This window comes from Dromiciops gliroides, chromosome 1 (genome assembly GCF_019393635.1).
Source record: "Dromiciops gliroides isolate mDroGli1 chromosome 1, mDroGli1.pri, whole genome shotgun sequence".
NCBI classification, from domain to species: domain Eukaryota; kingdom Metazoa; phylum Chordata; class Mammalia; order Microbiotheria; family Microbiotheriidae; genus Dromiciops; species Dromiciops gliroides.
In genome coordinates this window covers 222,268,502-222,340,590 of record NC_057861.1, presented here as the reverse complement: position 1 = coordinate 222,340,590, position 72,089 = coordinate 222,268,502, and the positions used below count along the sequence as shown (strand labels likewise).

General features: G+C 37.0%; 1 protein-coding gene across 1 annotated transcript; it reads left to right on the top strand.

The window, feature by feature from the left end:
- Nucleotides 1-14,568: 14,568 nt before the first annotated feature.
- NAPG (NSF attachment protein gamma) lies at nucleotides 14,569-40,337 on the top strand. The gene is given in 13 exon segments (XM_043993491.1): nucleotides 14,569-14,585; nucleotides 16,035-16,102; nucleotides 17,042-17,126; nucleotides 18,215-18,232; nucleotides 18,806-18,836; nucleotides 24,905-25,014; nucleotides 25,148-25,214; nucleotides 26,088-26,111; nucleotides 26,113-26,159; nucleotides 33,187-33,265; nucleotides 34,730-34,809; nucleotides 35,525-35,654; nucleotides 37,466-40,337. Coding segments are annotated over 13 exon segments (903 nt in total). The 3' UTR covers nucleotides 37,613-40,337.
- The last annotated feature ends 31,752 nt before the right edge of the window (nucleotides 40,338-72,089 follow it).

Genomic DNA, 72,089 nt, shown 5'->3' with positions numbered 1-72,089 from the left:
ACTATCCACCTTCAAAGAAAGAACTGATATTGATGGAACAGACTGCTACTTTTCACTTTTTCATTTTTTTTTCTTTTATTCAAGTGTTCTTTTTTTTTTTTTAGTGAGGCAATTGGGGTTAAGTGACTTGCCCAGGGTCACACAGTTAAGTGTCTGAGGCTGGATTTGAACTCAGGTACTCCTGACTCCAGGGCCAGTGCTCTATCCACTGCGCCACCTAGCTGCCCCTCAAGTTTTCATGTACAATACGACTAATATGGTAATGTTTTACATAATTGTACATGTATATTCCTTATCAGATTGGTTGCTGCCTCAGGGAAGGGGGGGAGGGAGGGAAGAAAGGATAAAAATTGGAACTCAAAACTATAGATAAAAAGGTTTATTTCTTTAAAAAAGGTAAATTAAATAATAAAAAAGAAGTCTTTGACTTCTGTACAGTGTGTGTCTATTTAAGAGTTTCGAATTTGGAATTGGGATATAACTTTTTTGCTAGGCATTCATAGACTTAGATGAACATTGTAAAAGTTGGTTTGAAAATGCTGCTACTTTGACATCTTTTGTAGTGGAATGGTTAAAAATCAGGAACTATTTGTAATGTGTAAGAGTTTTTAAAAAATTAGTCAAGTGCAACTTGTGCTGCTGCTCTATTCCCCCCCCCCCTCCTTCTCAGGTGCTGGCTGGCTGGCTGAGTGGTGGGTGAGAGAGAGAATGTTTAGAAAATCTTAAGAAACTGTCCAGAGTATTTTAAATAATTGGTAAAAGCAAATAGAAAGAAAACTGTGCTGTTTTGTACTGACTGTTCAAAGAATTTGGAATTTGAGAAGAAAAAAAAAAGGGTGGGGTTGTATTTAAGGTGCACTGCCACTTTAAGTGTTCACCTGCCAGTTTCAAGGTTTGTGAATTCTGAAGAAACCAAAGAGTACTGTTAAAGTTTTAAAGTTATTTTTAAATGATGTATATGTGTTAAATTTGTAATTGTGTTAAAATTGGAAAAGCAATTGATGTTGTAACAAAAACAGGTACATTATTTGTTTCCCTCTAAGACACAGAGGAAAAGCAATGGAAGCTGGTAAATCATTAAACATAAAAAGGCCTTCTAGATTTTTTTAAAATTTGTAAACTTGCCAGAAAAGAGCTGTTACAAGGAATGTTTTGCTGAGGATTTATAAGGTTGCTAATTGTATAGAAGTAATTCTAATGATTGCTTTTTACACCAGGATAAAGTTTAAACCTGAGAGTTTAAGAAAAGAAAAGGAAAGAAAGGAAAGAAAAACCAAGCAACATATGTGTGTGTCCTGGTAAATCTTTTTTGCTCATTGCAATTTCACGAGAGTAGAGGTTTGCTATTTAAGATAAATATTTTTGGACTGTAGTTTATGTTGTTTTGAGTTTTGAATTCAGGTATAATTGTTTGGATGGTTAGCCAGTAATCCAAGTACTGGAGAGAAATTCCACAAATCAATGCCACAAAGGGGAATGTGTTGCTTACAGGTGGAAGTATCTGGGAAAAAGCCGAGAGTGCAATTTCAGACTCAATCTGAGGTAGGCTCCTTCCGGCTTATTGTGTTCCTAATGAATAGGAAATGGTTTCCTCACCTGCTATCCCTAAATTTGGCTAGTACTGTATGCCTGGTGGTCACTTGTAACTTTTGCCTGAAACAAACAGAGCTAAGGATGTTTATCTTGGCCTTATAATCATGTCACCTGCTTTTTCTTTTATAGCAGATTTCTATAATCAGAGCAGTAGTCAGTAGAAGAAATGAGCACAATGCAAGTATGTAAGATCTTACTGTTTTCAGTTTAATATGAGGTCATTTTTATGTCAAACAACAAGGTATATTAATATTCAGGTTTGTCATCTGCCTGCTAATGCTACATGGATATAATGATAAGATATAAATTTAACTGGGTATCTTTTTGGTTTAGAAAAAGTGAAATTACTCCCCATTGCAGAGAGGAAGGATGGTAACTAGGAAACATAGTTATGTATTTTAGGTTTTATCATAAATCTGCCCAGTCAGATCTCAGGTTATATACTGCCAAGGGCACCAAGCTACCAACTCCATAGTACAAAAGGAATCACAGGGCAGACCTTGCTGCTAGATTAATTGTGTGAGATTTAAAAATTGGATATAAATTCTCTTATATCCAATTTTAAACCTCACAGTTGCCAGGTCCATTCAACCTGTCCACCACCTAGCCCTGTCCCCTTGCACCCCATTATGCCCCAAAGGTATTTCCCCTTCCTAAACCAAGTGGAGATTATGTCTTTAGTGTTAACTACCAACAGTTTAAACCCTATGTTATCTTGGGCTATTTGGATTATAGAATAAAATGCTACTGCCTCTTTTTCATATTAGAGTTAGAAGAAGAACCTGGGATAATTTTCTTTGGTGGGTCTGGAAAAACTGCTATCCTCATTATTCCTTTTGTTGGGTAACTTGAACATGAAGCTATGCTTATAAATTTAACTTTGGTAATGGAATAAGTTTCTAATTTTACTGAATTAGGGTCACAAGAATTGAAGAGTGCTTTAACTCTCTGGCAAATGTGGTCCTGGACTGAGGTGAGTCTGTATGCTTCAGAACACTTCCTGAAGTTTGAGTTGCCTGCAGAGATTACCTGGATGGCTGAAACCTTCACAACTACTTGCTTCATCTAGTTTTTTCATATAACTCTTAGATTTATTCTGTATTAAGGTCCCTGTTGCCTCTTGGTGTGTTTGTAAATCATTTGTGTTTTTGTGTTGTGGTTCTTGCATTTGTAACACTAGTTCCTACATCTCCCTCAATTCATAAACCCCTGTGGGCCCCTACTTTGTCCCCACCTCAGCAGGAAGCAGGTAACAGAAGAGATGATCTTCGTCCTTTTTCCTGGGGTATATGAAAAGGGGGGGAATGATGTAGGAGGCAAAAAAAATAAAGGTTAATAGAAAAACTTAAGACCCAAGCTTTAATTCAGATATTAGCTCTAAAAGGGAGTTAGATCCCAGTTAATGGATAACTTATGTTAGGTTCTCGTACCCATAGTGATCAAGAACAGGTCAGATCAAAATAACAGTAAAGGAAAAAGACAACCTATAGAAAATTCTAATGAAAAATGATTATATTTTGAAACTAGCCATGGGAATCAGAAAGAGACACGTGCAGAAAAGCCAAATTTGTCCCAGATTCACCTTATGATGTGTAAACCTCCAAAACACACACGTCTACTGAGACAAAAGGTACCCACCTTGGGGGTTTGGCTTAGGACCCCAGGAACTCCAAATTAGGATAAGATCTCCCCTGTAACACCCCCTAGGTGGAGAATATTATAATGAGAAGGACAGGCCCTCCCTGTACCTCCCCAAGTAGAGATTATTATAATGAGACTGATAATCAAATTATCCATAACTATAAATATAACTGTCTTTCCTTTCCTTATTAGAGAGATACCTTTCCAATATTCTGGTTCTCTCCCTGTGTCACTCACAGTATTGCAATAAAACTTGGAAAACTGAGTCACTGAGTCTTGTAATTCTTTTGGGATAATCATGATCAATTTGACCCCAAATTCCAGCCCAACATCAGGGAGAAGGCATGGCACAGAGCGGTGGCTCTAAAATACCAATCTCCTCTAGCAGGAGACTGGCAGTACTTTTATAGAGGACTGATGGGGTGACCATCTGACTGTGGAAAGTTCCTTTAGTGAGGGAGGACCATCCCCCACTGGTGGTGGCTGGAGGAATTGGGTGAGGGGTGGCTGTGGATCTCCCACAAACCATCTCCTCAGGACACAAAGGAAGCAGCCACACCTAATCTTATCCCCCCAGGGATGAGGGAGACTAGAATGAAGGGTGGAGGTCCAGAAGCTAGCTCAGTCTGATCTGGTTCCACTTATCTCTTTAGGTGTGTCTGTCCTTTGTATAGTTTCTTAAGGAGAAGGTTCTTTGATGTGCCCCAGAGAACTTCTGAGGTATATATATATAGATATATCTATATCTATATCAATTGTTCTTAGAAGGTCAGGATTATACCAATTTAATTTTATATTAAATATATTTAAATATATTTGAGTATATCAAGCCCATATACAATTAAATATATATATATATATATATATATTTGGGTACTTAGTTTGTAGGGGGAGAAAGAGGGTTTTATATCCTCGTCTCAGTGTGATTTAAAGGTATAAAGCTTAAAACCATGTAAGATTTTTGGGAAATTTTGGTAATGAGAAGACACACCAACTGTCAGGGGGAAAATGGTTTATTTTACTTTGTTCACTAAAATGTTTTGTGTGATAGTCCGCTGGACACCACTCTGAACTCCTGCCCAAGTGGAAAAGCCCTAGCCATCTCACCCTCCCAGACTATAGGACAGCGCCACGATCTCAGCCTTCCCTTGAGCTAGACTCACTGCGCAGCTGCCAGCAATCCCAACGAGAATTTAGGGGAGTACTGCGCCTGCGCCCCTACCTCACAGAGCACCCTGACTAGACTCCAACTCGGGCCGCCATCATCACCGGTTTGAACCCTCCACCCCACCGTAGCTGGGTTGCTGGTTAGGCCACTTGCTCTTTTCTAATTTCTTTCTTTCGAATCTCCTCGTTCCCCGCAGCTTCAAAGCTGGAGTCGTTGGTAGCAGCAGGAAAGGGAGTCCCCTCCGCGGTATCCGAGCCGAGACTGCGGAGATGCAGCGCAGAAGATCAACGAGGGGATGGAGCTTATCGCCTAAAGCAAGAAATAGTGAGTGAACCAGACCCGGTGTGAGGGCATAGGTTGCCGTTTAGAACCAAGGACTAGCCCTAGAGTTGCCATTCCGCGGAATCCCGCGGGGAGCCCAGTCGAGATGCCGAGGCCCCTGACAGCCCCGGAGCCCCGGCTGAGGGGATCCCACTGGGCGTCGGGGGAGGGGGATTGCGGTGCACCCTGGAGTTGTAGTTTGTTCTGTCCATATCGGGTTTCCGGAAGTGGCTGAGGAAAGTTATTAGTAATACTGCAGTGTTTATTCTTTTCTGAGTAAATGGGAGTGGCTCTGTGCTTCAGTTCTTGTTTCTAAACAAATCCCAATTGGGTGCTAACATAGTAAATACACTAAGGGCCCGTGGTCTAGTCTCATTTCTTCCATCATGTAATAATAATAATAATAATAATAATAATAATAATATAATATTCAATGTAATTTACATATTCTTCTATTTAATGTTTTAATTTCAGATTTCGTTTAGAATTAGCTTCTGTAATTGTTAAGGGAAAATGAGACCTGACCTCTTCTTTAACACCCTCCTTCTCTTCTCTGTTCAAATTCCTGTAGATTATCTAATAGTCATCTGCCTCTCCTGTGTAGGGAAGTCTTACTTACCCTAGTAATAAATGACAACCACACACTGATAGAACCATAATACGGTATTTTGTGAAGAACCCCCAAAACTCCAGAAATCACATTCCTTCTAAAAAAAGTTTTTGTTTTTCCATCTAAAGTTTTGGGGGCCATTTTCTGACTCTTCAGTCCCTTCACCAGAGAAAAATAATCCTACAATTGCTTTAATATACGTAAATACTTGGTATGTTTGGAGTTTTGATGGTGTATATTTTATTGTCTCCGTGACTGTAAGTTCTTAGAAGGTCAGGATCATACCAATTTAATTTTATATGGGCTTGATATACTCAAAGTTATTAAGTGCCACTACCAGATGAGGAAGACAATAGAGAGCATGGTATACAGAAAACTCAAATTTTCTATTGGACTACCAGGTTATATATGCCATTTTATCAGTAAATATAGTATAACCTTCTAGTAGCAGTTAGGGATACATGTTTCCATTTCTAGTCATTTAAGAAATGTCTTATGTAGATCTAGAGGAGTAATAGCTTGTCAGGGAACGATCTTTTTATTTCATCAACTCAATAATAGGATTGACCATGACACCTTTCCCACTCCCACTCTGAACTTCCAGGGTGAGGTGGAATGTTTACCATAGCATATTCCTTATTTTTACTATTACTTTCAGATAATTTTTCTACCACCATCTCTCAAAAACCTCTTTTTTTTTAAGTCCACCTTATCCATTTATACTATACTTTCTCTTTCTTTGTCATTATATCCACTGACCCTTAGGATATTCTGTTTTTTTTTTAATTCCTTTAATTCCACCCCCTTCTATTGTCATCTTGACTTCAGTGTCTACTTTGATGACCTCATAATCCTTGAGAAGACCAGTGACATTCATCTTCACTTCAGAGACCCAGGAATGTATGGCCACATTTTGAATTTCAAAATTACATCTAACTATTCTGCTTCCAAGATTTTAAATTTTAAAATTCCCTTCAAGGACCTATTCAGTTTTTTCCCATATATGCCACTCTTTTATTTACAGTAAATATTGTCCTTGCCCTCATCAAGGCCTCAAGATCTTCAACCTTTTTTGTTCTCCAGTGCTTTCCTATTTGCTCAGTCTATCATGATTTGTCCTATATGAGTAAATCTACCATATGTTTTCTCACCGTGATCTTAAGTATGCTAAATATTGTTGAAGAAAGTCCTGAAACTATGCTTTCTGACTTTATTACCATTTCATTCTGTTTCTTTCATTTGGTGGGCCATACTGTTTGTCAGCAATTGATATCATCTTTTGTTTACTTATTAAGTCATTCCCCACTACTACTGTTTAGACTTTTTGTATTTTTTTTTCAAGTCATGTGGTCTTCTTTCTCACTATTTGCAGATGACCTTGACTCTATTAGAAGATCAAAGCCATCTAAAATGACTTCCCTCCCCTCTACTCTAAAAATTCTCTGTATCTTCACTCATAATCTCTCTCTCTCTCTCTTTTTTTTTTTTTTTTTGCAGAGCAGTGAGGGTTAAGTAACTTGCCAGGGTCACATAGCTAGTGTCAAGTGTTTGAGGCATGGATTTGAACTCAGGTCTCCTGAATCCAAGGCCATGCTTTATCCACTGTGCCACCTAGCTGCCCCCATAATCTCTTTGATCCTATATTAGAAGTTCCTTGTTCTTTCTGAGGCTACGGGAACTATTAATTGACTTTTTTTTTTGGGGGGGGTGAGGCAATTGGGGTTAAGTGATTTGCCCAGGGTCACACAGCTAGTAAGTGTTAAGTGTCTGAGGCTGGATTTGAACTCAGGTCCTCCTGAATCCAGGGCCAGTGCTCTATCTACTGTGCCACCTAGCTGCCCCTATTAATTGACTTTTAATCTACCATCTAGTCCAATTCCCTTGTTTCATAGATGAAGAGCTTAGAGACTCAGAGAAATAAGTAACTTGGCCAAACTTATGAAATTACTAAGTAGCATAATCAGGACTTTAGCCCATCTTCTGATACTAAATCAAATGACCTTTCCACTGTGACACACTCCTCTGTGTTGATCCCATCCTATTCTACCTTCATGTTATCTTCTCAATTATCTCTTCTCACTTTTTTTCCTCTGTCCCTCTTTCTTTCTCTCTAGGGGTCTTTCCTTCTTTCCTTTTTTTTTTTTTTTTTAAGAATAGAGGGGACTTGAGCAGGTTTGAACCAGAGGGACAATACCTTCACTGTCCTTAGTCCTGGCTTTGAGTCTGTATTGCCCAAATTCTTTACCCAAAGGTAAAGAAGGGGAACCTATGAACTTGATAGATGGCTTCCTATCCTCGTCCTTGATGAATTCTTCCTTTTATGTTCACTGGATCAAAAGTTTTGTCATTCTATTTCTTACCCAGAAATAGGCATCTAATTTTGGGCCCCAAGGATAAGCTTCAATCTCTGGTTCTATGTGAAAAGGAGCCATATCATTGCCCCAATCTAGACAAGAAAGGCCCTTTTTCTTAGTTCATTTGCCCACACTGTTCCCTTTATGTAGAATTAACTTTTTTTTTTTTTAGTGAGGCAATTGGGGTTAAGTGACTTGCCCAGGGTCACACAGCTAGTAAGTGTTAAGTGTCTGAGGCCGGATTTGAACTCGGGTACTCCTGACTCCAGGGCCTGTGCTCTATCCGGACTGTGCCACCTACCTGCTCTTTAGAATGAACTTTTTATTCATTTTCTTCTGTCTGATATCTTGTAGGTACCTAGTTATTTACAGATTGTCTTCATTAGAATGTGAGCTTCTTGAGGACAAGGACTATTTTTGCCTTATTTGTTTATCCAGCATTTAGCACAGTTATCTACATGTAGTAAATGCTTAATAAAATGATTTGTTGACCTGTTATTTCCCCTTCAATGATGCCTTCCCTAATCCCTTACAGTCCTCTGTGTTTCATTGATACTTTGTTCTTCTTATATTACACTTTTCCATTCTATCTAATATTGTGGAATGTGTATACATGCATGTATACAAACATTTTTCCAATAGATTTACAGTTCTTTAAGGTCAGAGCCTTTGTCTTTTTCATTCTTATATTGTCCAGCACCTAGGACAGCTCCTTGAACATAGTCATCCTCTATGGTCCCTCCCTCCCCCCAGTGTTTGTATAGAAAATAAATATTTTAGCATTGAGACTAACAGAATTAAGTTTTATGTGTGTTCGAGTAAATTGATCTTTTATGACCCTTCTACCTCTAAATTTATGATCATGGTTCTTGGTTTCCAGATATCTATAACCATGTTAAACAAATGTCTCTTATATTTTACAAGGCACAAGGAAAGTATACTTGATCCAAAGTCAGAATATGCAACTATATATTACTTTATACTAGTAAAATTTAGTGACTGCCTGCTTCCTGCTTAACCATACTAGTTGCCATTACTTTTTTTTTTTTAGTGAGGCAATTGGGGTTAAGTGACTTGCCCATGGTCACACAGCTAGTAAGTGTTAAGTGTCTGAGGCCAGATTTGAACCCAGGTACTCCTGACTCCAGGGCCGGTGCTCTATCCACTGTGCCACCTAGCTGCCCCGCCATTACTTTTAATAAGGATTTGTGAAAGAAATTTTCTTTGTTAGACCTGGTATCCCTATTTTTGGTTTGGAAAATTTGATCACTAAAATCAACAACCTAGAAGATTTAGTAGTTGTTTGTCCTTTATTCTCCAAGAGGACCATAACTGATGTCATGAGTTGCAATGACTTCGATTTAAGTGAGGAAGGACTTTGGGTCCAGTGGCAAGATATATTATCTGGACAAGTGGAGACAGCACCGGTTGTTTCAAGGCAATTGGAGTTAAGTAACTTGCCTATGGTTACACAGCTAGTAAGTGTCTGAGGTGAGATTTGAACTTAGGTCCTCCCAGGTTCCGGGCCAGTACTTTATCCATTGTGCTACCCAGCTGCCCCAGAAGATTTAGTAGTCTAATGTTCTGTTGGTTGCAGTGTTTTCTTTGAAGAGTTGGAAAGAATCTTAGAGATCATCCAGTCCAAATCCCACATTTTGCAGAGGCCCAGAAAAGTGAAGTGGTCTATTCCAAATTCTGTGGGCAGTAAATGGCAGATCTGGAATTCAAACCTAGGTCCTCTAATTATGAACCTAATGTTCCTTTAACTACATTCCTGGGACCATCAATAAAGAAGGACTGATTAGCTAAAGGCTTTTCTTCAGTCTTGTCTCTGGCTCCTTCTGCCTATGATTCTTCCTCAGCTTTTTTTTCTAAAGTTCTTGCTAATGAACTAGTAAGTTCATTTTAAAAAATCTATGTGTGTGAGTATGTGTACTCACATATAACTATGTAGTTATAGTTGTATTTCTTTCAGTGGTTATGTACTAAGGGATGCATTCTGGTCATATTGGGTTTCTTCCCCGGGAGGAAGGAGAGAGGAGAGGTAGACAGAAATAGCTCGAATCATTGTTGAAATAATGGGTGCAGCCCATGACACCAAAAAAATTATACCAACTCTTGTGTGCATTTTTGTAGCTTCCTCATGATTGGCATATTTAGAAGGTGCCTGAGATCTGCAGGCCCTAGATATGTTCATTTAAAAAAGGCTGCCAGCTCCCTTTGCCCCACCAAGTATAAACTTACCCCTAATCTGCTTGGACCTAACATGTATAGTACTGAGTTTCTTGAAATTACCATATGTAGAGAAGCTGATTGGCAGTATATTCTTGTACTATATATACCTCACTAGTTTGTGTGTCATGTGTTGTTGTTATTATTATCATTGTTGTTATTATTGTTATAGTTAGATTTAAGGTACCATATTTCTGGGAGATTGAGATCTAGACTAATTAACTGAGCTCCTACTATATGCCCAGCACTAAGCTAGGAACAGTGACAATATAAGACAATTATATTATAATAAATATATAATAATTAATATATTAATAATAATTAATATATAATATATAATAATTATGATAAATCATGATTCTGAACATTGGGAAATTTTCAGTTTGGTTAAAGGGATAAAGTAATATTTGTTTTGAAGAATCTTTCCAGTGAAAGATTATGGTGATAAGAAGTATTTCAAGTGGGCAGAATAATATTCAGAGAGGTAATTGACTGACCTAAGATCCTATATTTGGCAAAACATTTCCAAAGTTAAGAACATTATTAATTTCCTAGAGTAGTCAGCTGTTTAGGATGTGCACCAAGTGTTCACAAGAATAAAAATAAATAGCTCCTAGGAATTCTTGCTTGTGAATCTCTTAGATATTTCATAACTAGGCAATTGAATTTATAGTGTACACTTTGACTTAATAATGGCCTTGAGCTGACCATGGGTTCTTAAAAGTCATGCTGAATGTAAGCTCTGCCAAATTTTACTATGCTGAAAGGGGTTTTTGGAAAGTTCTGGCAACAAACTCTTTTCTTTCCTAGCAGGAAACTAGTTTCCCAAGTATCAAGAGGCTCATTACTAGTAAGTTGGTCACTAGATGATGAATTTTTTGGCCAGTTAAAGAAGTAAAGAAAAATACAAAATGGCTCCCAGTTCAGTGAGGGCCCCTATTGTTTCTGCAGTGACAGTGACACAGTAGCAGAGAAGGATGCAGATTGAAGGTCAAAAAAAGGATGATAATAATAAGTGACATTTATATAGCATTTTAAGGTTTGAAAAGCACTTTTATGTATTTTATCTAATTTTATCAATGCCAGGACTAGATGAGAAGATAAAGATGAGATGACAGGGAGGCATTAGGTTAGGTGTTAGTGTTCTTATCTTCCTCATATATCTTATTTTATCTGTGCATTGTGTCTGTGCCTTTAAGGACTGCTAAAAATGAATGTGACTATTCCTTTCCATTGCAGGATATGGGCAGGTGGCAGAGTGGAAAAAAACACCAGACTCAGATTTAAAGAGGTTGAATTCTATTCCCAGTCTCTTAGTAATTAGCCTAGTGACTATGGGCAAGTCATTTAAGCAAACTAAAGTCTAGAGAAGTATCTGTAAAATGAGGGCATTTGGACATGATGGTCTATTTCTAAAATTATATAATCCTATAGCTTTCCCTCTATTGATTTTAATTTTATAGTCAGCTATGCAATGTGTTCTACCAAGCTATTTTTATCACTTCGATTTAAAACAATCTTTGACTTTTCCATTTAATGTTTTCTATATGTACTCTTTCGTATATTCATTCTCCTTGGGAATGTTAAGTATTATAATAAGCCAAATCATAAGAAAAGTACTATACTTTATATTTATGATAGGATCTCACTCTGCATCATCTCTTATAAATATTCTACTGTTTCTTTGAATCCCTCATATTCGTTGATTTCTTAATAATTTCTTTCTTAATTCACAATAATAAGCAATCACCTGTATGGACTCCATTTGTTTAGCAGTTCCTCAGTCAGTGGGTGCCCAGTTTTTTCCCGTTCTCTTCATCCACAAGAAATTGCCTGGATCAGTGGTGTTAAACTCAAAGAGAAACAGGGGCTAGTAACTTCATCTAAGGATTAGAAAGCTACATCTTAACATTCTTTGTTCTGTTATATAACTATATATAAGGATCCTTGTGAGCCGCAGAATTAGAAAACTTCATGTTAACATTATCTATTATGTTTTAATCTGATTTGGGTGTCATTCCCGGAATTGCCTAGTAGGTGGTAGAAGACTATGTTGTCTAGGATAGTGGTGAGGCCCAAATCAGATTAAAATGTTACAGGGGCAGCTAGGTGGCACAGTGAATAGAGCACCAGCCCTGGATTCAGGAGTACCTGAGTTCAAATCCAGCCTCAGATAATTGACATTTACTAGCTGTGTGACCCTGGGCAAGTCACTTAACCCCAATTGCCTCACACACACACACACAAAGTTACAGATAATATTAATATGAGGTTTTCTAACTCTGTGGCTCATAAGGATCCTTATAAACAATTAGTGACCCCTATTTCTTGGGGGATATTTGACAAAATAAATAAAAATATAATAGAACATAGATAATGTTAATATGTGGCTTTTTAACTGCAGTTTGCAACAATACTTAAATGCAATTAATGGCCCCTATTTCTATGTGAATTTGATGCCATTGGTCTTAAGAATTTTAAGAAGTATAGATGAATTTGGTAGATGTCAAGCAGTTAACAAATTTAAGCATCTAGTTTGTTGAGAACATTATGCTAGGTGATGATGGAAATACAAAGTTGAGAGAGGCATACCTAAAAGAGAAATTGCTGGCCTTTAAGACAGGAAGACCTAGATTTGGATCTCATTTTCAACATTTATTGTGCTTCATCTTTTTTGTTTGTTTTGTTTTTGTTTTTTTGTTTATTTTTGTTTTTTGGGGGCAGTGGGGGTTAAATGACTTGCCCAGGGTCACACAGCTAGTAAGTGTCAAGTGTCTGAGGCCAGATTTGAACTCAGGTACTCCTGAATCCAGGGCTGATGCTTTATCCACTGCACCACCTAGCCGTCCCCTATTTATTGTGCTTTATGATCCTGGGTAAAATGCTTAACTTCTTTGAGGCTCAACTCCCTCATCTGTAAAATGGGGCTAATATTACCTATGATATTTACCTTACCGGCTTGTTATGAGACTTAAGTGAGATAATGTATATAAAGTACTTTGCAGACCTTAAAGTGTTATATCAGTTTCAGCTGTATTATTCATATTATTATAAGACATTATTCTGCTCTCCTGAAATTTGTGGTCAAGGAGAAGGATATTACATAAACAGATAGCATGTAACAAAATTATAAATGCCTAGCACAATGCTTCACCCATATCAGGCAGTTAATGTTTGTTTAATTGAGTTGAATAAGTACATTAAAGAGTTACAAAACAAAGTGCTAATAAGACTCAGAGGATCAAAGAAGAAGACTTCCAGTATGACATCCCCTTTTAAGTTGGGCTTTATAAAGGATGGACAGCTACGTAGGCTAACTGGTCAAAGCAGGGCATAAACAGCTACATGGAGATGTGACAATTCAGGACATGTTTTGTAGAAGCAGACAACTGTCCGAGTTGGTTTATGTGACTTCTGTTCTTTGTCTTCCTGTCTGCTATTCACATCCAAGGCTTTCTCTGCTGTTTCTTGTTCTCACATCTTTTCACTGAAGTGGTGCTGAATTTGGAATTAGCAAAGAGAAAGCTGGATTTGAATTCTGCCCTTGACTTTTATTAACCATATTACTTTGGCAAGTCACTCAATTTTTTTGAAACTCAGTTTTCTCATCTTTAAAATGGTAGTTATAATATTTAAAAAGATCTACCCTTACCTTCTTAGATTATTTGGAGGAAAGTGCTTTGCAAACCTTAAAGCAATGTATAAATTTGAGTTACCATATGGTTATATCTTGGGACTTTTATTGTAATCTTTTTTTTTTTAATTTTTAGTCAGGCAATTGGGGTTAAGTGACTTGCCCACAGTCACACAGGTAGTAAGTGTTAAGTGTCGAGGCCAGATTTGAACTCAGGTCCTCCTGAATCCAGGGCCGATGCTCTATCCACTGCACCACCTAGCTGCCCCCTTTTATTGTAATCTTAACTGACTTTCATGGTTATAATATGTATCTTGTTATTTTTGTAAATTAAGCTACATTATATAAGTGAAATATCTTTCATATGTCTTCCAAATCTATAGAGTGCTATTACAAACTTTTCTGGCTTCAGGCCACAATATCTTTTTTTTTTTTTTTGGTGAGGCAATTGGGGTTAAGTGACTTGCCCAGGGTCACACAGCTAGTAAGTATCAAGTGTCTGAGGCCGGATTTGAATTCAGGTCCTCCTGAATCCAAGGCCAGTGCTCTATCCACTGCGCCACCTAGCTGCCCACATAACATCATTTTTTAAAGACTTTTTTTTGCTTATTTGTATAAAACAAAAAAAGAGTGATCATACAGTTATTCTTTGTTTTACAAATTTGTACCAAACTATCCTCATTGTTACTAAAGAACAATCATATTTGGCATAGCTAAGAGAACACACACAAACATATTGGTGGTATTATGGCAATTATGACTGAATCAAGGCAATATAGATGTTATATCTTAGAACCAGGAATTTAAACATTTGAAGGAAATACTGCTTTGTCTATATCACGGAGTCATGGAATTTGAAAATAAGAAGCTCTCTCAGAAGTCATATAATCCAACTCATATATGAAAGGAATTACCACTATAATATAGTCAACAAGTGACATATAGAAGAGCAATATGGAATTTGAACCTATAATACTAATTATTATTTGAAAGGTTATATAATTTAAAATTCATCATGAGTGATCATTTTTGGTAGGTTATTAAATCATTTTAGTGAGTATTATTTTATGTTGTGTTAAAGCATATGGTTGATCACATGTCCTTAATAAATGCTTTTTGAACTGAATTTCATCTTTTAGCTTATAGATTCATGTTCTTCAAAAGGAAAGAAGAACTTTTCTTGCATCTTAATATTACCTAATGATCTTCAAGGGTGCTTGCTTTTGAAATTTTATACTTCTTTCTGAGACTGAGGAATAATTGATTGATTGTTTATACAGAAATGTTTTGAGAGCTCTGGAGTAAGGAGATAAGGTATTTTAGTATTTTGACACATTTCCTAATATTTGAGGTTTAGTATCTTTTCATTTGTTTAGTCATTTTTCAGTCATTTCCTACGATTCACGACTCCTTTTGGGGTTTTCTTGGTAAAGATACTAGAGTGGTTTGCCATTTCCTTCTCCAGTTCATTTTATAGATGAGTAAACTGAGGCAAAAAAGATTAAATGACTTGTCCAGGGTTACGCAGTTAGTAAGTATCTAAGGCCAGATTTGAGCTTAGGCCTTCATGACTCCAGGCCTGGCATACTATCTACTGTGTTACCCAGCTGGTTAGTTGTACCATCATTTATTTTTTACTGAACAATAGGCTCTGGGCCAAACTTTTATTCTTTTTTTTTTTCTTGAATCATTGTTGTGATCAGAGTAGCTAAGTTTTTCATGGTTGATCACTATATTTCTCTTACTATGTACATTGTTCTTCTGGTTCTGCTCACTTCAGTTTGTATTAATTCATATAAGTCTTCCCAGATTTTTCTGAAATCATCCCCCTCTTCATTTTTTATAGCACAGTAGTATTCTGTGTGAGATTTAAAATTGGATATTAGATCATAAATCTCCCCTACTTAACCCTTCCCTTAATTTATCTCCCAGACTAGTAAATGGAAGAAGCTTCTGGTTTTCTAGATAGAGCCTTTATTGTATATAAGGTGTTGTTGATTAGAAGGATAGGAAAATAGAAATACAGTACAAATCGTCTTAAATCTAGGCTTAGTCTATATTCCTTATAAAAACTCACCAAACCGAAAAAGGCCACCTTTGGAGTGACTCAGACCGTCTGTGCCGCGCCGCCAGGAGTCCCGCCAAGCCGGCAAAAAGGCTCCTCTCGTTCTCTCCACCCCGGAAGTCAAAAAACCCGGCAGGCAGTCTGACATGCGCAGCAGGCTGACTGTTCATCTCCTCCCCAAAAGGGTGGTCCTTGAAAAACTGGCGTCTTTCAGTTATCCTAACCGACTGTTAAAAACTTTCATATTTTACCACATCTGTCACAACCAAATGCCACAACTTGTTCAGCCATTCCCCAATTGATGGGTATCACCTCAACTTCCAATTCTTTGGGGGAAAAACTCAAAAAAAAGTTTATCCCATGGTTACAAATGTAGATGATCAGTTGTATTAAAGTTGTCTTCTTTCTCATTTTAGCCTGAAAACTGGTTTTTTAAAATGGAAGCCAGATTATGACAGTGCGGCAACCGAATATGGAAAAGCAGGTAGGAATGATTCTAGACTTTTAGATCCAGTGCTAAATCTTAAAATAATCATTTGCTTCCTTCTAGCATGACATTAATGCCAATAGATATCTTTCTAGTTTTAATACTTCCAAGTCTCCCCAAACCTCCCTCCCTCCAAATACCAAAACACTACCAGTCTTCTGTGATTGATCTCAGTAGAGTATTAGCATATTTAGAGCTTAAGTGTTTTTAACTGAAATGAATCTACATTTGGTGAAGTGGGTGGGAAATACTTGATCAGAGGTTGCTCTGGTGTACTATATCCACTCTTTCAGCTCTTGATACTCTCAACTAGTAAGACCAAGAGTAAAATGCATGGAAAATCAGCATTGCTTAATAGCACATATGCAGCTACAAAGAACTTGTTTATCCTGTTCATCTTGGTTAGAAGCTGGGGGAGATGGAAGTGGGGGTATGGAGGTTCAGTTAAAATAAAGTGAGGAGTAAGGAGGAGGGGGTAAAAATTTGGGTTGGCATAGCAAATACTTGAACCATAGTAATGGTGTAAGGGGAGATAGGGAGGAGAGGAGAGGAGGGGAGGACTTGGGTCTGCTGTGGCATTTTAAACTCTGTCTTTTAGTTGTTTTACAGCTTTATTTTCATGCCTCAATATTATATTTAAATGTGAGGCTGTCATTAAAGTTGTACAAATACTAATAATTTTTACCATCTAAAGGCTTAATTACGGAGGGAGGTGGACTAGATGATTTCTGAGGTCCCTTTCTGCTCTGAGTCTATTATCTTAGAAGATGAGAGATCCATTGAAATAGTGTTTTTATTTTATTTCCCTAAGCTCTGTATAAGGTTTTTGGAAATAAGCCATTTCAATGATGCTTTCCCTAATGTAATGATTCATTTTGTTTTTTCTCAAGTGATAGAAATAGAAACAAGATTTTTTTTCTTTTTGCTTTATTTCAGCTGTTGCTTTTAAAAATGCCAAACAATTTGATCAAGCCAAAGATGCCTGTCTGAGAGAAGCTGCTGCACACGAGAATAATAGGGCGTATCTTTTCAACATCACTAAAAATGCCTTTTTAAGGAAATGAATTAACCAGTAGTTGAAAATATACCTTGGTTGACATTAATTATTTTCCTTAGTTATGAATTTGTCACCTGTGAAGGAAAGCACAGTGTTAATTTATAATTAAATGAAAGCCTCAACATTTTTATGTTCTTTCAAATTGTTTATCGTTAATGATTTCTCATAAGTAAGGGTATGTTTTTATTCATGGAATTAATTTTGGAAAATAATGTTTTTCAAATATTTATTATTATGTTGCTGGGTTTGGTAGTAGTAGTTAAATTCTCATCTCCTACATGGTATAGGGTGGAGATATATATCAATTAACAATTTTTGTTGGTTGTTTTTTTTTTTTTTTTGGTGGGGCAATGAGGGTTAAGCGACCTGCCCACGGTCACACAGCTAGTAAGTGTCAAGTGTCTGAGGTCAGATTTGAACTCAGGTCCTCCTGAATCTAGGGTCAGTGCTTTATCCACTGAGCCACCTAGATGTCCCCTATATCAATTAATTATTAAGTATTTTTAAGCACCTATATTATGTATTAGGTGCTCATACTATGCCCTGGGAATACAGATAGAAAAGTAAGACAATCTCTGCCCTCAAGGAGTTTACATTCTACTAGAATGGTTCAGAGAAATAAAAAAAGAAGTAAATGGAGCCAATAAAACTGCTAAATAACTTTAAAAAACATATTTTGCTCTAGTTTGATTTTCCTTTTTTGGTATTGAGGCAGATAAACATGTCAAAGTGAAAACATTGTCCTGAAATATTACTGAATGAAAGTGATTTCTTATTCAATTTCCATTAAAAGATGGCTGTAATAATTTTTAATTTTGGTTGGGCTTATTAAATCAATACACATCATAAATTTAAAAAGAAATGTGTTTCTGTCGTACCTTTCTGAAATTTATAAGTTATAGGAAATATCTGTTACAGTCATATAACATGGATGTATTTTCATGTATGTACCACAATTTCAGTAAACTTTTTTCCTATTAACTATTAAATGTCTAGGCCCTTGTTTATTTCTTTTGTTTTTATCTTTAACTCTGACTCTTTCATATCCCCAGTCTTTTTCATGCCGCCAAGTAAGTTCTTTATTACCAGCTAAAATCTTTGAGCTTTTCCCTATTTACTGGGGCAAAATTGTTTTGGTTTAAAATGTTTGCTCTTGTTTCAACTTACAAGAACATTAATTTATAATTTGAATACATATTTAATTTTATATTTGTCACAAGACATTATCAGTATTGTCTTTTCTCGTCAACCATAGGAAAAAAATTCAGGCCATTTTATTCTGCAGATTTAAAAGGGGGAAAACTAAATATAATTTCTTTTTTTTTCTCCTCTTATGGTAATTTTGAAAGTTACTCATTTGTGGAAGAAGATTAGAAACTTTTATCTTATATTCAGGTCTTTAAAAAACCTCTTTTTGGCTCTATGAAGTATCTTTCATCTATCTATATTATAATAAAAATACAATATTTTTTAAATGGCAGCATAAGCATAATAAAACAAAGAAGTATGGTTGTACCCAGCTGTTTTACTATTATTAAATGATATAGTTACTTTTTACTAAGTAGTAAAACCCAGAACCTTTCCCCCTTTTTCTTATTCAATGAAGATCACTTATGAAGAAAATTTGTATCTTCTTTTTACAGGGCTTATGAGCAAGCTGGCATGATGTTGAAGGTCAGTATGGAACAACTGCAACATAGGTAGTTTGACTTGTCATAGTATTCCAAACTATTAAATGTCAAAGTTCTGTTTTGGTTGAAAAGTCATAAGTTGGAAAATGCTAAGCATTCTAGGAAAAAGATTTCTGAAATAGTGCTAATTAAATTGTGAAAATATTTTTATTTATTTTGTTAAATATTTCCCAATTACATATAAAAAGATTTTATACATTCATTCAAAAAAAATTTGAGTTCTAGATTCTCTCCCTCCATATTTGCCACCACCCCTTCCTTGAGAAGACAAGCAGTTTGGTACTGATTATACATGTGAAGTCATACAAAATATATTTCCACATCAGCCATGTTGTAAAAGAAAATGGACAAAAAATAAAACAAGAAAAATAAAGTAAACAAAGTATGCATCAGTCTGCACTCAAAGTTTATCAATTTTCTCTCTGGAGGTAAATAGCATTTTTCATAATGGAATCGTCTTGGATCATTGTCTTGATCAGAATAGCTTTCATAGTTAATCTTCCTTATAATATGGCTGTTACTGTGTACAATGTTCTCCTGGTTCTGCTCACTTCACTTTACATTAGTTCATGTAAGTCTTCCCAGGTTTTTCTGAAACCATCCTACTTGTCCTTTCTTATAATACAATAGTATTCCTTCACAATCACATGCCACAACTTGTTCATCCATTCCTCAGTGGATGAGTGTTCTCTTGATTTCCAATTCTTTGCTACTGCAAAAAAGAACTGCTACAAATATTTTTGTACCTTTTCTTTGATTTCTTTGGGACACCTGGTAGTGGACTTAGTGGTGGTATTGCTGGGTCAAAAGGTATGCCCAGTTTTATAGTTCTTTGTATATAGTTCCAAATTGCTTTCCAGAATGGTTCCACTAGTTCACCATTCCACCAATAGTTCATTAGTGTCCCTGCTTTTGTGCATCCCCTCAGGTATTTGTCTTTTTCTTTTCTGTCATGTTATCCAACTTGATAGGTATGAAATGGTATCTTGGAGCTGTTTTAATTTTCATTTCTCTAATCAGTAATGATTTAGAGCATTTTTTCATGTGACTACTTGTAGCTTTGATTTCTCCTTCTGAAAACTGCCTGGTTATAGCCTTTGTTCATTTATCAATTGGGGAATAGCCCTTATTTTTATAAATTTGTCTTAGTTCCCTAATATATTTGAGAAATGAGGCCTTTATCAGAGAAACTTATTATAAAAATTTCCCCCAGTTTTGTTTTCCTTTAAATTTTGGTTACATTAGTTTTGTTTGTGCAAAAGCTTTTTAGTTTCCTGTAATCAAATTTTCCATTTTATTTTAGGACATTAATAATGAAATCAAATTTTTCAGCATTTTATATTACTGATTTTATTAACTTTTAAAAACACAACTACAGGTGAATATTATAATAAAAACTGTAGCTAATAGTGAATGTGTTAAAATGATTGTAGTTCATTCATTCACTATTTTTTTTTTTTGGTGAGGCAATTGGGGTTAAGCTAGTAAGTATAAAATGTCTGAGGCCAGATTTGAACTTAGGTCCTCCTGAATCCAGGTCCAGTGCTCTATCCACTGCACCACGTAGCTGCCCCTAATTCATTCACTATTATGTAGAAAAGTCAGGATTACTATGAAGAACATTCACTGGCCCCCATTAAGAGATTTGACACTGAATCCCACCTTGGGGATAATGCTTATCAGCCTCATGAACTTCTCCATTATAATGACATCTTTCTTGGGATGGGTTAAAATCCACCAATTCTCTCTGATCCATTTCTTCAGTCTTCTCTATTTCCTTTCTTTTTAAAAAATTTTTTTCCATATAAATATTTTATTATTTTCTAGGTACATTTAGAAATAGTTTTCAACATTTGTTTTTATAAGATTTCTAGTTTCAAATTTTTCTCCCTCCCCCCTCCCCAAGACAGCAAGTCATCTGATATAGGTTATATATGTACAATCACATTAAACATATTTCTACATTAGTCATATTATGAGAGAAGAATCAGAGCAAAAAGGAAAAACCTCAAAAAAGAAAAACAACAACAAAAACTAGAAATAGTATGGCTCAATCTGCATCTAAATTCTGCAATTCTTTTTTTTTTTCTGGATTTGGAGAGCCTTTTCCATTGTGAGTCCTTTGGAATCATCTTGGACCATTGTATTGCTGAGAAGAATCAACTCTATCACAGTTGATCAACACATAATGTTGTTGATACTGTGTAGATGTTCTCCTGGTTCTGCTCATCTCATCATCAGTTCATGCAAGTCCTTCCAGGTTTCTCTGAAATCTGCCTGATCATCATTTCTTACAGCACAATAGTATTCCATTACATTCATATACCACAGCTTGTTCCCACTTTTCCTTGGATCCCTTTAGAACTAAATACAAGAGAACTTACAGATTTCTCTCTGCCCTGTTGCATACCTAGGGTCAAAATTGGACTATGACTCCTGACATTACAATACAAGGTCTTGATGCTGGGTCCTCCTTATCTCTGTAATTAGTTATCTTGTTTCCCTGGCCAAGTCTATATTGAAGCAGCTAATAGATTTGAGTCTTTACCAAAGCTTACCATTGAAACTTGTTTGCTAAACTGTTTAATTTGAATGTTTGAAGGCAGAGTTTAGAATGAATAAAAAAGGAAATTTGGGTCCATTGATAGATTTAGGTAAAAGCATTTTGGTTTGTATTTGAATTCAATAAACATGTTCAATTCCAGACAGCATTATGAGCCCTGAGCTTCATGGTCCTGAATAAAATCTGTTGGCTTGACTCCCCCCCCCCCCCCATTTATCATTCAAACCTTTATGGTAATGCATTGTGAGGCCTGTGGCTAACTTCTAGACAGAGGTATGCAATGGATCCCAGAGCTCTTGTATCCACTTCTGGTTTTACCATTTTCTAAACCGTAAGGACTATATCTTATTTGCCTCAAAGGGACCATGTGGTTTTAAAGGTGGCAAGATTGAAATATTAACATTTTTACTTTATACTTCATAACTGAAACCTTTAAAAATTTTTTTTAAAAAAGAAAGAAATCTTTCTGCCAGCTCATAGGAAAGTCATGAATGGCATAGCTATGAAATTGGCAGCACATATGTTTGAAAGGAAATACCAGATTATGGTAGGGCTTCTGATGCTCAGAAAGTGAAAGCAAAACTTTTATAAACCATGCTTATTCTTTATCTAATGCCAAGATATAAACTTGTGCTATATGGTGCCCATTATATACTGTCTTGTCTTCTAGGTAGTTATGTGTCTTATTTCTAGCATTAGATTTCTTACTACAGTCGAAATTCAATAACAACAGGGGATGTGTGTTATACTGTATAACCCACAAACACCCAGCATTGTGTCTTATAGGCTCAAGAAATACTTACTGAATGAAGAAGGTGCCAAGGAGCTTCTACCCTTCAGGCTAAAAGTGGCTAGAACAAGTTTTAAAACTATTTTTTTTAACATTGGTTTCTTAAGAGAACTTTGCCTTTTGGCTTCTAAGGAGAAATGACAAAGTGTGGTTGTACTGAGATTCTGGAAAGATATTTTGCTAACTAAAATTGAATATCAGAGAGGTAATCTTTTTTCTTCTTGCAGCCTTAAGACAGTAGTATCTATTTAATTTGTTGGTCTAATGAGTAATGAAAAATCATATTTTAAAGTCTAAATGGAAGCAGGTTTTATGAATGGGATCATGGTACTGTTTTCACAACCCATTTAGTGACTAAACAAATATGGCTCTTGGTTGAAGCTACAATTCCAGGATCATCATTCATGCCCTGCCCATGTGGTTGGGTACATTTCAGGATTTTGTCCTGAGGCCTGCTTCTTTTCTTTCTTTGCACTCTCTGGGTGACAACATTAGCTCCTATGGGTTCAGTTATTACCATCATAGAGATGACTTCTACTCTATATATTGTGTATATCCAGTCCTTGCATTTCTTCATCATTAGTTTCCTGCTGGACATCTCTTAATAGATTTCTCAGAGGCAACTCAAATTCTTAGAACTTTGTCAAGAGCACCACATTTTTTCACATCACCTGGGTTCTCTGTCTCAGTGTCATTTATGAGTTTTCACTGGCCTTTATTCTATATTTAATCAGTTGCCAAATCTTTTAATGTCTACCTCTACATCTCTCTTATTGTGATCCCTCAATGCAATAGCCTCTAATTATACATTCTGTTCTTGTTCTCTCTCCAATCCATTTCCCACACAGTGACCAAATTAACATTCCTAACAGGTCTCACCATGTCAGTCCTCTGCTCAGGAAACACCTGCTACCTCTAAGATAAAAAATAGATGCCAGTGTTTGGTACTTAAAGCCATTTATAACCTGACCCCAACCTTTCTTTAGTGATTGATTTCACATCCTTCTTCTTATACTCTTCTGTTTTAGGCATACCAGTATACATTACATTTCTCATGTATAACGTTTCATTTTTGCCTCTACTCTAGCAATACTGTCCCTCGTTCCTGAAATGTTTCCCCTTCTACATAAGGCCTTTTCTCATCCCCACCATTATTACACAATTGTGCTTCCTCCTTCTTGACAGAGGAAGCTTTGCGGTTTACTTTAATATGTAGGTTGTATTATTTATTTATATACTTGTTGATTTCCTCCAGTAGGACTGATGTGTTTTTGTCCTTGTCTCCTTAGCACCAAGCATAGTGCCTGGCCCATTAGGTACTTACTAAATGCACATTGAATTGAATGTGAGGTATTATTCCTCTAATTTTGATTTAAAATTTTAAATTCTAGAGACTTCAAGACCTTTAGATGTGAGAACTTTAATAATAATAAAGCACTTTTAATTATCACCATAACAAGGTTATTCTCTCAACTTGGGCATTCTTGTGAGCAAAATATTAAGAAAATAGTGACTTGATTTTTAAAAATTAATTTGGCTAATTGTATAATCCCAACAAAGCTTCAGTTTAGTACTCATTTATTAAGTATCTGCTATGTATAGATAATTGTATTGGAACATCATGCCTTATGGAACTTACAGTCAAATGATGGAATATTCTTTCTTTGTATCTTTCTACTTTTCTATATTTGTATCTGTGTATCTATACATGTACACACACACACTGCACAAGAGTACTGAGGACATAAGATAAGTACTAACAATGTGCTAGGACCTTGAAAGTTAAGACGATTTCATTAGGGAAGATTTCCTGGAGTAACATGTGAAACTACCATATCAGTAGATGATTTCTAACACATAAGAAAATGGGAAGCCATACCAATAAAGGCTCACAAACATAAGTAGACAGACATGTGGTTGGAAAAGTGTAGGATATGGTGGGAATGGCAAATAACTCTCTTTGCTAAAATATAGAATGTGTAGCAGGGGTGTGAGGTGGGTTAGAAAAAAGTAGAGTGGAACCCATATTGTGAAGAGCATGAATGCTAGGCTAAGGAGTTTAGACCTTAATCTGTAATAATAAAAGAGATTTGGAGTGTAGAATGCCAGAAATCATATCTGTGTATGAGGAATATGAATTGGGCAGCCATGTGTTTGAGAGAATGGACTTAGAGACACACAAGAGGTTGGAACTCTAGCAATAAAACGGCCCAGTACCGGGGTCTATGGGGGGATATACCTGAATTGATGGTGGTGGAAATAGAAAGGAAAGGATAAATATGAAGGTGTTACAAAATATACAAAATAGTGAATTATATGTGCATAGAAATTATTCTTATTTTTTCTTAATTACATGTGAAAACAATTTTTTAATATCATTTTAAAAAAATTCTCTCCCTCCGTTTCTCCACCCCCTCCTTGACCAATTTGATATAGACTATACATGTGAAATACTATAAAACATTTCCACATTAGCCATGTATGTGCATAGAAATTGGTACTCGAGGTCAGTGTATGTACACATGAGAATTAATCTAATCCTATATATTGTATGTATGTGTGCATACACAGAAACCTAGATACTATTGTGAAGATCACATGGAAGAAATTTGTTAAACTTGGCTTTCCTGTGTTTTAGGTGTTAGGTCAGTAAACTGTAAGTTCCTTCCCTGACCCATAGTGTATCTCTTGACTAAAGGAGATGCAGAGATTACCTGAAGCTGTTCATCTGATTGAGAAGGCCAGTATGATGTATCTAGAGAATGGGACGCCTGACACAGCAGCCATGGCCTTGGAACGAGCAGGAAAGTAAGTCCTTGAAGTCTCTTGCTGGAAATAAGTGAGGGGGAGGCATAATTTTTTCTTCATTTCAGTCAAATTCCTGGAAGAAGGTGCTTCCCATTCCTAACTTAAAGACTAATACTTCTCTTCTTCATTTTAGACTTATAGAAAATGTGAACCCTGAAAAGGCCGTACAGTTATATCAGCAGACAGCTAATGTGTTTGAAGTAAGTGTTTAATATTTTTGAATATTGGACATGGCTTTGAAATTTATTGAAGAAGGGATAGATGGGGCAAAACCCCCCAGTATAATGGGTATGTTTAGTGTGATGATTAAATGTTAAGAGACATTGTTCTGGTAACTTACTCTTTTATTGATAAGACCAGCAGGATCTTATAGGATGGTCATCTGGCCATCTCTCTTAGACCAAAGACAATAATACTGGTAGACTCACAGTTTATATACGCCTTCAAAACAGTAGGTGGTCCATCAAATAGAAATCAAATCTAGTTGGTTAATATGATGGGAGGTGGGCTATATTAAAATGAAGGGCTTGTATCTCTTCATATGGAAATTATCTCTACTCAGACCACGCCTAACCTTCAGGTTATCTAAACAAAAGGATCTGTTTCCACCCCTGCTTGAGTAGAACTTAGTGGATTTCCCCACCTTAAATACCTTTCAAGGTTGGTGGGGTCTGACCAAGATGAGGAGAGTTAATGTAGTCTCATTAGGAAAATATCAAGGACTTGGGAATCTCCCCAGATACTGTTATTAAGAATCATTTCTCACTTAGTGTGGATTTGGGTAGTAAAGGCTATCCACTGCAGTTCTGTTGTCAGCAATCAGTAAAATGAGTTTGGAAGATGGGGACAAAGCTCCTTAGAAAATGTACTCTCTTTGGTAGGTTGGTTTTAAGTGTGTGGTGTTTAACAGTATCATGAGAAGAAATATAAATAGGACTTTGTTTTAAGTTTTTTCTCTTTCTATCTCAGTATGTAAACATAGTTCCTTGCATATAGTAGGTGGCTTAACAAATGCTTCTTGATCTGACTTACTGATCAAAATTGCAACATGTCCTTTTCTTGTATTCCATAAGAATGAAGAACGCTTACGACAAGCTTGTTGAATTACTAGGAAAAGCCTCTCGACTTTTAGTACGAGGACGTAGGTATGTCTTCTAACATCATATTCTGTTCCTGTTTCTATCTTCAATAATACACATTTGCAGCTATTAAATAATGTGAAGAATAATGCTGTTTTCTAGGAGCAAATTACAGATTAATTTCCATAGACAGAACAACCATACTGAACCATTATCATCCATTACACCATTAGCCCTAAAAAATGTCAGTTATTTGTCAGTGCTTTAATGAATTGTCAAATATTCCTGTAAGTTGAAACAATTTTTTCTTGATCCATCTTTTTTTTTTTTTTTGGTGAGGCAGTTGGGGTTAAGTGACTTGCTCAGGGTCACACAGCTAGTAAGTGTTAAGTGTCTGAGGTCATATTTGAACTCAGGTCCTCCTGAATCCAGGGCCAGTGCTCTATCCACTGCACCACCTAGCTGCCCCTTTGATCCATCTTCTGGGTGACTTTTGTGTTGCCTTTACTGAGGGTTGGGAATTGTAGAGATTAATATTAATAAATATTAATATTAATATGATGAGATTCTTTAAAATATTGGACCAGAAAATGGATATGATCTTATTGAGTTAAGAAAACAGTATTGTCAAATGTGGATAATGAAATAAGATGCAACATTGGAAATAAGAAAGCTGAAATATTTTGCATTTCTTTCCCTTCCCCCCTTTCCTCCCCCTTTTTTTTTTCTTTACTCTCATGTGAAACATCTTTCAGCATTTGGGGAAAAACTGGATTGGCTTTCAGTAAGCAACTTCTGTCCTTTGTAAAGTTCCAATGGCTAAAATCTAATTCTAGATAGTTTTGATATAAATCAGGTGCTCTTTCATCAAGCATTTATTAAGTGCTTGCTATGTATTGGGTACTGTGCTAAGTAAGCTTTGGGGATACAGAAAGACAAAGTCCTTTCTCTCAAATAGCTCACAGTGTAGTGGGAAAGTTTACATAAAAACAACTATGTACAAATGAGATATAGAGAAGAAGAATTGAAGGTAGTCTCGGAGGGAAGGTACTAAGATTAAGAAGGACTTGTAAAAGCTTCTTGCACAAGGTAAGATTTTAGCTGAGATTTGAAGGAAGCCAGGGAAACATTCATCAAAAGACTCATAGATATGTGTGTGTGTGTGTGTGTGTGTGTGTGTGTGTGTGTGTGTGTGTGTGTGTGTGTGTGTGTGTTATGAAATGTGGCCATTTTCTATGCATTTTACTAAGGCATAATTCTGTACTATGTTTGAACTGATGACAGAAGACCACCAAAGAATGGTTTTTGGTTGAGATAAAAAACAACTGGTTGAGAAAAATGGTTTTTCAGGAGCAACTTCTGAGGCCAATTAAGACATGTCTTTATCAAGAATGTGCTCTTCTGTGTCTCAGAGGTATGCTCCTTTCCATAGAATTTTCTAGGAACTAAACCTCAAGCCATATACCTGTACTTTGAACTAGTCCATGTTTTTTTTTTTTCTCTGCTTAGAATTTTATTTTCCAAATTACATGTAAAAAACAAATTTTGACATAAGTTTTTTTAAAATTTTGTGTTTCCAACTTCTCTTCCTCCCTCCCTTCCCAACCCCCACCCTAAGAACTCAAGCAATTCAATGTAAATTATATATCAGTACTCATGGAAAACATCTCCACATTAGCTAGGATGTGAGAGACAACAGATAAAACAAAACTTCAGAATAAGGAACTGTCAAAAAAAACCTATGCTTCAATCTGTTTTCAGATAACATCAGTATCTCTCCCCAGTCCACTTCTCCCCCTTCCTCATCCCCCATTGCACTCCTCTGTAGATGGATTGCAATTTTTCATAAGTCTCTTCAGAGTTTAATTGGATCATTGGCATAGCTGAAAATACCACATTGTTCCCAGCAGATCCTTTACACTATTGCTGTTATTTTGTATATAGTACATCTTCCACTCTGCTTCAGTTCATGTAGGTCTTTCTAGGTTTTTCTGATAGCATCTGTTCATCATAACTTTTAAATAGTACCCTTAAACATGACAAGAATTTTCTGCACAATAGCCCCAGCAAAGTAGGTACCATATGTTTTGCCATTATAGTCAATCATCACTAACTATTTCCTTCCATCCTATTCCCCCTTCCCATGATATTTACTCTATTTTCTTTCTTCTTTTACCCTATTCCCCTCAGAAGTGTTTTGCTTCTGACTGTCCCCCTCCCCTGCTCTGCCCTCCCTTCTCTATCCTTCTTTCCTTATCCTCTTCCCCTCCTACTTTCCTATAGGGCTAAATAGATTATCTCTCCAATCGGGTGTGTATGTTATTACCCCCCCTCCCCTTAGTCTACTTAATGAGATTAAGGTCTTTTAGCTAATACTGTTCTAAATTTTTTCTTCCTCCCTCCCTCCCTCCTTAACCCTACCTATGAAATCAAGCAATTCAATATAGTCATACATGTGGGTTATGCAGAACTCTTCACCTTCCTTGAAAGTGTTTTGCTTTTTACTTCTCCCTTCCCCAATCTGCCCTTCCTTCCCTTCCCCTCATTCTCCCCACCCCCTCCCCCCCATCTCCTTCCCCTCCCAACTTTTCCCTCAGGGCAAAATTCTATCACTATACCCACTAGGGCATGTATGTTATTCTATTGAGCCAATTGTGATGATAGTAAGGTTCATTCACTTACCCACTCCTTCCCCTCTTCCTGTCCCCTCCATAAGCTTTTTATTTTGTTTCTTTCAAGTGAGCTGCCTCTCCCCAGTCCACTTCTCTCCTTTTCCCTCCCCCAGTGCACTACTCCTACCCCTCAACCCTGTTTTAAAGATGTCATCATGGGTTAGCTAGGTGGCACAGTGGACAAAGCACCAACCCTGGACCCAGGAGGCCCTGAGCCCAAATGCAGCCTGACATAAACCACCCTACCCTGCTTTCCCCACAAAAAACAAGGATTAACAAAAAAATAAATGCTTTACAGATATCCTTCCTTCATATTCAGTTCAGACCTGTGTCCTCTGTCTAAGCATATTCCTTTCAGCTACAGTAATACTGAGAAAGTTCTTATGAGTTAGAAGTATTATCTTCCCATGTAGGAATGTAAACAGTTTAATCTTTCAGTATCCCTCATGATTTCTTTTTCCTGTTTACCTTTTTATGCTTCTCTAGGTTCTTGTATTTGAAAGTCAAATTTTCTGTTCAGTTCAGTTCTTTTCATCACAAATGCCGTCCTCTTTTTCACTGAAGTCCCATTTTTTTCCTCTGAAAGAATATACTCAGTTTTCCTGGGTATGTGATTCTTGGCCGTAGTCCCAGTTCCTTTGCCCTCTGGAATATCATATTCCATGCCCTCCGGTCCTTTAATGTAGGTGATGCTAGATCTTGTGTTATCCTGACTGTAGCTCCACAGTATTTAAATTACCCTTTTTCTAGCTGCTTGCAATATTTTCTCCTTGACCTGGGAGCTCTGGAATTTGGCTATAATATTCCTGGAAGTTTTCCTTTTGGGATCTCTTTCAGGAGGTGATTGGTGGATTCTGTCAATTTCTATTTTACCTTCTGCTTCTAGAATATCAGGGCAATTTTCCCTGACAATTTCTTGGAAGATGCTGTCCAAAAAGAAAGAAAAAAAAAAGAAATTACTCTTGTCTATCCATGGGAGTTGCATTTTTCATGAGCTTTCAGAAATATTTAACAATTTTTGTGACTTTTGTCATGTTCTTTTATTACAAATTGTTTTTTCTAGAACAGGGAGCCTATTTTTATATCAAAGTTTCTCCATCAATGCTTGTGGGACCACACTAATGTTTGGACTTTAACATTCTGGTTCTGAATGTGTTGTATAAAGAAACATAAATGATACTAAGGAAACAAAGAAGGAAAGAACAGCTGAACTTGACTGAGTTTTTACAGAGGGTGTCTGCACTGTTAGTGACACTATATTGAGGGATCCATTTTCATACTCTGAGGGGGGAAGGATATCAACTGCTTGGAAAAAAAATTATTGACATTATTATTACTGGAAAAATGCAATTGATAAAATATCAGTGACTACTGATCCAGAGAACTACTTTTCAATCTCTACAAAATCTGGATACATTGCAGAATTTGTCTATGAGACCATCTTTCATGAAGGTATTGAAGAAAGAAATAGGCAGGCTTTTGTAAATGCTGTCTCACTGAAAACTACATGCTCACAATTAACTGAAAGGTACAGAGAATACAAGATCATACTATATATTTTTTTTCAAAATGGCATTTGATTCAGTAGAGAAAAATGACACTTTAAAGGCTCCCTTCCATTAAGATATCTCCCATGCTTATGTTAAAATCATACAATGTTCTAATATTCCTTGGTAGATATAACAGCAGAGATAACTGTTTGGAACCCTTTGATGATTAATATCAAGTGAGGTATAAAACAGGCAAGAATGCACCCATATACACATATCTACACATATTTCATGCCACATAACTTATGCCAATGTAGATGACATTGTGCTCATCATACCAAGCTCTAGCCTTGCAGGGCCTTGTAAATGAAATCTGGAATCACTCAAAAATCTTCAATCTAAGTAGCCACATGAGAAAAGTCAAAGGGGTAAAGAATACTTATCATTTATATGTGTGTGTGTGTGTGTGTGTGTATATATATATATACACATATATATATATATACATATATACATATATATATACACACACACACACACACATACAGCCCCCCCATACACACACACACACACACACACCTATATACATACATGTATACCTATGTAGGTAGGTATATATGTGTGTGTATATATACATGTATGTATGTATGTTTGTATAATTGGATGGACAACCATCAGCATATATCTTGGATAGAAAGTTAGATAAGTAATGCACTGGAGTTGGGAGAAAGAGCAGCTTGGATTGCATTTAGACCTGTAGAGTTCTTTTAATGACTATAAACTTCTTGAAATAAAGACCCATCTTTTCAACACCAGCATCATTCCAGTGATGCACCATGGCTGTGAATTACAGAATACTATAATCTCCAAAGAATTAAAATTCTGAGTTACCCATAAAGCAATCAATAGATATTCGGTGGTCATGAATAGTGTGTAATTTAAATTTCTAAATGTAGGTTCTAATCTGTCCCCCCAGTTTTGGGGGGAAACTGACTAAAATCACTGATAAACAAGTTTAGGTTTTTTAAGGGTTTATTGAAAGATAGTAAAAGAAAGAGAATGATTGAGAACAGAATTCCTATAACCTGGCAATCCTAGCTTTCCTAAACTCCTTGTGAAGTCTTCTCTCCACCTCAGCAATGTTTCACAGCCAAAGAGGCTGAGCTCCCTGCGCAGCCTCTGCTTCCTCCTTCCTGTTACCCTCCCAGAAATGGGAGGTTCTTCAAGCTAATTGGGCCCGAAGGTGGTCAAAGTTCAACGTTGTTAGCTTCTGAGAATCAGCCAGTCCAATTCAATCAGTTTAAATCAATCTCCAGGTGGGCCCCTGAGTATCTCCTAAATCCATTATCTTAACACAATAGTTTGTAGTATACTATCATCAAAGAACTGGGCACCAGAAACAGCATAAAAGCTATCAAAGGGATGTCCAAGTAGAAAAGGAGGTGGGTTAATTATGTATTGAATAAATGGTGAGACAAATGGATAGCCCATATGCTTCATTGGTATCCATGTAATGTAGAGTAAAATTCCCAGGCTATTGGGATTTATGGATTTGGTTAAGAGTCAAATAAGATGAGAAGGCATGGGTTGATTGTTATCTTTTCTGTTGAGGGTAGTATGTACATTGATGAGATTATAGATACATGAAAATATATGATACCAATAGTACACTAATACCACCTACCAAACCTAATTGTTTCCTCCTCCCTTCCCATTATCTTCACCTTTCCTTCCCCCTTGCTACTGTCCTTTCTGTTATGAAACACCCTTTTGCCATAGTGTAAAGCTGGGTCTGTGTCGAGAGTAGAGGAACCAAAGGAGGCAGGTGGCAGCAAGTAGAATCTAAAGTGATGAAGGAGAAGAGGTAGAGAAAGTGGAATTCCTGTGATTGATCATATGATATGATGATACGATGATTTATTGGACCTTGGCATTCTTTGACATTTAAAAGACTTTGTCAAGTTGGTGTTGCATGAGTTGGATACTGCCTGTTATAAATTTCATTAAAAATATTTCTCAATTCAGTGGTACCTTGAATTGGCAAAGTATTTAATTCATGAAAATCCTTCATTTTAAAATAATTTGCTCTAGTTCAATGCAATTCACATTTATTTTGTACCTTTTCTTTGCAAGGTACTATTTTGTGGTGTACAAAGATGAAAAAAAACATATATATATATATATATATATATATATATATATAGCTGTCAAGGAGCTCTATTATAGTAAGGGGATGAGTTGCACTAAAAAATATATGAAACAAAATTAGAAAATTATTCATTTCATAGGAGAGGTCAAACAATAACTGAGAAAGTTCAAGGGGAAAGGAATCATTTTTAGCCAGGGCAATAAGGGAAGGCTGCACAGGGGAGGTAGACCCTAACTTGGAACTTGAAGGAAGGGAAGGATGTCAGAAGGTAGTGATAGGACAGCAGGCGTAAGCCCTTCCAGGAATGGGGGAAGGTTCTTGCAAAACCATGTAGGTAATGAAGATTGGAGAATAGTAAGTAAGCCGATATAGAGTGTATAAAGAAGAGTTTCATTAAGTAATGCTATAGTTTTAGGGAGGAGACAGATTGGATAGGACTTTGAATGCCAGTCTAATAGTTTTCTTGTTTGGTAAACAGTGAGGAGGTTAATGGTGTGGTCAGACCAAGTACATTGGAAAGATCACTTTGGCAGCAGTGTGGATTATAGCAGATGGATTATAGAGGGGAGAGACAAGTGAAGTGTTCTTAGTACTGCTAGTCCTTTCCAGTGCATTAAGGGAGAGTCTGGGTATTTATAAAGATAAATTTTTAGAGCTAATGGAGCCACTCTTCTTCTTGTTCCCCAAACTTGATACAAAATATATTGCCTAGTTATGTCTCTCCTCCTTCTCCTTGATCCTGTAAATCCAGATGTGAATATCTTGCTGTTTTCTTCATTTAGATTTGATGAGGCTGCACTTTCCATTCAGAAGGAAAAGAATATCTATAAGGAAATTGAAAATTATCCAACATGTTATAAGGTATTATTTGCAATTTATTTTGTCTATGTTTTGGCTAATTTCTCATGTTACTATAGTTTCCTAAAAGAAGGAAAAGAATTTATTGGGTATTTGACTGTTAGGTGACTACATAATGCATATTTAGTTGATGTAGGGAACAAGAGGTACAGAAGATCCCTCCACCAAGACAGACTACAGTATGTTTATAATTAAATAGATAAATCTAGGATATTCCCTGAGGCACATAGAAGTTAATTGACTTGCCTGCGATCATACACCTAGTAAGTGTCAAAAGCAGGATTTGGACCCTCCTGATTTTAGCATCCTTGTCACTAAACTTGGCTGCCTAGCTATTAGACCATTATCTGTAAACAAAACAAAACACTTTAGTAAATTAAAGTATTATTTCAATAAGTATTATTATTGAAAGTCTCCCAAACTTCCATGTATAGGATAGGTACTGGCACTATAATTTCATTTCTACAGAGAACTTTTGTGTGGGGAATCATCCTCTCCCAGTGAGGATCAGCACCTTCTTGACCACTTAGATTCTTTTTTTAAAATTTTTTGTGAGGCAATTGGGGTTAAGTGACTTGCCCAGGGTCACACAGCTAGTAAGTGTTAAGTGTCTGAGGCCAGATTTGAACTCAGGTACTCCTGACTCCAGGGCCGGTGCTCTATCCATTGTGCCACCTAGCTGCCCCTAAAAATTTCTAGAGTAAAACAAGCATTTCCATGACATAGTATAATAAAAAATATGATTGCACTTATAGTTTTAGAGAGCTGCTTAAAGGACTGAGAGATTGAATGACCTTTGCCCAGGGTCATAAAGCAGCCAGTATATGTCAGAGTTAGAATCTGAACCTCTTGATTGACCTATAACAGCATAATCATCTCACCTTGTTTTTTGTTATTTGTTTTGTGTGTGTGTTTTTGGTTTTTTTGCAGGGCAATGGGGGTTAGGTGACTCGCTCAGGGTCACACAGGTAGTAAGTGTCAAGTGTCTGAGGTCGGACTTGAACTCAGGTCCTCCTGAATCCAAGGCCAGTGCTTTATCCACTGTGCCACCTAGCTGCCCCACCTTGTTTTTAGTAACAAATTTTTGTAAAATTTTCATTCATATGCTTACATGAGTAAACTTCCCCTTCCTTTTTCTACTTTCTTATTGTTACTTTTGCTCAGAGCAAGAAAGTTTAATGATGGTACTGTAGTAAAAAAAAAGAAGAAGAAAAAGAAAAGGAAAAAGTGTCAGATATATAACTAGACAGCTTAAAAAGAAATAATGAAAATGTCATTCCTCTAGTGTGCTGGAGAAGGCACTCTAAGAATAGCTACAGAGAGTGAGGGTAGCTGGTGAAGGAGAGGAGAAAAAAGGAAAAACTAAGATCTTTTAAGTAAAATCCCAGATGTTTTTACTTTACTAGGAAACTGGCCTTTATTATGTTCATATACATTTGAAGAGTAATCTGTCATCTCTTCTTTTAGAAAACAATTGCCCAAGTCTTAGTTCATCTACACAGAAATGACTACGTAGCTGCAGAGAGATGTGTCAGAGAGAGCTATAGGTAAGACTTTTTCATTGATTTTCTTGACATCTTGACTTTTTTTTTCTTAACACGTCTTAGGTGGTCAGTGAAAAGTTTCTTTCAAGATGCTTTGTGGAGATTTCCCATAGCCAATAGAGGCATGTGATTATAGTTTCAGTGTTTGGAATCTGTCATATTTATTTTGTTATCTTCTCCGTATGACCTCTCATGGGAGGATAAGACCTGAAATGTCTTTTGTTTTTATCCCCTAAACAAAATTCTCAAGTAGTGGAAACATTTCACATATTGAATTTGCATATGGCAAGGTGGGAGGGATTAGAATAATATTCATATGCTTTTTCATCAGTCATTTTTTAAGTGCCTACTATATCCAGAGCACTGTATCAGGAGCTAAAGGAGAAAGAGAAAATTGAAACCATCTCAGGGGATGTGATACATATGCAGATAAGCAAGACTAGACAATAACTATACTCTATTTGTAATGTAGAACAAGGGAGGGAGGGAGAGGGTGAAGGGGAAAAAACTAGAGCTTCCCATACTACTTTATAAAACTTTATCCTCAAAACTGAAAAAAACACACCAATCCCCTGTAGTCATGTACTTTAACTAAAAGTGGTTGCTAATAAGTAGGTTTAAGACTATCAGTACTCTAAGGAAGCTCTTCGGAGGAGGGCAGGTGGCCAGAAAGAGCAAGCAAACCACGTTGAAATTCTGGGCATGGTGTTTCCTTTAGCATACCAGGATTCAATGGAAGTGAAGACTGCACTGCCTTGGAGCAACTTTTAGAAGGGTATGACCAACAAGACCAAGATCAAGTTTCAGAGGTCTGCAATTCTCCACTTTTTAAGTACATGGACAATGATGTAAGTGACCATTCCATTTCTTTTTCTTCTTTCCTGCTGAAAGAGAAAGGAAAGGACAAGCAGCGTGTTGTTGTCCTTTCTCCCCTGGTCTTCTGGGGCTAGTATTTTATTTGGCTGCTCTCCAGAGAGACCTTCCCAACTGTCAGACTTCACCATCAAGTACAGGCCAATTTGGGTTGCTTCCTTTCTGGCAGTCATATGCAGATAGCTCCTCCAAAATCTTTGGATCTGAAAATATTTGCTCTTTCTCCCCAAAACTTGATTGATCCCAGCCTCATTTATTTATTAATACATTCCATTTAATTGGCAATCCTCCTGCTGCTCACCTCCTCTTAATGGCTTCCCATAGCACCCAGTTAAGAGCATAACAGATGTCTGCCACCTGCAGGAAAATACACTCCAGACTCCTGTAAAAATTCAAATGCTCTTCTTACTAGCAGGTAACAGGCAAAATGTATTAAATTTCTGTCAGCCTTGCTGCTTAATCTCCTTTAGCCCATGGTGTTTGTGAGCCGAGGCTGATTTGTTGTCGTGGTATCAGATCAACTTTGCACATAGTTTTAAAAACTCATTAGTTCTGGAAGAATTCCATTTGACCAGAAGAAGAATTTACATTGTTCTTGCCTACATTTGATTAGCTTCACCTTTCTATACCTATCTCTGCTTCTGTCCACTGCCCTCCCTGACACAAAGCAGAGAGAAGGCAAACATCTCTCTGTCCCAAATGCACTGGGGTCTCCCCCTCCCCAAAATCCCAAGAAAATTAAACTGAAAAGGAATAGAAGGGAAAGGGGAAAGCGGGAGTTCTACATTTCCCCCTTAGATATAATTTCCCCTTGCTTCTTTTTGGTCTTAGCTACCAGGGCCAGTGTTACTCATTTTCATCATCATTGTTCTAGAACCTACTAACTACAAATAACATGAGACTTTTATTTCCCCTAACTTTGTTGTAAGACTATAGCTGAATTTTTTAAATCCACAATAATTTATCAGGGCTTCCACTATGCATTACTTCTTGTTTTCTGTAAAATAATGACAGACATCTTAGAAGACAAATGTGTTTATGTATGTCTTACATAACTTGGAATAAATAAGCAATGCCTTTAATATAGTCATTCTTCATTGGAGCTCCTGTTTGACAGAAGGTCAAGTCTTGCATAGCCAAAAGTCTGAGATACTACCATGTTGAAAGAACCCTAGACCTTTTACTTCCAGGCCTGTCAGGAGAGTCTACAAGTGCTTTAGTAAATAGATAAACGTTTGTATTTGTATGGACAAGTACAACCATTTCTTGGCTTTAATTCTTAAGTAAGCTAAACATTTTATTTATATTAATTTGATAAAACAGCAACACCATTTTTCTGAGGTACTATGAGGCAAAGCTGAACCCAGCATGTTCCAGTTATCCCAAGTTCTTAAATAATGGAGCTGGAGTTTTTCCAAGTCAAATCAACATGCATTTGTTAAACACTTACTGTGTGGCAGTCCCTGTGTTAAGCACTGGGGACCTAAATTCAAGCGAAAAGAAAGACAAAAATGAATGAATGAAGTTTTACTTCATTACAATTTCATGCCTCTCCGATGGAAAGATGTTTCTGACAAATAGCAGCATACTCTTCTAGCTATTTCATTTCCATGAAAAGAACAGGCAATGAAACCTGTTTTTCACTGTTATAGTAGTCTCTGTAGGCATAATGATAATAAACTCAATCTCTAGCATGATTCTCACAACGAACCGGTATTGCTAGGCCTGTGTCTCATGCCTATATGTCAGGGTTGTGTTACCTTTTTCATCTCTTTATCATTTATAGTATGCCAAGTTGGGCTTAAGTTTGATGGTCCCAGGAGGAGGAATCAAGAAGAAATCACCAGCAACACCACAGGCCAAAATTGAAGGTGCAGAAGCCACAGCTGGTGGTGATGAAGAAGATGATGAATATTCAGGAGGACTGTGCTAGTTATTAACATCCATATTCTCAGGGTAGGGGTGGGGTTGGGGAGAAAAATCTGATTTGCTGTTTTGTGGATGTTGGGTGTACCCAAATTCTTAGCCCTACTCTGTAGTCCTAAATTGGAACACCAATGTAGAAGCTTCGTATTTGGGACTACTATACCAAAAACTAGCCTCATTATCCCTTACCTCCTGTGAATCATTAGTTTATTCCTTCCTTGCTAAAAGTTTGTCTAGAGTACCAGCTTCAATTATCTGTTAAGAGAATTTCTACAAAAATGATAACAGGCTCCTTTGAGAGCTGGGTTCTGGACTTAAGAATGTCAATTAAGAATGGCAGGTGAAACATTTGAATGTCACTTTTCCATTTATGATTTTTATATTCCCTGGCAAATACTTTTTTCTTTCTTTTATTAACCAATAATTGGCACTAAAAAAATGACTTGTCCTGATCAAAAGTCAGTACCTGGTCTGCTTGTTTTTCTTGTGTGGTATGTGTGTGTATTGGTGTGTTTGTGTGTGGGTATGTTTGCACACACTCCTATTTTAAAGGAAATCTCATGCTCATGCCATAGGACACATTAAATGAAAGTCCTTTCAGAAAATAAGTTTGGGAGCAAGAGATGACTTTGAGCCTTTGGACTGTCTTTAGCCTATTGAAATATGCATTTCAAGTCTTACAAGTCAATTTGCAAAATTGGACTACAACTTATTTAGCTTTACCTGGATTTAAACAAGATGAACATATACATAATCCAAAGAAGGAGCATTAACTTAGGTTAATAGGAACCCATGAAAAATCCTTCTGTAATCGTGCACTCTGAGAAGGAAACCAAGAATGAAATGAGTACCCGTCCAGCTCCTCTTAAACAAACTACCTCCCTGCCAGAGATGCAGCTCCTGGGCTAGTCAGTACTGGAAGAAGAACTGGCTATTGATGAGGACAGGGTCTGCAAGGCGGAATTTGAGATGAAGGGGAAGAAGCATTTTTGAAAAAGTGATGGGTTTAAAGCACCACACTTTAAATTATTTAAGTGGTTAGGCATTTCCTAATGCTATGATGCTTTCCTTTGGGGTCTTACAAATGTTCCTTATATGCACTTTACTTTCTTGCTTGATGGTCGAAAGATTTAGCATCATCCCTTTTGTGCTGTAGTCCTTTCAAGTGGTCTTCTTATTTGGAAAAGGCCTCCAGGCAAAGGTAACATGCATTCTGCAGGCAGATGCTCACCACCACCTGTGCACATTAGTTTCCTATCTATTCCCTAGACATCCATATACACATATCCATACACACATACATACATACACACACACACACACACATATATGTGTGTGTGTATATATATATATACACATATACACACACACACATACATATATATATGTGTGTGTATATATACATATACATATATATATATATATGTATATATAAATTTCCTTATTTATGTCTGATCTCTGAAGTAACTGTAATGAGACCTTCCAGAAGCCACTTCTGAAAATCAGTCTCATGACTCCTCATGTATGCATTATAGTTTATGCATAGTTCTGCTAGTACTCCCTGGGAGCATTATGAGTGGATAAATGAAAATATATTTAAGAGAAGTACAAGTGATTCTTTAGGAAAGCTGAACATTTTTCTAGAGTCCATGATAAATCCTGTGTGTTTGTTAGTGCAGAAATGTTTATTTCAGCTTGTTATAAGACACTATTATATTTAACATTATTTTGATTTATCAAGCCCATTACATCATTCTGCATATATCCTCATATTTTCATATTTTCAACATTATATAAAGCATATCAGGACTAACTTTGGACTGTCATCTGCATTTGGTATTTATTATTTCAAGATAAAAATGTTCACATCTTACGGATTCATTGCCTCAGTGCTGCTATACCACTTCATTCTAATCACAAGCTTCTAACAGTATGGAGTCATATGTAGTCCTTACTCTGGACAGATTATTACTTGCCCCCCAACCAAATACGGCCATATATGAGTCTATATTGTACCATTCATTTACCACCTTTTTTGTTTTTGTTTTTTATAGAATTAAACATTTTAATTTTCCATTTATACAACAAAAGGCCAGAAGTGAGTTAGTGTGTGCAATAGTAGGAACATAATGAAGTCTCAGTTTTCAAAAGAAAAGTTTGGGGATTCATTTTTTATGTAGCTGCTCCTTTCTTTCTTAGAGGTCCCCTCTCTACTTTTTTCCCCAATGTTCAGAACCAAAGCACACTCCATTTGTTCAGGCATGTGTGAATATTTCTTTGACAGGGCTATTCTTAGTATTGAAAAACATTTGTTTCAAATTGATCTTTTTTTTTTTGCCATATGATACAGTTTGCACACTTTAAAATATTCTATCATGAAAACCAAGTTAAAAGTGGAAAACAGTGAGGTGTTAAAATAAGGAAAAATGTTTTCCACATCTTTGCTTTTCCCCCGTAATATAAAAGAAAAAGTCTGCATGGATGTGCTCAAAATTCATCATAATATTCCCTTGTAAGTGAAGTCTGTCTCCTTCATATATTTAATATATTAAATTTGTACATATACAGAGTATGGTATTCTTATAGTGTGAAGCCTGTGCTTAACCTGTATTTTTCCTAACTTTGTGATGTATAAATAGAGCATTAAGTGTTATAGTAATGCAGATTATCGACTCTGGAAAGAGACTCCATAGGTGACAATTATGAAAATAAAACTTGAAGCTTTAATTTGGCCACGTATTTTCCTCTTGTCTGTTTCAGTTGGTTCATTCAATTAATTGAATGTAATGAATATAATTGAATAAAACATATACTAAAATTATTTCTAGCAATTATTCAAGAACCACCATTTAGTTAACTTTTCCAACTCTCTTGTTTGTTTCGTAGGGGTAAATTCAGCACTTAGAGGAGCTCTTTTAAGTCCAGGTTGACAGACCAGCTTTGGATCTGTGAGCCAGGTTCCAAACCTAGGAGGAACCCAATGACCTTTTCAGTTTAAAGGAAGAAAAAAGTAGGAAAACTGTATTGCTATAGGACATTGGTTTCCAACCTCTAGTTTCAACCCTAATTAGGGTTATAGAACTTCTATATGATGTATCTTTGAAGATTTCTTTGAGAATGTTTGTGAGTGTATCTGACCAAGGTATTTCTGGGAATGGGAGTAGAGGTTGCCCTAGTAGCCAGTAGTTCTTTGTATGCCATTCAAAGCAGAGCCAATCCAGAGCAATTGAATGGAGACTTAGGAACCCCTAAGCAACCTCACGTTTATGCCCTACAAAGAGGTGCCATCCAGTGACATGGATTATGGTTTTTTCTTTTCTAAATTACCCACAGTGATTGAATAGGAATGCACATTTGTGGGGAGAACACTTTTTTGTTTGTTTGTTGTTTTTTTGTTGGGCAATGAGGGTTAAGTGACTTGCCCAGGGTCACACAGCTAGTAAGTGTCAAATGTCTGAGTCTGGACTCAGGTCCTCCCGAATCCAGGGCCAGTGCTTTATCCACTGTGTCACTTAGCTGCCCCCAAAGTATGCTTTTTAATAAAATTGTAACAAAAGTTCCAGGAGACCTGCTGCATTGTCTAGGTAAGGTGGAAACCTGGCACATGGGATTTCTTGAGTTTTTCTTTAAACTCTGAGGAATCTAGGGTTGATTTTTATCAATGATTACAGCACAGTGTTAATAGTGACCTTACAGACCAGAAAAATTGAACTTTTAAAAGCTTTTGACATAACCATTTTACATACTAAGTTAATTCCTGGGAATACGGTAAAACAATAAAACAATATGATCAAGAGAACGGATGAGGATGGTACTCACATCTAAAACCTACATTTAAATATAAGTGAAATTTTAAGTGAAACAACAGCCTTTTACAAAGCTGTGTTATGGTGGAAAGAACAATGAATTTGGAATCCAAAGTTCTTGTCCCAATCCCACCACTTACCAGAAATGTGACTGAACTCAATTTAGCAAACATATAGGGGCATACTCTGTATAAAGTACTATGGAAATAGAAAGACAAAATCAAGCTTGAGTATGACAAAATTAAGCTTGAGTAGCTTAAAATCCAGAGCAAGTTGCATTTTCTCTCAGCCTCAAATTCTTTATCTGTAAAAATGGAGATAATATTTGCTTTTCCTCTCTATCAGGACGATTGGTGGCCCCAAAGTCTTAGTGCAGGCCAAACTTGGACCAACACTTTCAGGTTAAGGGATTATTACTAAGAAACAAAAATGATTACTATAAATTCTATTTCCATTTTTTTTCAAGTGATTTGCTATTTTCTGTGAACACACAGAACTTCTTTAAAACATGCATAGTTGAACTTTGTTATCTTTTATCTCATATGATGTGAGATTGCCATAAGATAACAAGTAAAAGATGCATCTTTCAAAGAAGTTCTGTGTGTTCAATTTGTGAGCTGGTTCGGGTGAATAGAACACAAAGAACAAATTTGGTTGCATTAGACCAATACTGATAATGGCTCCTTGGGATTAGCTTTATTTGAGGACCATTAGTGGGTTTTTAAAATTTTAATTTGTTGAATTGACACTTAAGTTGTCATGAAGAATCAAGAGTCTAAACCAGTGTTCTACTAGCAAAAAAAACATGGACCAAATTAAATGAAAAGCAACAAACAAAAACAGAATAGGAAAGAATTGATTAGAAAAATGAATCAGCAACCAAAAAGAACCCTTCATTAGATGTGAATAAATATAGTGGAGTAAAGAAAAATGATTCAACAATTCCAAATGAGAGGAAAATAGTGTAATGACTACTATAAGTACTCCAGAAAACATAATGGATCAACTTCAGGCATATCTATCATGATTCAGAAGAGTAATAAAAGAATTAAAGGGTAAAATGAGTAGAAATTAGAATTCTCATCTTGTTGCATTTCTGAAATCTGCCACTGGGAAAGCTGAGGCTGATGGATCTTTTAAATTTGGGACTTCTAAGCTACAATAGGCTAGGTCAACTCAGTGACCACAATAAGATCACCATCAACACGGTGAGCTGCTAGGAGCTTGGAGCCACCAGATTTCCTAACCAGGAGGTAAGTGACCCAGATTGGAAATGAAGTGGGTCAAAGCTTAGGTGCTGATCAGTAGTGGAAATAGGCCTGCATAAGATAGGGGGACCCAGAAAAGAAAAGAAGGAAAAATAGGGCTGTCAAATATTTTAAAAGTAATGAGAGAAGGGGCAGTTAGATGGCTCAGTGGATAGAGCACTGGCCCTGGAGTCAGGACCTGAGTTCAAATCTGGCCTCAGACACTTAACACTTACTAGCTGTGTGACTCTGGGCAAGTCACAACCCCACTTGCCTCACAAAAAAAAAAAAAAGTAATGAGAAAAGAATGAAAAAAAAATAAAGGATACTCTTAAAACAAGTATGAAAAATAATAGTTTATTCTGCATTAAGGTTTACAAACCTTAATCTCAATGCTCAATGCTCATAAATTAGCATTATCTCAACTAATCTTCGCAACAGTTCTATGATGTAGGTTCTGTTATTACTTCTATTTTATCATAAAGGTTGTAACTGAGACATAGAACAAACAATGACTTGCCCAGAGTCACACGGCTACTAAGTATCTGAGATGGAATTCCAATCATGTGTACCTAGAAGTATAAGAAACCGAGAACAAGGTACAGAATGATAGGCTTCATAAAATGAACAGATTCTAATTTCAACTCACCCAAAGTGTAATGCACAAGCTTTAGAGCTTAAATCTTGTTAAGTAGCTAGAAGGAAGGCTTTTAGCTACCAAGGAAAAACTGTCCAAATCATGTGAGACTATTCATACATAGAGAGCTAAAGGAAATCTGTTTGCATTCAAGAATAGTGTATCCTCCAAAATTAAATTTAGCCATCAGTGAAAAAAAAAAAAAAAGGTGGGATGGGGGAGGCTTCACAGAAGAGTTAAGTTTGAGTTGTTCCTTCTGAAGAAGCCAAGGTATACAAAATCATTAAATAAAAGAAACCTAAGAAAAACAAACAAGCCCATGTGTTAGAAAAGATGTAAGCAGTTAATTTTTTTTTTTTACATTCTCCTAGAGACTAGACATAGCTATTAAAGTTGTCTTGTTTGAAGAGTATTGAGAAAACAAAGCAAGTGGATTAAAGGACAAAATTCAAAAAGGTGGTATCCAAAAAGGGGAAGGAAGATTTAATATTTCTTGGTCTAAACTCACATTCTTTTATTCATGAATTAACTTCTGTGTATGTGGCTGCACAGATGAAAGTCTTTAAAATGAGGTGAAAGGGAAGGATGGGGAAGATCCCAAGATGCACCCCTTTCTAAGTTGGCAAAGAAAGGAAAATGCTGTTCTTTTTTCAGGTCTCTCACCTTACCCTGAAATTCACTGGGAGGACAGGAGAGAGCATTTGGGAGTGGGTCCCTTGGGAAAATTAGTAATCTGGTTCTACCAGTGGGGAACACTGGGAACAAATTTACTGCATTAAAAAGTTCAAATCTAACTTTGTCTCTGAAGAAAACATGACATTCACTAGCCTGCCATCTCTCATAATGTGAACAAGCATCTCTGCTGTCTCATTCTTCTCTAGATGTCACTTAAGTATTTGTCCTGGATATCTTACCTCAATGCTGATCCATATATAACATCATTAGTTGGTTTCTTAAATGGTTTTTAAAAATCTTTGTCACAAAGATTGAAGAACATTGTCGATTTGTTCCTCCTGGTATGACTTCACTGTGATATTCAGGTAACCACCTTATTCCCTCTTGTTATAATAGCTATCCAACATCTGTCTCCTTCATCCATTTGCCTCCCTCTACACTACCTTGAAATAAAATATACTTTTGAATAGTGAGGTTATTCAGTCCTAAAGATTGTAATGATTGAATGATGCACCTACTGAGACTTGCTGTGGGAAAGGCTCCACCATGAGAAAATGCCACAGAGACATTGTGGCTTGTCCTTGGCGTCAGGAAGATGACGTTTGCTCATGGGTGCTGTCTATCAAGGCTACCAGCCAATCGACTTGGGGAGCCTCCTATTTTCTGGGAGGAGACAGGAAGGAGGGAAGAGAGCCTGCCCAGAGAGCTCTCAGCTTTTTGGGTTCCTGACTTGATTGGTGGGTGGCGGCAGACGGACTTCACAGGAAATTTGAGGAAAGATAAGAATGCCTAGGCTGTTGGAATTCTGTTCTCAATCTTTTTCTTTCTATTTTCCAATAAACCCTTAAAAGCCTAAACTCGTTTTATCAGTGATTTTAGTCAGTTTCCCCCAAAACTGGGGGAACAGATTAGAATCCACATTTAGAATCTTAAATTACACAAGATAAAGGCAAAAATGGCTAAGTATTGCTAATGTCTTCTAGAGATGTTCTACTTCCTGTCCTTGAACATGTCAGCCACTCTATAGAGCCCACATACTCTACCTTTTGTATTTAACCCCTCAGTTATCTGACAAGATGCTTAAGACTTGAAGCAGGGATGGTCTTGAAAGTCAAAGAGGTTTCTGAATTTGTGACTTAAGGCAGGGCTTCTTAAATTTTTTCCACCCGTGACTCCTTTTCTCCTGAGAAAATTTTATGTGACCTTGGGTATATAGGTATATAAAACAAGTTTACATAAACTTAATTTTTTTTTTTTTTGGTGAGGCAATTGGGGTTAAGTGACTTGCCCAAGGTCACACAGCCAGTAAGTGTCAAGTGTCTGGGACCAGATTTGAACTCAGGTCCTCTTGACTCCAGGCCTGGTGCACTGTGGCACCTAGCTGTCCTCATAAACTTTTACTGTTATCAAATTCTTCACAACCTCCACATTCAGTCACAATTTGGGGTTGTGATCCTGCAGTTTAAGAAGCTTTGACTTAAGGGACAGTGTCATTGTCATTTTTATGATTTCTTTCTCCTGACTTTTTAAAAAAAAATTAAATTTTTTTTCCAGGGCAATGAAGGTTAAGTGACTTGCCCAGGGTCACACAGCTAGCAAGTGTCAAGGGTCTGAGGCTGGATTTGAATTCAGGTAGTCCTGAATCCAGGGCCAGTGCTTTATCCACTGCGCCACCTAGTGGCCCTCCTGGCTTTTTTTTTTTTTTTTAGGGCAGTTAGGTGGCACAGTGGTTAGAATGTGAGTCTAGGAGTTGGAATCCAGAAGTCCTGAATTCAAATTTTGTCTCAGATACTCACTAGCTGTGTGATCCTAGACAAGTTATTTACTACCTGATCTCAGTTTCATTTTCCATATCTGTAAAATGGGATAATAATAGCACTACCTCAAAAGTTTGTTGGGAGGATCAAATGTGTCAACACATAAAATACTTTGCAAATCTTTAAGTATTATATAAGTGATAATAGTTATCATCATCATAATTGTCAAGGCTTATGCATCTCATGTGTAATTAAACCTGAAATCTAGTGCAATTGAAGTCAAGATTTCACTAGCAAGAGAAATACAATGATTAAGACATTAGGACTGGGGCAGCTAGGTGGCACAGTGGATGGAGCACCGGCCCTGGAGTCAGGAGTACCTGAGTTCAGGTCAGGCCTCGGACACTTGATGCTTAGTAGCTGTGTGACCCTGGGCAAGTCACTTAACCCCAATTGCCTCACTTGGAAAAAAAAAAGACATTAGGACTAAGCAGGGGGGTTTGGGACGGAGGGAAGTTCTGTCCTACCAAACTGAAAAAGGAGGAATAAGATATCAAAAAATGAGAAAAATATGTAGTGCACATGAGCATATAAAGAAATGTCCCAGGATTTATTTAGACAACAAAATAACTATGTTTACTAACAACATGAAGTCACAAATTTTCACTATTTTTAACCCAATTAAATATGATGTATGTTTTTTGTTTGCCAATCACCCTCAATTTTAGACCATTTCCTCTATAAATGCAGGTGAGGGCACATATAGACTTCCAGTAACTATACATTTCTGGTATAAAAATATCTACTAGCAAGCCATCTATTTAAATTTCCACAGCTTTGATTTGCCATAGCTCACCGAGGCCTGAGGACTTTAGTTCATAATGAACTTTTTGAAAGCAAATGTTCAGAAACCTGCAATTTGTTCTAATTTTGCCAGAGAAATTTCCTGGCAACCCACCCAGGCTAAAAGGCTGAAGGGGATTCTGTCTTAGCTCATAAGCTGAGAGAAATGGGTGGCCTCATTCTATTTTGTCATGACTTACTTTTTTTTTAATGTAGTGACAAAAGCCAAGAAAGTCTGTATTGGGAACTACCTGCTCTTTTACCTCTTTCTGCTTGTCAAGTTTGTTCCCACACTGGTTCAGCCCTATTCTGGCCCTAAATTGGGATCTTATAAGGAGTATGCAGCCTTGCTGCTTCCCCTGTAGCTATCCCCCTGATTTCTTAGTGGGCTAGGTCTGATCATCATTTTTCAGTCTCTTGGTGTATGGATCTTCTCCCAGTCCTAGGACTGTATGGCTACCCATTCGTCTCCATATTCTTCCAGTAGTGTCTCTTGTTTGTATTGCCAGATCTTCTGAAAAAAAAATCCATTTTACATCCTTCTGCCTATGTGTTATTTAATCCAAGAGATATTTATTGAATGACCAATAGGCACAAGTCCACTGCTAGGCACTGGGAATACAAAGATCCCAATGAAGTAACCCTTTTGCCTTGAGGACCTTACATTCTAGTGGGAGGAACACAACACATGCAAAAATAAGTGGGCATCATAGAAACAAAGCTATCATTCTTTGCAGATGATATGATGGTGTGATATTTAAAATTTAATGCATTGTCTAAAAAAATCTAATGTGTGGTCACCTTAAATTAGAAGCTTTAGCACCTGTCTTTGGGTATTAAGCATTTATTAAAGCATACTAGGTATTAGAAAAAAGGGAACAAGTGGAGTTAAGAAAAGGCATATCTAGGGCAGCTAGGTGGCACAGTGGATAGAGCACCGGCCCTGGAGTCAGGAGTACCTGAGTTCAAATCCGGCCTCAGACACTTAACACTTACCTAGCTGTGTGACCCTGGGCAAGTCACTTAACCCCAATTGCCTCACTAAAAAAAAAAAAAAGAAAAGAAAAAAAGAAAAGGCATATCTAGCCTAGAGTTCCAGCCTGGTCTGGTTCTTCCTCAAATCCTCTGCCATGAGCCTGCTTCAACCACAAAACTGAATTCAAACTGAGTGTGGAAGGTTTTTATAGGTCTGGAGCAGAGGTGGTCCTTCCACACTGCTTTAAGCTGATTGGTAGGTGTCATCCAGATCCATTGGTTCACTGGACTTGAAGGTGGTCTCGAGTTGAGTTCAAAGTCCTTAGCTTCTGAGAACAATACCTTCTTAAGGGCTAGCCAGGTATGGTTATAATCTAATTAACTTGAAGTAGGCTAATCAGCAGTTAATCACTCTCACTTAATTCAATCACTTTAGATTAATCTCCAGGTGAGCCTTTGAGTATCTGTTAAATCCCATTATTTTCTCACAATGGTATACTTAGAGAATCCCAAAGAGTCAACTAAAAACAACCTTAAACAATTAATAATTTTAGCAAAGTTGCAGGATATAAAATAAACCCACATAAATCATTAGCATTTATATATTTGACCAACAAAGCCCAGGAGCAAGAGACAGAAAAATTCCATTTAAAATAACTGTAGACAATGTAAAATATTTGGAAGTCTACCTGCCAAGACAAACCCAGAAACTATATGAACACAATTATAAAACACTTTTCACACAAATAAAATCAGATCTAAACAACTGGAAAAATAACAATTGCTCATGGGTAAGCTAAGCTAATATAATAAAAATGACAATTCTACCTAAATAAATTTAATTATTCAGTGCCATACCAATCGAACTACCAATATTATTTCATATATCTAGAAAAAATAACAAAATTCATCTGGAAGAATAAAATGTTCAGAATATCAAGGGAATTAATGAAAAAAATGCAAAAGGTGGCCTAGATGTACCAGATCCAAATTATAAAGTGGCAATCATCAAAACTATTTGGTGCTGGCTAAGAAATAGTGATGGATCATTGGAATATGTTAGGGACACAAGACACAATAGTAAGTGACTATATCAATCTATTGTTTGATAAACCCAAAGACTCCAGTTTCTGGGATAAGAACTCATCAGTGGACTGGAAGAACTCACTATTTAGGAAAACTAGAAAATAGTATGGCAGTAACTAGGCATAGGCCAACATCTTATGCTGAATATAAAAATAAGGTCAAAATGGGTACATGATTTAAACATAAAGAGTGATACCATAGGCAAATTAGAAGAGGGAGGAATAGTTTACCTGTCAGATCTATGGAGAGGGGAAGAATTTATGATAAAGGATGAAATAGAGAACATTATGAAATGGATAGAGGATCATTTTGATTACATTAAACTAAAAATGTTTTGCACAAACAAAATGAATGCAACCAAGATTAGAAGGAAAGCAGAAAGCTAGGAAACAATTTTTACAGCCAGTATTTCTGGCCTCATTTCTCAAATATATAGGAAACTGATATATGAATATATAAGAATACAAGTCATTCTCCAATTGAGAAATGGTCAAAGGACATGAACAGGTAGTTTTCAGATGAAGAAATTTAAGCCATCTATAGTCATATAAAGAGAAAGTTCTCTATTACTATTGATTAGAGAAATGCAAATTAAAACTATTCTGGGGTACCACTTCATACCTATCAGATTGGCTAATATGACAAAAAAAAAAGGAAAATGACAAATGGAGAAGATGGGGGAAAACTGGAACACTAATTTATTGTTGTTGGAATTGTAAACTGATGCAACCATTCTGGAGAACATTATGGAACTATACCAAAGGACTATAAAACTGTTGTATACCCTTTGACCCAGCAATACAACTACTAGTCTTTATCTCAAAGATATCAAAAAAGAAAAGTACAAAAATATTTATAGCTGCTCTTTTTGTGGTGGCAAAGAATTGGAAATTGAGGGGAAACCCATCATTTATGGAATGGCTGAGCAAGTTGTGGTATATGAATATAATGGAATACTATTGTGCTGTAAGAAATGATGAGCAGGCAGATTTCAGAAAAAAAAAATGGAGGGGCAGCTAGGTGGCGCAGTGGATAGAGCACCAGCCCTAGAGTCAGGAGTATCTGAGTTCAGGTCCGGCCTCGGACACTTAACACTTACTAGCTGTGTGACCCTGGGCAAGTCACTTAACCCCAATTGCCTCACTAAAAAAAATAAATAAATAAATAAATAAAAAATTGGAAAGACATATATGAACTGATACTGAGTGAAGTAAGCAGAACCAGGAGAACATTGTACACAGTAATGGCAACACTGTGTGATGATCAACTGTCATAGACTTAGGTCTTCTCAGTGGTATAATGATCCAAGACAATTTCAAAAGACTTATGAGGGAAAATGCTCTCCACAACCACAAAAAGAAACTATGGAATCTGAATGCAATGGTGAAATATGTTTAACATGATTGTACATATATAACCTATATGAGATTGTTTGCTATGTAAGGGGATGGGGGGAGAGCAGGGTGGGAGGAAGAAATATTTGGAACTAAAATCTTACAAAAAATGAATGTTGAAAACTATCTTTACACCATAATTTTTAAAAATACCATACAAAAGAAAAAAAAAAGTGGGCATCAATACAATATGGCTAGATTTCTCTCTGTGCCCTGCAACACCATTTGGATCTCTATTCTTTGACTGTGGTGTACTTATTTGAATTCTACACCTGAAATTAGTCTCTCCATTTGGCCCTAACACGCCATCTTTAATGTGAATTTTTACTTTCAATACAATTAGTAACAACATAAACACTTTTATATAGCATTGGGAGGTTACAAAGCTCCTCTCTTACATCATATTCCCCATTTTTATATGGTGAACAAATTAAGGTTCTGAGGTCATAGAAATACTAAGTATCAGTGGTAAGATTCACATATCCTTACCAGTATTTATTGCTCTTTTACTCCCTGTCCCCCACTATTAAGCTATGATCCCTTTTTTACCTAATCTGTTGACTTTAATATTTACATCCATTTGAGCACCACTCCTAAGACTTCCTATCCCCTATATCTTATTCTTGGAGGATCACTAGATAATTGGACTGATTCATGAGATCATGGATCTAGTGCTTGATTTTCCAGTTGATGAAACAGGTCCAGTAAGGTTAGGTGACTTATCCAAGGTTATACAGGTAGTAAATGTACAATGTGGGATTTGAACTCAGGTTCTAGAGTTTCTACTTTGCCATGCCGATTCAGATGTGGTCTACTCATAGAGCCAAGGGCTGATCCAACTCTGGTGTAGATTCTATTTCATTCCCAAGTGTATGACAATTATTGCCTCCCAGAACAATCTAGATGAAGATGAGAATTACTTCGAATGATGAAAATTAATAATTCAACAGGGGATAAAGGAGTGGGTACTCAGCTTGTAGCAATGTAAATCTTCCTCAGGGTGACTTAATTGGATATAGAACCCTTTCTGTCTCTTTCCCAGTGGTTTGTTAAGTTTGCTGAGGGACCTGGCCACATTGCCCTGAAAGGTTTTGCTTCCCTCATCAAAGTCTGTTGGCTTCCAGCACATCATCGGCCATGGTTGCAGCAATGTGAATTGAATCATTATTCAGGATTTGCTCAACACTTGTCAAACCACAAAGGTCTCATACATTCCTACCCTTATAAAAATGCACCTGTTTCACAGGTTTACTTTAGCAAGGTATATGTTTTTATATGGTATTCACTGCTTAAATCATTAACATATAGTTGCAAAATACACCTTATGCTGGAGGCTAGCCAAGGGTATATGTTGTAAGCATGTGTATGTATGTGCGTATGTATATATGTGTTTGTGTATACACATCCTATACACACATACATACATGTACACATACATAAATATTAAAGGTGTGTTGTGAAAGATATGTAAGCACATGGAAATTCATTCAGGTACCTGCCTCTTATGACCAATGGCTCAATGTTCACCTAGTAAGGATTATTTGCCCATGATTCCTTGGATCTGAATATTCCAAAACTCTGAGACTATAGAAGTTATTTTATGACCTGTGGGCTGCGATGGATTTGGCAGGGATTTCACAGGGGAAAAGCAATCTCAAACTTATTGGGTCTGAACTGCCATGCTCAACATAGCATTTATCCACAGTAAAGCTTTTTCCCCCCTCCTATTTAAAGTCCTGGCTAAAACTGTTAGGGTTATAGTTTTGGGTTTCATATCTATGAGGGTAAAAAGACCAAAGTCACCTTGTCCACGTTCATCCTTTTAAAGATAAAGAAACTGAGGCCCAAAGGGATTAAACAAGTTATGAAAGCTCACACAGATAGCAAGTAGCAGAGCCAAGATCTGAACCCAAATTGCAGACATGCTGGAACCTGCTTTAATTGACTCTTGAGAGTCAATTGTTAAATTTTCACTATGAAGATTTTTACATCTTGGAAACCAGCAATCATTACAATCTAGGGCTCAATTTATTATTTAATTGGTTGTCTAAGAAAGTAATGGAGAACATATTAATGCAGAGTAAACTTAAAAGTGTATTGTGCGCACATTTTTTTGAGAGCTAATTGTTAAACACTTACTGACACATCACTGACCTGGATTCTTTGACTCTAAATCCAGGAATCTTTCCATCACACTATGCTTGCCTCTAATGTCTTTCTAGCTTTAGAATTCAGTAATTCTTTTGCAACTGGCCTTCTAGCAAGATTCATACTGGCTGCCTTGTGAAGAGATCCAAGTTATGTTTATATAAATCCTAGGCATTGGCTACATGGTGGTCATCTCCTTCGCCTATGCTTAGACTGACCATGTTATTATTAATGTTATAATTAGCAATAGTACAGCTACATTATAATGAATGGGCAAGAGAGGGGAGGTGGTATTTTTGCCATGAGGTTATCATGAAATAAATTTGCTGAAGTTGCATACTCTGTATTTTTGTTGTGTGGGTCACATTAGGGCATAGGAACTTCAACTTGCATGAGATACTACCCTGACAAAGAAAAAAGGGGCCATTTCTCTGACATGTCAGATTCCTCTGGAGTCAGCACCTAAGAGGCTACAAGTTACATGTAGAGCTGCTCCAAGGGGAAGTTAAAGGGCAGACACCCAGATATATGAACTTAGTTGACATGCCCAAGACCAAAGAAGAGCTACCACTTTGAATAAGTTTGTTCTGCTGATTCTGTTAGTTTGTTTGGGAAATGGGAACCAATGGAGCATTTTAATTGCATGGTGGAGTGGATGTCATGGTTTTAGTCAGACCAGAAAAGGAGTTTGAGTGTATTACTTCAAAAGATAGACAAACTGTCATGAATATCAAACACTTCCTCCTTTAAGTAACCCAAACTGATGTGATAGATTGATTGCATTTCTAGCCATCGATGTATTCACTTGTAGAAATACATAAGCACATACACACACATACCTTATGATGTCTGACTGTTGGCTTCTATTTAAAAGCATTTACGAAGCCTGTATGGTAGAAGGAAGGAAGGAAGGAAGGAGGGAAGGCTGGAAGGAAGGAAGGAAGGAAGGAAGGAAGGAAGGAAGGAAGGAAGGAAGGAAGGAAAGAGGGAAGGAAGGAAGAAAAAATGAAGATAGAAAGAGAAAGAGAGGGAGGGAAAGAAAGAAAAAGAAATTAAAGGGAAAAAATGGAAGAAAAGGAAGGAAGGGAAAAAGAAAGATCTGATAAAGAAATTATTCTGAAACCAGTACAGGGAGATGTTACTAAAAGTAATTGAGTTAATGCTTATTGACTATTTCTATGATCTGAAAACAAAATTTAGTTTTAATTATGTAAGATGGGGAAGAGGATAAGGATCACTGGTTCCCTAAAATTTGTTTTTTCTTTTTTCCTCAACTCTCTGTCATCTGAATGAACACATATATTTAAAAAACAAAACAAAACAAAAACAGAATCAGAAACACAGTCTTATATCTTGCTGCATTACTTTTCATCTCTCCAGTCTCCCAGGGGAAAGAATGGATTTGAAGAGGGGAACTATCATTAGTGGCATCTTCTCATGGGGTGTTCCCTTCCTTTCTCAAAAGAGATCTTTAAAACTCCTTCCTTAACAGAAAATTTTGCCTTTCAGGAGTGATTTCACATTAGCTTCCTCTCTTTTTGAGTTAGAAAGAACTACCACACCCAGTATCTAGCCCCACAATTGTCCATGCCACTAAGGTCTAATCACCCCTCTACACTACTATCATTGCTGCCTCTACACCTAGGTTTGTTGGTACCTAAGATTCCCTAGATGTCCTTGACTGACTCAGCTTCCTGTGAGCTATCATTGCCAGAGATTACTCTTATCCTGACATTCTTTTGTCTAGCTCAGTGAGCTGATGGAATTAAACTGAGCCTAGGTACCAGACTTCATCTGTGCCCTCTACCGAGGGTTTCTCTCATTAGGTCAATGGTAGAGTTCATTTTAATTTGGATCACCCTCAAGTCATGTCAACCAATGTAATTGAATGATGGTAACCAATTAGCTTTAATCAATGTATAATGACCCACCTCTATCAAAAGAGGATAAAAGCTTTGACCATTGGATGCTTCATCTCTCTTGGTTTCCTGCACCCACTCTTTGGCTCAGAATGCTGTTGCTTGGTGCATGCTCTTCCTCTTAGGCCTTGAGACCACATGCTGTTTTTCTGAGAGACAAAATGAGTCTGGGGCTTTTCTCCTGCCTGTGCTGTCATGTGGCCAATTCTTTACTGGTATATAGGATATTAATTAATAATAAATGCTTACTGCCAAAATGGGTGCAATAGCCATTCCTACATAAATAGCAATAATTTTAGAAAACACAGTTTAGTAATAATTTAACAAACCACATTTCCCAGGAGTCAGAGCCTTGACTCTTACCCCAAGGTTCTCAACCAATTTTCCCAGCTTTGCTTTTATAAAAGCTGGGCTTGTGGGTCTGTAAGGGAAGGGGTCCTGCTACTGTCATTGGGACTATGTTAATGGTCAGTACCATTTGAGATTTCCCTCATAGAAATAGTGCTAAAACAGAGGCATCATGCTCCAAAGTACTATTAGTACAATTCTGAAATACCGTGAAAGCATCCTTCTAAGGGAGTCATCAAGGCACAGTAGAAAGAATATTGAATTTGGACACAGAGGCTTGTACCTCAGTTCTGACATGAACCATCAGTGTGATCTTCAGCAAGTCGCTTCAGGCTCCAGTATCTTCATCTGTAAAATGATGAGATTGAATTAGGTGTCTTTTCTAGCTCTAATCTATATCCTGGCATTTCATTCATAGAGACACTCCTTTAAGTGTCACAATTCCACCTCCTTCATGTCTTGGTAACTAGTCTTTGTGTATTGTGTTGGCCAAAGAATTTCATCACTTAGTAATAGCCTCCTAGTGTGGGTCCTCTCCTCACTTATCTAAGCTAGTCCTTGAATGGCCAACACAGATTTATCACCAGCACGGTACTTAGAGTCTTCCAGCTTGTCCAAAATAAGCTGCTGGAACCTAAGTTTGCTGCCATATACTTTTGAGAACCTATGGTCAACTTGGACTCTGTGGCCTTTAGGATCCTTTTAGCTCTAGATCTATGACCATAAGCATGGACATAGATTATTATACAATAAGACCCAGGGTTAATTGTGGTTCTTTAGAGTTTTAGCAGAAGATTAGTGCAATAGTCCTATTATGGGTTAAGTGAGTTTTATGGGCTAGCCTGGGAAACCAATCACCCTTTATAACTAACACAGGTGTTCCACTCACTCTGGAATTCCCACTCTGTTCTATGTAGGGGTAATATTCAGCTTCAGAACTGCAATACCCTCACCCCCCAAACCAGGCTCTATTTGTCTATTTTGCTAACAGATAAAGTTAGAACCATAAATCACAAAACAAAATCATTGATTGACAAAATAGTAAAAAAATAAAAAGGAGAGTCAAACAATATAATCCATTCTCAGGCTTTCAATTGAGTACAATCACCCACACACACATGTTAGTGGGGAAGTACTCTTCCCTAAGTAAATCCTCAGAGTACTAATGTTATTTCCCCTCCCCATATACATTTCCTGATTATTTTATCTTTTTCTAGAAATTACCCCTTTGGTAACTTGATTGGCATAGCACTAAACATATAATTGAATAGCATAAGTTTTACTATTTGGGGGTTGCCCAGCCATGAATATTTAAAAAATCCTATAGTGAGGTCTTTTATTTCCACTATGATGTTTCAACAATTTTATTGATATAAATTCTGTATGCGTCTTTTAATTTTCAGGAAGTTAATGAATTTTAAAAATTGAAAATGTGATTTTTTCTTCTTAACTCTTTCCTTGTCTTAGTAACATATAGAAAGGTTGATAATTTGTGTGGAAAAAATTTATGTTTATTCTCTAGTGTTATTCAAGTAAAACCCCTCTTTTTTAAACCAATGTATATTCCTTTTTCTTATCATATCGCTATAGGTAGCAATTCTATCACTAAATCAAGTAATAGTAAAAATTGTAGATTATGAAGACAATGGGTATCCTTGATTCATTTTGAACTAATTGGGAAAGCTTCCAATAGTTCTTCATCTCAAGTAATGTTGTCTTTTTATTGTAGATAGATGGTTTTGATCTTAATAAGGAAATGATATCACAAGGTCTAATCATAAGGAATTGATATCATTGTGGAATAACATAATTTTGTTATTAATGAGATTAATTGTGCAAATACTTCTGCTTTGAGCCAATCTTGCATTTCATACATGAATCTAACCTAGTGGTATTAAATATTTTTAATGTACTACTATGGCCTCATTGCCAATAGGTTTTTAAAAAATCTTTGCACCAATCTTCATTAGTGATGATGGTCTATAGTTTTCTGTGTCTACTTTCTCTCTCCTTGGTTTGATTATCAGGACTGTAGTTATTGCAAAAAAAGAGTTTGGTAAAGGTAACTTCTTTATTTTGGTAAATAGGAATATCACAGGAATTCTTAGTATAGAAGGGAGAGTATGACCCAAATTGGGGGATTTAGAAAACAAAAACCAAAAAAAAAATCTGTTCTTGCTATATCTTTTCATTAAATATTATTTTGTAAGAATGAATTGATATCAACTGGTTAATTGATATTGGGGGAGGTATACCAGATTGGGATGGGGCTTGTTAATGTACTAGAAAATTCCAGCATCTCAAGATTACCCTTACAATTTTAAGGGGAAGAGTAGTCATTGCTCTCTGGCAACCTAAACCTATTAGCATGAGTTGGGAGACTGAGCAAAGAACAGGTGCCATATGTAGTTCAGAACAAGGGATATAATAGACCCATTGTATTTTGTCCTTGTCAGAACACATCTAGAATAATTTATGCCATTGTTGACTTCATATTTTAGCACAAGTATTGGCAAACTTGCACAAGTAAATAAAAGAGTATATAGCATATAGAAAGAAAAAGATCATTCTATATGAAAGCCAATTGTGAGTTATTTGTTGAATATATTCCCCTTATGAACAGCTAGGTGGTGCACTGAATAGAGCCCTGGGCCTGAAGTAAAGAAGACTCATTTCCCTGAGTTTAGGTCTGGCCTCAGACACTTACTAGCTGTGTCACCCTGGGCAAGTCACTTAACTCTATTTGCCTCAGTTTCTTATATATAAAATAAGCTGGAGAAGGAAATGGCAAACCACTCCAGTATCTGCCAAGGAAACCCCAAATGGGCTCACAAAGAATTGGACATGATTGAACAACAAAATGGTTCCCCCAAAGAAGAGAAAATATTGAGGGAATGAAGTTGGTCAGGGGATAAGTATGATAGCTATTCTAAAGTATTTGAAGGAACCTCATGTAGAAAAGGATTGTATTTCTCTCATTGGCTCCCAGAGAGTAGTACTAGGAGCTATAGATGGAAGTTTCAGAGAGGCCATATTTAAGCACCACACAAGTGGAAATATTCCTAACAATTGGAACCATCCAAAAGTAGTGTATAGGGAATGAATTCCCCTCACTGGGGGTCTTCAAACAAAGGCTGAATGACTACTTGAGTCTTTTATGGAAGGAATGTTTTTTCCAATCTTCATTGATTAGATGACCCTGAAGTTCCTTTCACTTTTCGTGATTTTGTGATTTGTTCTTCTTAATTCTAGAAGACAGAACTGAGAGAATTGATGGAAGCTACAAAAAAGGCAGCTTTCAATTTGATATAAGGAAAACTTTCCTAACAAAAAAAGCAAAACCAGCAGATTCCAGGGGATAGATGTGCCCTACTTACTGGAAATATTCAAGTGGGATTCTTTTTTAGGTGGGGGTATATGGCCTTTGAGGCCACTGATGACGGACCGTTGTGATTATTTGAGATTCCCATATATTTTTTACTTACCACTAGATGGTGCTGAGAATTAGTTGATAATTCATAGCTACAGTATTGTCTTGACCGGAGCATTTCATTACTATCCTTGGAAGGATCTGGGTCTGTGGGAGTGAATTACTGTGGAAGTGAATAGTGACTAGGTAATCATTGGCTCTACATAAGAGACTTCCCAGGGTGCTGGCATATCAGATGAAAATGTGAAAGCACAGAGTGTATACACATACACACAGGCCACTACATCATCTTTCCCTCTTCTTTCCCAAAGAGATTTTTATTCTTACATACTCTTACAAGTACTCTCATGTCTCCAAGCAGTAAAGTGTTATTGCATTCTTCCCACATTTATTTTTAGACATGTAAAAAACTATGAGGCAGACTCAATAGGTACTTAATAAATATTTGTTGAGCTGAATTGAATTACCTGAGTTTGGTGGCACACACCTGTAATCCTACCCACCAGGGAGGTTGAGATCTCTTGAACTCAGAATTTCTGAGCTTCATTGGACTAAGATGGTCAGGTATGCGCACTATGCTTGACATTAATATGGTAAGTAAGGAGGACCAGGTTGCCTAAGGAAAGATACACAGTCTCAGGCCATAGATGCAGCAGTTAAAGCTCCTGTGATGACTAATAGAGACATTAATCCTGTGAATAGTCCCTGAACTTTCAGCCTGGGTGAAATACAGAGATATGGTGTTTTAAAAGCCCAATTAATTAATTCAGTGGAGTGGCCACTCATATTCCCATAGTGCTTTTAATATTTTCAAATTGCTTTCAAAGAGGTCATGTTGTTGGTAAAGGGCAGAGCCAGAATTCAAATCCAAGCTGTCTGACTCCAAACCTAGTGCTCTTTCCATTTCAGAGGCTATCTCTAACATTACCTTTATTATCACATCAACAATCATTTATTGCCACTTAATTTATACAGGCTGCTATGTAAGACCAAAGGTGAAGAAATCACTGTCCCAGACCCAAAGAGCAACTATGCTTTATTGTACACAGAGAGACTATAGAAACATTCAAAGATACCTAGTCTATGCAATTGTAAGTTCATAGAATAGAAAGAAAGCAGCTAGGTGACACAGTGGATAGAGGGCTGATCCTGCAGTCAGAAAGACCTGGGTTCAAATCCAGCCTCAGATACTCACTAGCTGTGTGACCCTGAGCAAGTCACTTCACCCTGTTTGCCTCAGTTCCTCAAATGTAAAATGAGCTGGAGAAGGAAATGGCAAACCACTCCAGTGTCTTTGCCAAGAAAATCCCAAATGGGGTCACAAAGAGTCAGATATGACTGGAAAACCACTGAACAACAACAGGATAAGAAGTGAGGCCAGATGTGTTCAACTTTAGAGCCATCTCATTAAATCTAGTTTATTCTCAGTAAAGGGTATCTTTCTTGGATTCTACATGGGTGTATGATCTGTCATCTTCCTTGAGCTTACTCACTCTCCCATTTCCCTTGAGAAGTCTATTCTTGGTTCCATGTTTGTACTATATACACACATATATACACACACACATATATGTATATGTATATATAAATAATTATTGATATTTATATAGTATTTGAAGTTTTGCAAAGTGCTTTATATTCACTATCTCATGAATCCTCATAATAACCCTGTGAAGTAGGTGCTATTATTGTCCCTATTTTACAGATGAGGAAACTGAGGCTCAGAGAGGTTAGCTGATTTCACCTATGGTGACACAGTGAAGGTCATTCTGCTAGTGTCTGGTCTTTCTTATTCTAGACTCCTCAAGGATGTGTGCAACAAATTGGGGACATGAAGGCATCTAACCTTATGAATGGCCTAATCTAGAGTCAGCCAGTGGAAGTACAAAGTAATTGGCTCTCTTTTGGGTTTCTGACCATCCCTGTGACACTTTGGAAGAGGATGAAGAAAAGGAAGTTGCATCACAAGAGCAGTTTAGAGAATTATTTTTCAGTATCAGTGGTTGGAATATCAAAATGGATAAGACCATTTAGGCCATGCTGGTTACCAGCCAGGAGGTGGAGCTGATGACCACCATCAGCCATGCAAGGAGACTGAGAAAACTGGAGCATGATGAAATACCTCCTCTTCCTTATGACTCTGAGATCAGGAATGCTTGAAATGCTTCTCTACAAACTCCTTTAGCTGCGCCCGTCTCCCCTACTACTTGTTTATGGTATGCAGGGGATTCCTTTCATGTATGGGTTAGACTAGATGATCATTGAGCTCTCTTCCTACTCTTCCTACTCTCAAACTGATTCTGTGATGCAAAGAGGAGGTGGGATTTTGAAAATTCTAATTAAAAAGGTACTTGTGTGCTTAACTATTTAAGAGTGACAGGAGATGCTGATAGAAATGCTGGAGTAGGAAGGAGTAAATATAGCTTGGCCAAGGGTGTGCTGGTGAGTATTTAACAATTAGACTCTGGAAAAAAAAATCATGCATACACATACTTTCAAGTAGACTTAACTCTAGACAATCAACAAAACAACAAATCAAACCTTAATTTATAACAGTTGCTGATTTCTGAAGTATAAATATTCACCCCGAAAATTTAAAAATTGGTTCTCCCAAGCCCATTAGAGCTAGCTCCAGCCCCGAGTCCAGCTCTGTTCTACAATTACTCCTAAAAAGATCTAAGAAAAGTAATAGACTAAGTGTCTCACAGGATATTAAAGGAGAAACAATAGGGACCAACTCAGGACTGTGAACTCGGTTCACATACAAAGGGCCAATGAAGTAATTGTGAAATGGGGGTGGGTCTGCAGTATTGTCACTCTAATCCTGAGATGGAGTTGCAGGTGGAATCTGTGAGTGCAGACTAGTGTGTCTTCTGTGATGTCCCAGGGCGAGATAGTTCTGATTTATTGCTTTCTGAATCTTCCAAGGAGCTAACATAGACTGGGGCAAACAATTATCTACTGGAGCTCCACACAGGGATGAACCTGAATTTTGTTTTCTGTCTTAACTTGGGTTCCAAAGCCTGAAAAACCAAGACAAAGAATGCATGGGATAAGTCTCATGTCCTGGATAAGAACATTTGGGCCATGCTGAAAGTTTGTAGCTCTCTGATCTGAGCCACCACTGAGATCCTTAAAGTACATAGCAAACAAAACCTGGTGAATGCAGGACCTCAGTTAACACAGACCAAAACCACAGAAGGTTGTGACATTCTCTTTTGAAGCACACAAAGCTGGCCCTAACACAAAGTCCAGTTAAGTAAGGAAGGATGGTAAAATAAGTAAACGAAAAATATATTGCCAACAAAGAGATTTTATGAATACAGGGATGCCCATAAAAAGAATAAATTCAAAACATCTTCGAGTAAAACCAGAGAAAGATACAGCTTGAATGCAATATCAACTAGAATTCCAAGAAGAAGTGAAGTGAGTTAAAGAAGAATTCAAATCTGTATAAATGAAATGAGAGCTCTACAGCAGAAAATTGGGGAAAAAATAAGAAAACCAGAGGAAACATTTGTAAGGAAAATTAAAAACTTAGCACAGGAGGAATACACAATCTTACCCAAGGTAATAAATTAGTATGAACCAAATCAGAGTTAATTTCTCTATGAGAGAACAAGAAATATATATATATATATATATATATATATATATATATATATATATATATATGTGTGTGTGTGTGTGTGTGTGTGTGTGTGTGTGTGTGTATTGGGTTAAGTGACTTGCCCAGGGTCACACAGCTAGTAAGTGTTAACTGTCTGATGCTGGATTTGAACTCAGGTACTCCTGACTCCAGGGCCGTTCTCTATCCACTGTTTCACCTAGCTGCCCCCAAGAAATATTTTTTTTTAAAGTCAAAAGACTAGAAAAATCAAAGAAATATATGAGATATCTTATGTCACTAACAAATGGCCTGAAAAACAGATCAAGGTAAGGATAATTTAAGAATCCCTGGACTACTTAAAAGATATGACCAGAATGATCCTGGACATCACATTTCAAGAAATCATTAAGGGAAATAGTTTTCTATCAGAAACATAGGGCAAAATAAAAATAGAAAGCACTCACTGGTCATTTCCAGAAAGAAACCACAAAGGAAAATACCCAGGAATATCTTAGCAAAAATCCAGCATCCCCAGGTTAGAGAAAAAACACTTCAAACAGTCAGAATAAGACTTTCAAGTAGAGAGGAAACATAGTTATGATAACATAAGACTTATCAGCTACCACTAAAAAGGAGTGCAGGAGCTTTGAATACAGTATTCTAGAAGGAAAAATAAATATCCTTAATGAATATCAACATAAAATTTAAATAACAGATTAGCAGAGAGACCAAAGAAACATAAAAAAGATAATATATTATAATTTTATACCAGAAATTCAGAGTTGGTTCAATATTAGGAAAATTATAAACCTAATAGATCACATTATTAACAAGATAAAAGTCATCTAATTATACCAACAGATGGAGAAAAAAGATCTTGAAAGATCCATTTCTATTACAAATATTAGAAAACACAGGAGTAAACAAGCATTTCTTAACAAGTTAAATTATATTAAAAAATAAAAACAATGTCACCATTATATAGAATGAAGATAAACTAGAGGACTTTCCAATAAATTTGAGTAAAGTGAGGATGTCAATATCACCACTCCTATTTGATTTAGTGCTAGAAATGCTATGTAGATCAGAAAAAGAAATTGAGGGAGTAAGCATAAGCAAAGAGGAAATAAAATGATTACTTTTTATAAAAAATATGACAGTTTACTTAGAGAATTCTGGAAAGTCAACTAAAATTTATTTTAAATAACCTCAGCTAAGTAGCAGGATATAAAATAAAACCACACAAATTATCAGCATTTCTGTATATTATTTACACAATCCATTTCCTTCTTCAGTGCATTAAGGCAAACAGGGGTTAAGTGACTTGCCTAGGGCCACATAGTTAATAAGTGTCTGAGGCCAGATTTGAATTCAGGTCTTCCTGACTTCAGGCCAAGCTCTCAGTCCATGGAACCATCTAGCCACCTTTTGTGCCGTCATAGTAAGACTCAAATGTCACTCATGCCTAGTGCAGTCAGAGTAGCCCAAGTTGTTCTCAGAAGCCATAACCCTGTGGGACTGAAACTCTCCCAGTGTTTCATCTAACTTTCCTCCTCTATTTTGTGTGAAAAGGAGCTCTTTGCTTTTCTTATTCTTTTCACCTAGTATCATGTAGTCTTTCTTGGGGAGAGAGTCAGACGAACATGGCACCTACCATCCCCAATTCACATGTATACCCAAGTACATAAATAGAAGACATCTACACAATCATGCAAAACTCTGCTACCTTCAGGCAAAGCAGTGATTCAGAGTTTGGGAGCCGTCTGTTTGCCATAATTTATAATATAATCTTTCCATAAAAACCTCTGCCATGGAATTTCCTAGGCTGGATCTTGGTCCTTCTTAGGTGAAGTACCCTGTGGTCCACAAGGTGATGGAGGAGGGAGGAAATCAGCCAGGAGGAAATTGAAGATTTGTATAAAACCTGCAGATCGATCTGTCTGCTCATTTGCTCCCTGTTGCAATTCTGAATTTCCTCTAGGCCATAGAGATCCAGATAATGTCCCAGGGAAACAGGTAATGTCCAAACCTAAACTACTGCAGATGGAGTGAAAATTGAGAGCTTTTTACCACTTGGACAAAACAATGGACTAACTCTGTATGATAAACAGGGGAACAGTCATCTAATCAACTCAGTCTGCAGACACCTAGCTCAGAATCTGCAGCAGGGGAAATGCCCCATTCCTCTATACATCATACATACTGTGTGCCAAATATCTGCTTTTACTGACAGCCATCCAATACTCCTCTGGCACTGGGGCCATGGAAAGTAATTAAGTTTCCAAGCTGCACTGTTAGAAAGAAAGAATTATGATTTTCTCATGGTCTACTGCAGCCCAGAGTACACATGTTGGTCTAAAAAGGAGAGGGTGGTTAATTCAGGGAGCCTTTGATGGTGAATCCCTAATGCAGATGTGAAATAACACCAGGGCAATGGAAACATGGGAAGGGCTTGAAAACAGAGATGGTCTCAGACAAAGTTAAAGCTAAAGTTAAAATAGATTTAATCAAAAGAGAAAACTAGAGAAACTACACTATGTGTTAGCAATAGGATTCAATGTTGTTTTAGACCATTGAAAATGACTAGACAGTATAAAATACCTGCCAAAACAAACACAGGAACTATATGAACATAAACATAAAACACTTTATACAAAAAAACTCAGATCCAACTACTGAAGTAATATTTATTTTTCATGGAAAGTCAATATAATTTCAAAAAATGACAAATTTACCTAACTAATCTATTTATTTAAGGTCATTCCCATTCAGATTGCTAGAATTTCTTTTTTACTTATTTAGAAAAAAATAATAACAAAATTAATTTGTAAGAGCAAAAGGTCAAGGACTTAAAAAAAACAGGGAAGAAAGATGTAAAGGAAGCAAATTCAGTATTATCAGACCTTAATTTATATTATAAGGTGAGAACACTATTAAAGTATAAAATGGATACTTTATATTATTTTTAAATTAATTTTTTCTTGTATAAATATAAATCATAAAGCCAAGGATAGAAGGAATGCAGAAAATTGGGGGAAATTTTTGCACAATTTATCAGATAGGATATGATTGGGAAGGAATATTTCTGTGATAATGATCTAGAAAAACATGGAAAGACTTGGACTTATGAAGAAAGACACTATCCACCTCAGAGAAGCAGATGACAGATAGTAATAACCATAGTACAGTCTTACATATATGTGTATCAGTGTATATGTATATATTTGAGTGTGAATATATATGTATATGTGTATGCATGCATGTGTGTGAATACAAACACATGCTTAATTGTAGACTTCTTAGGGTGGCAGGGCAAGAAGGAAGGGGGAAAATAAAGTAAAAAGTGCACAGCAGACTATAAAAGAAAAATTGACAAGGAAGCAAAGCTGGCAGCTTTGAAAAAATGTGTAGTATTTATTATATACATTTTCTTGAAATGAATTTATTGTTTTATATTGAAAACTCTCTGTTCTGCTCTGTTACATGGCATTTTTTTTCTTTTCTCATTTTGTATGTAAGTTTAAAATAAATAAAAACAGGGAAGAAAGATCTAAAGGATGTTTGGTAGACAAGGTAGGGAGAGAGAAAGAAATTCCTACACCCCTTGGGCATTCTATTTGACATCATATGTTCTTAAATAATAAAATTTCTTGTGGATTGCTGTCCAGACTCCATTGTCTCAGCAGTGTTCCAGCCATTCAGAATCTGTGAATCTTGCAGTTGATAGGAACTTCAAAGTCATCCCATTCAAACCATACCTAGATAGGAATCACCTCCATAACAACCATAACAAGTGGTCATCTACGTGGAGATCTCTAATGATGGATCTACTTTCTGGGCAGCACATTCTAATTTTAGACAGTTAAGATGTTAGGAAATGTTTCTGATACTGAGCTGAAATCTGCCTCTTTCCAACTTGAATCCATTACATTCCTATTCTATGGAGTCAAACAGAAATATTTGAATCCCTGTGCCACATGTTAGTTTTTCAAGCTTTTCACAAATATAGGATCTTAGAGTTGGAGAGGCCCCTACAGGTTATCTAGTCAAACCCATACCTGAACAGACACGCCTAGTGAGTTGTCATCTGGCCTCTCCCTACCTCATTAACTTAGAGTAAGTCACTTGTTATCAGCATATTGAAACTGGTGTAGCTGTAGAATGAAGGATATCAATGAATGACTGAAAACAGAATAGAATAGACTATCATTCAGTCTCTGGTTCCATTCAGAAACTATCAATCAGGAAATCAGATTGTGACTCCCATACTTCACTTTGGTCAGGAGACAACATACTCTATGAAATCACAATTCTTGCAGGCAGGCCTTTTAGAACTAGCTTTACTTTCAGCAAGATGGCAGGTAATTGGAAAAGAGCAACATCTTCAGTAGGGGAAAGGAATACTCTTGTGTCTCTACTCGACTACTGAAAACTGTTGCCAACTGATATCAAGAACTTTCCTGAAACAAATCACATGGGAAAGCAAAGATGGAGTGGCAGACTTTGCCTTAATATCTGTCTCAGGGCTATCTTGCTTTTGGAGCTTAAATTGAATTTTAGCATTCATTATTGATTTGTAAAGGAAACAGTGGGGTTTGTGTTGAGCAAATCCAGTACCAAAGTCCCTGACTAGTATACATGATAAAGGAAAATACATAACGTGGGGGTGGAGGTTAACAGCTCTGTCTACTTGTATAACCTTTGGTTCTTGACCTTAGTTTCAGTGTTATGCCAATCAGTGAACAGTTTGGGAGTGAAGGAAAAATAATTACACAAGTTCTTACACATAATTGGAAGGAAATTTTGGGCACATTGTCTGAAATGAGTTTGAGGAATGTAAACTCACGATCAGGAATTTAATTGTAGTCCAAAGGAGTTTTCTGGGAACAGTCAGAAGTTAGATAATTTTACTCTGGATATTTTGTTTGCTGGTTTCCTACTTAGATCATAGACCCAGGTTAGTCTTGCTGGTTCACAAACCTAGGATATGGACTGAATGATTATCATTCTATTTTTTGTCAGGGAGAAGCTTTCTAGCTACTGCACCCAAACAGATGATAGCAGAAATCAATAGTGGCTGACTCTGAAGATACTAAACAGCTGTAGATGGTAACAAAGAGCAAGCAGCACAATGAACAATGGAGATTGACATGATCAAGAAGGGAAATATCATGCTTAATAGAAACAATGTTGTGATTGGTCAGCAATGTCAAGATATGCACTGAACTCAAGAGGGATGAAAACTGAAGAAAAAAAAAAGGCAACAGGATTTAGCCCTAGTGTTCATGAGTTCTCTCAAAGGCTCAAGTCACTCCAAATACCTTCCTTAAACCTCCCAATCACTGTTTTCAGGTTAATTTTTAAAAATAGTAATTGACATTTATAAAGGACTTGAAATGGTTACAAAGTTGTTGTTCTTTGTTCTCAAAGAGGAACAAAATGACACCACTATGTTAGAATCAAGTTACGGTGTATCCAACTGTGGCTGATAAGACCAATATGAGTTTGGAAAGTTTTACCACAGACTGAGCACAAATAATCTGAGTGAAAATTTGGGCTGGATTCTCTAAATTTGCACATTTTATGTTTCTTTTGAGCTACTTCAGTTCTGCTTTGCTCATAGACAACAGCACCTTCTCTGATGAGAGCATTCCATTCTGGGTGATCCTGTGTCAGTGTTTCCCTTGTCATGCAACTGATACCAAAGTTCCTAAGAGAGACCTAGAAAGTGTTCTTATGTTGCTCTTTCTGACCGCAATGTTACATGCTACAAAGTATTTTTGTCATGACCTCATATATGAAGTATGTAGCATAAGTATTACTATTGCTGCTTTACAAATGAGGAAATTGAGTCCCTGAGAGATTGAGATTTGCCCTGATCACATAAATGGTATAAATCAGAGCCAAGTTTCAAATTCCTGGCCCCAGGGTTCTTTCTGCCATACTGCTCTTCAAAGGAGGATCAGTAGTCACATGTCTTGGGCACAAAGAGGACAGGAGGTCATGTTAAGAAAGCTCGGGATTTTTGAGCCAAAATTTCACTCAATACAAAGGGTTGGAGGTTGGGATTTTTGTGTGTGTGCTTTGGTAGCATTTTATTTATTTATCATTGATTTGTGTATATTTAATATAGGTCACTTTGAAATTTTGAGAATGTAAAGAAGTGCTTGGCACAAAGAGGGAGTACCTGAGTAACTAGGTGGGGTGCTATATCTGTGTCAGCTACTGGATGGTGCTCTAATTCCTGAGGTACCATTGGAGTAATTAAATTCATGCTAAAAATTTAAGTATCTTGGGTCCTGGGTGCTTTTTCAATTCCTCTGTACATATGTAGCTGCTTCATCATTTAAAATTCTCAGCCTTTCCTTTTAGTCTTTTTTAAGAGGAACCTAGGGACAGTGAAGTGGTGCAGTGTATAGATGGCTTACTATGGAGTCAGGAAGACCTGAGTTCAAATCTAACTTCAGGTATTCATTAGCTGTGTGACTTTGGGTAAGTAATGTCCCATAACCCCTGTCTGCCTCAGTTTTCTCACTTGTAAAATAGAGATAATAATAGCACCTATCTCCTATGGTTGTTGTCAGAATCAAATGAGACAATATTTGTAAAGCATTTATCACAGTGCCAGGAACATAGTAGGAGCATAATAAATGCTTATTTCCTCCTTTCCTCCCTCTCTCCCTCCCTCCTTCCTTCCTTCCTTCCTTTCCCTTATCTACTCCAGGGTTATTCATTTTATTATTTCATTAAAATTTATAATTTACTTGACTCTTGTATTCCCCACCCACCTCACAAATTCTTAATCTCTTGACTTGAAATGATAATTTAATCATTTATAGATGAGTACATTTACTGAATGAAAGAAGTGTAAGATATCACATTATAGCCTAGCAAACTTAAATAAGCTTCAGTTGCTTGAATCTGACTTTACTAACTTCTATTTTTTTGTGTGTGAGGCAATTGGGGTTAAGTGACTTGCCCAGGGTCATACAGCTAGTAGGTGTTAAGTGTCTGAGGTCGGATTTGAATTCAGGTCCTCCTGACTCCCAGGGCTGGTGCTCTATCCACTGTGCCACCTAGCTTCCCCTTATTATTTTTTTTTTTTTAATACTGTCTCTTATTTTCACCACTGACCCAAATAGACTCCAAAAGGCCTTCATACCAAGAAGTATTTAGTCTTGTAGTCACAAGGAGGAGGCAAGGTGGGAAAGGGTGGTTGTCCCACCTCTATCCCATTCAATCTCATCTCATTGTATAGTCAATGATAATTATCTGCTGACTTAAAGGCATGGCATGGACTTCCTTGGTAGCCACCTCATGAAACCTGAAGTCTGATTTCTTTGTAGGTTGGATATCAGAGACTCTGAGGTTAGGTATGGTTTCCTGTCCCCCTCCACACTTCTAGAGGCTTCTTTTATATGTAATCTTCCTCTCCTGTGCACAACTGAGGGAATGAATACCAGAGGGCCCCTATTTAAACCTGAGGAGTGACAACCCATGAAGACATGCCACAAGCTCAAACAACCTGGAATTCCTGACCTCTGAGCTCTTTCTATTAAGACATTGAGATGATCTTTTCTTTTTCCCCCTTCTTTCCTTCCTTCCTTCCTTCCTTCCTTCCTTCCTTCCTTCCTTCCTTCCTTCCTTCCTTCCTTCCTTCCTTCCTTCCTTCCTTTCTTTCTTTCTTTTCTTTCTTTCTTTCTGGGCAATGAGGGTTGTGACTTGCCCAGGGTCACACAGCTACTAAGTGTCAAGTGTCTGAGGCTGGATTTGAACTCAGCTCCTCCTGAATTCAGGGCTGGTGCTTTTTTCCACTGTGCCACCTAGCTGCCCTGAGGTGCTCTTTTCAAATATCCCATGAGTAGTGTAGTGTGACATTAGTCCTAGATGAGTAAGCCTCATCTAGGCTTATCTTAATTGCTTAAGGCTTCTTGGCCCCACACTGCCTATCTCTTTGGTGCCTTTAAAATGGTGACAATGCAAGGTAAAAACATAACCTCACAATAGGGGGTTATCATTGGAGTATATATACACACTACACGTGAGAAGAAAACAGAAAGCTTAGGAAATGGTGATTTGAACATCAAGAATTGACTTCTTCTCATTGGTCAGCTGCTGAGCCCTTGTGTGAACTTGCAAACATCTTCAAGTCACTGGGTATGGACTTTCTTGGAGTAATATGTACATTAAGCTAACAATTTTTCAGATGGCCCTTGAGCTCCCTTTAAACTTTGAGATTCTGAAATTCTTCTGTTCTATGATTGATTCTATAAAATGACAATTTTAGGTGAAACAACATTAAAGGGGACAGTGATTTCTATACTAATCACATTGAAAAATGAGACCATTTCTAGGCAGCCAACATTCAGATTATAAAGATTTAAAAAAATAGGTCTTTATAGAAACCTGGGACTGTAGAAGGCAATCACAGGGAGCCAGCTGGGCTGGAATGGGCGGTGCTCTCTGAATATGTTAATGGATCCCAGATGTGAGCACCTCACATAACAAGATCTCTAGGGTTTGTTGGAGGAGAGGAGCTGCTGACTTAAGGACAAGCAAAGAACACAAGATATCCTAGAAAGATGATGGGGAAAAGGGGCTACATCTTTTATTTTCAAGAATTACCTAATTCCCTTTGACCCAGTGGTACCACTGCTAGGTCTGTATCCCAAAAAGATCATAGAAGAGGAAAAAGGACCCACGTGTACAAAAATATTTATAGCAGTTCTCTTTGTGGTGGCAAAGAAATGGAAATCAAGGAAATGCCCATCAATTGGGAAATGGCTAAACAAGTTGTGGTATATGAATGTAATGGAATACTATTGTGCTGTAAGAAAGGATGAGCAGGGGGAGTCGAAAGAAACCTGGAAGGACTTACATGAACTGATGCTGACTGAGAGGAGCAGAACATTGTACACAGTAACAGCAACATTGTGTGGTGAACAGTGGTGATAGAATTGGCTCCTCTCAGTAGTTCAATGATCTAAAACAACTTCAGAGAGAAAATGTTCTCAACATCCAGAATAAAGAACTGTGGATTATGAATGCAGATTGAACCATACTGTTTCTACTTTTGTGCCATTTTTTTCCCTTCTTTTTTGAGGTTTTCCCCTTGTGCTATGATTCTTCTTTCACAATATGACTAATTCAGAAATAGGTTTAATGTGATTGTACATATATAAACTATATCAGATTACTTTCTGTCTTGGGGAGGAGAAAGGGAAAGGAGGATAGGAGAAAAGTTTGGAACTAAAAATCCTATGAAAATAAATGTTGAAAACTATCCTTACATGTAATGGGAAAATAATAAAATACTTTTATTAAAAAAAAGATTACCTAATTTCTGGTTTAGGATCTAAACAGAGGTGGCAACTCTCAGATGAGTTTAGTCATTATTTCTCCAATATCCATAACTATGGCTGGGTAAATAAGGCTTTGTTCCAAGACCCAATATATAGAAAGCAAACTTCTTCCTTGGAGGGTGCATTTCATACTCAACTGGCTTACAGACTACTTATGCTTTACAGTTCTCTGCTGACCAAGCCTTCAGTCACTATGGGCCATGATAGCTGTCTTCTCCTGGGGCCCACAATAGGGATCACAGGCTTAACTCTCTGTGGGAAAGCTGATTCCTTGGCTGAAGTGACAGCACCCATGACTGGCCTGTCTCTTGGCCCACCATTTCTCCCTACAAAATACTGCTTTTGCCCCAGGTGAAAGAATGTCTAGTGACTTTTCTGTTTCTTCTTTAAAAATCAATTGTCCTTGCTGGAGAAAGGTTCAGTCTCTTTCCTCAGAGGAAGAAATCAATGAAGCACTGCCTTTTAATGTAACATTCAGAAGAATCAGGGACAATTGCTTAGAGCTCAGGAGGGAGAGAGAAGGCTCATGGGTCCAGGGACTAAAATTTTTCTGACAGCCCTTCTTCAACAGATCCAAGATCCAGGGTAACCAATGCAATGGTGACTTGGAAGTTTATAGAATTGAGGCAAGAGTTTAAATTTTTTAAACATTTCATTTAACATTTTCTTTTTTTTCCTTTTGTTTCCTACAAATAGTTATTGGAACAATAAAGTTGGTGCCTTTTTGTAATTGGGACTGCTACGGATCAGTGCAGGACCTGAATAAGTATACTATTTCTATAAAGCCCTAACCTCTCTCATATATTTAATAACTCATTTGAATAACAAGGACATCCTGTGCACCAGCACTGTTATGGGCTTAGATGCAATGGGGGCACAGTAGAAAGATTTTCTGGCTGGAATCCAGCAACTAGTTGGAATCCTGACTTAGGTCTTTATTTCTACTCACTTTGGGTGAGGTCCAGTTGGGAATTCTATGATTAGGATCCTAGATTCTAGAACTAGAGCTGGAAGTGGCCTCAGAAGTCATCAAGTCTAACCTTTACCTTTACAGATGAGGACACAATTGTAGAAATGAAATTATTTACCTCTTATAATGCCACACTGATTGCCTCCCTATCTCAGAAAGAGGGGAAGATCTTAGCTTCCTTGGACCAGCCATATCATTGCAATTTTGCCTGAGGAAGCTAGTTGGCACAATGGATAGGGCACTGAGTCTGGAGTCCAGAAGACATGAGTTCAAATCC